This window comes from Argopecten irradians, chromosome 14, assembly GCF_041381155.1.
Source record: "Argopecten irradians isolate NY chromosome 14, Ai_NY, whole genome shotgun sequence".
Lineage (NCBI taxonomy): Eukaryota > Metazoa > Mollusca > Bivalvia > Pectinida > Pectinidae > Argopecten > Argopecten irradians.
Window position 1 is genome coordinate 3,683,706 of NC_091147.1, and position 72,089 is coordinate 3,755,794.

A 72,089-nucleotide genomic window follows, 5' to 3' on the forward strand; every position below is an offset into this window, starting at 1 on the left:
CACTAACCTAAATACGGTCGATCACTTCCGGTTACGTCAAGAATCAAATTATATGGTGTAATTACACGATGATCAGTCGATGCCGGTCATAATATGACAGTCATTTTCTAAAACAATACATGTAACTACAACTACACATGTAAATAAAAAACCTGTGTGATTTGAATACGAAACTTTCTCTTTATTACTTTTTTTTGTTTGTTTGATTTATTAACGTCCTATTAACAGCTATGGTCATGTAAGGACGGCCTCCCATGTATGCGTAGTGTTGCGTGTATGTTGTGCGAGGTGCGCGTTTTGGGAGACTGCGGTATATTCGTGTTGTGTCTTCTTGTATAGTGGAACTATTGCCCTTTTTATAGTGCTATATCACTGAAGCATGCCGCCGAAGACACCAAGCAACACACCCCACCCGGTCACATTATACTGACAACGGGCCAACCAGTCGTCCCACTCCCTGTATGCTGAGCGCTAAGCAGGAGCAGAAACTACCACTTTTATAGACTTTGGTGTGTCTCGGCCAGGGGACAGAACCCAGAGCCTTCCTCACAGGGGCGAACGCTCAACTCAAGGCCAAAAGTGAGGCGATGCCAAGGGAGGCATTAGGAAAGATAAAGTCAGTTAGGAAGAAGAGAAAAGATAAGATCCTAAATTTAGTCGCCTTTTACGATCATGCAATAGGGGCAGCAGGTACAATTCTAACGCCCTACCTGCAGGGCCACTCTTTATTACTAGCTCTGCTTGTTTTCCTACAGTAAACAAACCGCGTGCACGTGGTAGACTTTCGTTAAATATCTAAACAATAGACATGATTAAATAATTACACCACCACCATCTTGGGTATAATTACCGTGTACCTATAGACCTTTTCATAGTTACAACATATTTACCTCCCTTTGAAGCGCAATGCGCATGACAGATACACTTATCTACATCCGGCTAGTCAACCAGCCGAACTAATGTAAACAGTGACGGCTCCCTGTTGACGGCTGTCAACACTGCACTGGTGTTTATCTCCAATCATGGGGAAAGTGTACTGCTGTGCCGCTTCTTGTTCAAATTTCAGTGGCAAAGTGAAAGATGGCAGAACAGTATCCCTTTATGGCACGCCGTTTTGTCATAAAATACACATAATACTTAAGGGCAAATCTTTTGACCTTAAGGGCAAAAGATCTGCCCTTAAGGGCAAATCTTTTTACCTTAAGGTCAAATCTTTTGAACTTAAGGGCAAAAACGTCGAAACTGTACATAATGGCAAAAACATTTGCCCTTAAGGGCAAAAGATTTGCCCTTAAGGGCAAAAAATCGGATAGGTAACATAATGGCAAAAACGAATATTTAACATTAAGTCCAGATTTTTTAACCTTAAGATATAGTAAACACATCTTTACATAATTGCAAAACTTTTGACCTTAACGACAAATCTTTTGACCTTAAGGTTAAACAATTTTTGTTTTGCCATTATGTGACGTCATACTTGTTGACAGACCACTAGCTGTAAATGGAATCGTCCTATGGACTGGGCATGCGCAGAAGACGATATCCGGAAACTCTTCCGCCATTTTTGAATTTAGTCAATATGGAGGCAGACGCAGTTTTGCAAGCGATTTCGAGGAACGTGATCACAGTGACAAGGCAACTTGATCAAGATAACCCTGACCGACGACACCTTGCAGCCATTATTCGGTCATCCATTACGAATCTCCGGAGAATTGCTCCATCTTTATCAGCAGATACCGTATCCGGCATAGAAGCTTCACTGACTGAACTTCAACGTGGTATCGAAGACTCACCAGCTGCAGACAACCAACCAACAGCTGAAATCGTAGATTCTGGAGATACAGGTAGTTTAAGCTTATAACCATCCGTGTTTCAATATCTGCAACTTTTCGCGAAACATCTGAGTTCTATCATGACTCCTGATTCACCAACTTTAGCGTCACACTTTATTTGCACTAGGCCAAAATTTAATTAATCAGGTTGAGTGGGGACACTCCCGTATTCCTATATGCAAGTTAGCCCTATATTTGAGTAACAGTCCTGTATTTGAGGGATAATTTTGTTACGCAAATGCAGGATTCTGTGAAATGAAAATGGATAAAGTTATTTTAAACATATCACATTGTTATCTAAATGTTTGTAAAAGTCACAAACAAATCACACCTCTATTGCTTACTATGGGGCTAAAAATAGAACACAGGTAAAAGTCAATCAACCATGACATTTGCACTAAATTTCCCCGATGGCTATACACTGTAGTCTATGGAGAGCACCTAAATTTTCACTTTATTACAAAGTGAGATATTTTGTTATATTTACATTGACTGTTTCATCACTAACATGAATCGACCAACTGACGAAAACAAACATTTTCCTATGAAAACACTATGAATTCAATACGAGACTGAATACATCGATTCTCATGCGTTGATCAGCTGATTTCAAAATTACGCCAGTTTCATATCAATAAAAATAGTCCCCCCACAATATTTATGCATAAGGCCATGTACATGAGAGGAGGAGAATTTTGAAGTAGATTTAAGACTAAATGTTGATAAAATGAATAATAGCAAATACAGTAAAACCCCTATAACTCGAACAGCAGGGGACCAGGTCAATAGTTTGAGGAATACTGGGTATTCGACTCATCTGAGGTTGGTCACGATCAACAATCAAAATGTATGGTCTCAAACTATGACAAGCAATGCACGACAATGACCTTTTAATTACCCTATCTTTCAACATTTTGGATTTCTTTATTTAAGTGTTTTATCGATAGCAATATCAAGTTGCAAAAAAATGTATAACATAAATTTAGCGATTGAAAAAGCTAACGAGAAAGCCCTAAATCATTCACAGCAGAGTAAGCGATCGTCATCTATGTCAATGTAGAATCCATATTGGTCAACAAGGAGTACATTTTCTATTATTTAATGATCATAAATCATTTAAAACATTTACAAAATATATACTCACAAAAGCTATTAACCAGCATATTTACGGACATAAGAAACTATATCTATAGATGTCTATTTAGTAAAAGCGTAAGGTTGAGTTACATGTGTTTACGAGTAAAGTTTCAAAATACAATTTACGAGATACGGAACGCACTGATAAAATGTACTTTGCATATATCGTGTGATATCGTTTACATCTTTCGATAAATAACATTGTGTTAGCCTGTCGAATGAAACCAACAAAGAAATTTAAAAAAAAAAAAACTTTTATAATTAGGTGGACGTCAGCAATATCTTCCGCCTCTTTTGTCATTTCACAATGCATACTTTCTATTAACACGGATCAACCACTTCCGTATTTTCGTATTTACAGCGAAGATTATTACAAGAGAAACATCAATAACTTAATGCCTTTTCTGAAATATTCAAATAAAGTTAGCATCAAACAACCACTTGCAATCATGTAGGTAGGTAATAATGACACCGTTAATCTCTTAATTACCTAAAGGCTTGACACGCTTACTGTATAAACACAAGATCGTGAGCAATTATCCATGTCAGTCGGGGCAGTCAGGTGTGACACAGGTAAAAAAATCTTAAGGGCTGAACACCTGTTCGACGAAGGGTTTTGTTACATAGATTATATAGGGAGACTGTCAGGACCGTACGACCAGTTCGACGAATAGGGGGTATTCAAGGAATCCGGGTTCGAGTTAGAGGGGTTTTACTGTAAATATAAATCAATCAAATTTTAATTTCAATTTTTTTTTTACTTATTTTTTTTTCCTCTCAGATTTAGTTACATTTTGATTAATACTGTAACAGGTATATATATTTTACAAAATTAGTACTTAAATTGAAATGAAAATTAAGTACATTAATTCATTATACATAATTGTGAAAAATGTTAAACTGCTGAATATAAATTCAATGTAAAGCCTAGTATTAATTAGCTTGCCTATTCACCCCGGCGTCGGCGTTTGCGTCCCATTTCACGTTAAAATTTTTTAGCAAGTTTCTGTTTCGTCAATTGTTTTAGCTTAAGTCATCATAAGTGTTTAACTGAATAGACGAGCTTTGCTGTTCTCCAACAGCTCTTGTTTTTTTTCAATAACCACTGATATATTAAAAAGAATAATTATATAACGGTACAATAGGATTGAAATACAGGCATCTTCATCAATGAAATTAGATCTTTGCTAAGAATAATGGATCATCATAATTTAAGACCAGTAATTTCTAATTGCGAATGCATGATCAATCAAAATTTTGATCTAGAGCTACCTGCCCCGGTAGTCTGGTTTTTTTTTTCATTTTGATTATAATTTGATATGAACAGGGGCTCATTTGAATCATTAAACTTTGTTTTTTTTTTTTTTTTTTTTAAATTACATTGATTAAAAAAACAACAACATTTTTTTTGATTTATTTTGTCAATGAAAGGGTGTAAAATTAATATAATTATAATTAATTCAACATAGAAATTTTGAAATCTGAAAAGTAATGCCAAATAAATGGGCTCGCATTACATTGGATCCCTTTCGCCTCTGAAAATCTGAGAATAGATATATTTTATTAAAAATAGAAAAATTTCGCTCGCTACCAAAATTTTTCTTCAGTTTGAGAAGAACAACTGATTTATTTGGTGTGGCCTAATATATAATATAATGTATACATATTTTCAGAATCCTGCAAAAATGATAAAACATTGATCATGAATTATTATTCTTTAGGAACCAGATCTAGAGGTCGACCAGCAATTAAAGTGGATTTGGTATTTGTTAAAAGGCAGTTGAACCGTGGATACACAGCCAAAAAGATTGCTGAACAGCTGAATTGTTCCCCAAGTCTTATCTACAAGACACTTAGAGATGGAGGACTCAATGTTGGAAGTGCTAAGTTTTCAATCATTGATGATGAAGAGTTAGACAGGACAGTCCAGCAAATCCACACTGATCACCCTAATGCTGGCTATGTGGTAAGAATCAAGCTCATTTTAACACATTCATTCACAACTCTGTTATATTTAAGGCATTAAAGGGACAATTCGGTCTAAGAGTACATTAAAACTTGCACTTATTTCGGAAACAAACCAGTTCTAATGGAAATTAGAATAGTTGGTTTAACTGTGATATGTCAGAAAAGCCCACTTTAGGCAAATGTATGTGAAATGTTCAATCGTCATATTACACATAGCCTTGTATGCTGAACCCTGACCCTTGCCTGTATAGTAAAGAATTTTTTGTCAAGAACTACTAAAATGCTTTTACAGTTGTGTTAATATTATTAGATGCATGTTCTTGTCTAAAAATAATTTCATCAACTCATCAGTGGTTATGTATTGCATTCGTTTAACGTGCGTCACTTTGACTCAGGTAAGGGTACAGCGTACATGCTTAATCTTATTGATCAACGATGTGGAATTTCAATGGTATTAATCAAAATACTTAACAATGTTGTGGAATTTGTCACTATTTCTTGTCATATGTTTCATAAGGAATGTTGAACAATACATATATGTTATATTTTGCTTCATGGTTACATAACGAATTAGCCTCGCTGAATTGTCCCTTTAACAACATGTATGGTTTTTATAATTAATACTGATAAAAAAATTGTCTTTTTATGTTATCTTCCTGTGGCTTTATCGTTACTTTTTAGTGAAAAGAATTCCATGATGAGTGTACATTTCTAGAAGGCAGTACATGTTAAAGCCAGAGGGGAAAACAGAATTGCTTTACTGCCCAATCAAACACAAGCAGTCTTTATAAAATTTATATAGGTTAAAGAATTATAGTTTTAAAGCAGCTATTTCCATTTTCAATTCTTATTTTTAGATGATGAATGGCTACTTAAGAAGTAGAGGGATTAAAGTGCAGAGGAGTCGAGTTAGATCATCTTTGATGCGAGTGGATCCACATGGGACAGCCCAACGATGGAGCAGCACCATCTCCCGTAGGACATACAGGGTGCCAGTTCCAAACAGCTTATGGCATATGGATGGACATATGCGACTGATCAGGTAAATTTTTACTAGTTATCAGTGCTTGGCAAAAACATATTTTAGGCGACCACAAAATTATCTATGCTGACCCAAAATGAAAACTAGAAGCACAATTTTCTCTGTCTACTTTCATTTTCCCGTATTAATATTACTGATTGTATCATATTATGTAATCGTATTTATTTTGTGCGTCTTGATAAAGGAGTAGATCACCTAACCAAATTGACAATTATTTTTGTCCACACTGTTGGAATTACTTCTGTGTCCCATATACCGTTTAAAGCAATTCGTATCTTACAGACTTACGTTTGATTGGATCCTGTGTCATCTGGAAAATCCTGTTGATATTACTTCTTTGACCCTTATAATAGGCATTCATATATATTAATATATATCACGTTTTCAAAACTATCCATGGCATTAGGTTATACTGAACATGAACAAAATTTGTATGAATCATTGTGAGCATATCTTTTCTTAATTAGTGTATAACAAATTTGGGGAAGAAGCTATTAGTTTGTCATTGATTTGTATAATTACTATTAAGTATTTGCCTTTTGTCGTTATTGTTGGCATACTGCTAGCATCATATCAAATGCAGCTTTAGCTTTCTCGTCATAATGTTTATTTTATCCCCTTTTGTGTTTCAGGTGGGGTATTGTAACTCATGGGTGCATCGATGGATTCTCACGCCTGATCACATACCTGAAATGTGGGCCAAACAACAAATCTGCAACTGTATTGGACTTGTTTTTAGGTGCAGTCCTTGAGTATGGTTTGCCATCCCGTGTTAGATCTGATCATGGCGGTGAAAACATTCAGGTGGCATTGTTCATGAACTTGGTGCGTGATGCTGGACGCAACAGTCACATTACTGGACGGTCAGTGCACAACCAACGGATTGAGAGGCTGTGGAGGGATGTGCAGACTAATGCGGCTGAGGAGTTCTACCACAGGTTTTACAGAATGGAGGATAGAGGTATTCTGGACCCATCCCAAGACCACCACATTTGTGCCATTCAACTAGTGTTTGTGCCAGACATTAATCAGCAGTTAAATGAATTCCGTCAGGCCTGGAATCGGCATCAGTTGAGGACAGAAGGAAATCGGTCACCAGAACAGATATGGATGGATGGCATGATTAGCGACACAGACGGACACACTGCTGTCAAAGAACTGAGGGATCCTTCCACCATGGATGATTTAGAGGTCAAACTGCAAACTTTTGGCTTATCTGGGAGGGATGTTCAGTTGGTAGATGATAGCGAACGTGTTGTGTTGCGGAATGGGGTAGTCATTCCAGAAGCCACCATGATGGAACTGCAACTGCATCTTCAAGAACTGCAGTCTCTTGAGGAAAAGTACACTTGGTGTGTGTCAAGACTGCAACAGTTGGTTCTTTAATTTAAGAGATCTCATCTTGAAATCACAGCATATTACATAAGATGTCTCTTAAATTATTATGTTGTCCAGTTTCAACTTAGTTTATAATGTCAATATTGTGATTGCCATCATTTCATATGCATTCATTCATGTAAATCTATCAAATATGACAGTTTGTTTAGTCTGTGATATTATTCTATTTTTAACTTATCTTGCTTTAGTACCAAATGTTATGTATATTTATATAATTATGGTATGTTTGGTTACGAGAAATGACAAACATTTAATGAATTATAAATTATAATGTTGTCCGGTTTCAACTTTATAATGTCAATATATTGATTGCCATCATTTCATATGCATTCATCAATGGAAATCTATCAAATATGACAGTTTGTTTAGTCTGTGATATTATTTAGAGTCATTTCTAAATTGCACTTATTCTATTTCTCTAAGTTATGATTTCCAGTTATATCAATATAATTAGCAAATAATGTTATTGGTGAAGTATGATTTGTACTGTGATCATATTCCTGAATAAATCTTCTATTTTTCACTCACCTTTTCTAGTGGAGAGGCCTTTATTCTGTTCCATATGTACTAAAAAAAATACTGAACTAAGATGCATGACTGTTTAGATACATTTGTAGATATAAACTGAAAATTTCACACTTTATTATTAAAGTTTGTGGATAGGCATGCCATATATCGCTACATTTTTTTAAGAAAATAATATTATCACACATGTATAGTTAACTTATTTTTTTTGCTCAAACAAGTTAGTTGTATATGTAACCTCTCCCCCCCCCCTAAATTTTGAAGATGAAAATACTTCTGTTTCTTAAACCTGTTTAGATATAAGGAGCAAATGGATCAGTGAGATATTTTCTTCTTTTTTTTCGCCCCTCTTCTAAAGGAGTTTTAAGTTGTATACCCCTAACCCACAACTCTCATGATCAATATTTCACAATGTGTGATGCTTCTAACATGCTAGCATGTAGCATTATAATTATATTATCAGCAGAATAAAATATTAAAGAAATATATTAAAGACGCTTTTCAGCCAACAGAGCATAAATGATAAATTTGAACAATAACTGATGTATAAACATGCATATATGTGTGTTTATCACAAGTATACATATGTGAAATACTTTAGTTTGCTTTTGGTAAGTGCCTTGGATTTTTTTCCCAGGATATTGATTGATGCAATTAATTATTTCTGGTATTTTGATTTTTAAGTAAAATAATAAGCTCAAAATTTTCAATGATGGTAATGTTGTTAGTAAGTAACCTTCAAAACTGAAGAATAATGTATATTTGTTATTGTTTCTGTTTCTGATAGAGAAAAAATATTGTTCCTTGAATTAGCGGTGGAGTATCTTTAAAAACAGGTTACAGGTGTAAACCTTGCTTGTGACAATTACGTCGGTTAATGTTTTTAGTTATGTATGTTTGTTATTATTGTATTCTTTTTTTGAATTATTGATTTAATAAATTATGTGATCACAAACATCTTGTTTTGTATGTCTGTTTGACTGTAGGTGAAAGCTGATATCAGAATCAATATAGGCATTAATATCTAATCCAAATAAAATCGAGAATATCTTGCCCTGTTTTCTCAAAAGATGAAAACTGACATTAGGCAAAGATGTTCACATATTTATAAGTCACATAAGGATAATAAATTCTTCTGTAATTTTGATATAAGGCATTGGAGCAAGGTTCTTGGAGGCCAACTACGTATACCTTTCCGAAACTGCAATTTATTTTTAAAGTGGGAATGTAAAATGAAATAAATAATTTTGCAGTGTGGCAAAAGGAAATACATGTAGTAATTTAGTTAATGTCGTGACATCACGAGGCTTTATTGCATGACTAGCCATGCAATACAGCCTAAGCGACACAAGTGTATTGCCCGAGGCCAGCCAGTATTATACATGTAGGTATGAAAGAATACAAGCCGACAACCATTTTTACAAGATTGGATTGCTTTCAGCCAAGGAGGCTTTAAACCAAATTGTCAAAATCCATTCAGCAATTCATGACTAGTATAGATTTTTGTGAAAAGTTGTCAGATCGACGGATGCTATTTGGGAAAATAATAGTATGATATTCCGTTCATTTACCACTAGCATTAAGCTATTTTCTTCCTTTTTGAATGTCTTACTGGAAACGTAAAGTATTTTGTGTGAAATTAAATTTGCAGGTGATATGATATGGAATCCCAAAAGTAAGTTGTATTGAAACTTTAAAATACATGTACAGAATGTACAGATAAATAGAACTTCAGAAGTCTAGATTATGATGTTACCGGTAAATCTATGAAAATAACTTGGTTTACAGAAACATCACTCTTAGTTGCAACTGAGTTCTTATACAAAAACAAACACCATATATTCAGACAAATCTATTCAATTCTTTATTCTTTTGAAATTAAATATGGTGGTTTATAACATGTGAATAAATTATAACAAGATATATTATTTAAATACATAACAATATATTATTGCATTAGCCATCAACATACATGTATATGAATAAGTTCAATCTTAGTAGATTTATAGTAATGAGCTAATGATTAATATCAGAATGAATTTAATACCAAATATTCTACTAATAAGTAGAAAACGAAGTATATGTTGCAATAATAAACACCACTATTCTTGCTTATTCGAAATGCTTTAGATTGTATAATTTGAAACAAATATTAAAAGGAAAATCACTCTTGAAATTTTTTTGAAAATTTAATAAAAGTCCTCTCTTTTTCTTTTTTTGACTGTGGCCAAGGAATGCATGCAGACGTTTTTCATAGACAGACTATACACTTTAAAATTCTAAATTTCAGCCAGTTCAAATGAACGCCAGGGTGAGAAATTTTAATGCTACAATATGAACAAAAATTAAAGTTACAACTGTTCTTTCTTCATAATATCTTTTGAAAAGAAGTCTTTAAAACAGTCTTACAATGACAAGTTTATCAAAATATATTTCCAGATATTATTTCATAAACAAAAAAATATATATCATTGCACCTTTCTTTCAAAATATACATTTATATCACAACCCCAAAGCATTTGAAAACATAACCAGAGGATTTAAACATGTTTATACATGTATAGGACAAAGCATCACATCTTTACGTCATAAAATAAAATTATTTTACGTCACATTTCTACATAATGAAAAAAATACATCTTTACATCATAAAATAAAAGCTTTCTTTACATCACATCTCTACATAACAAAAAATTCGTTCACCTCAAATCTTTACATCATGAAATAAAAGGGTTCTTTACCTCAAATCTTTACATCATGAAAATAAAAGGGTTCTTTACATCACATCGCTACATAATGAAAAAAATACTTTTCACCTCACATCTTTACATCATGAAATAAAAGGGTTCTTTACATCACATCTCTACATAATGAAAAAAATATATTTACAACTTTTTATATCACATTTTTTACATCCTGAGAAAAGAAATCATTGGTTGTTCTCCCATATCACAACAAAATAGTTTTTGTTTCATGTAAATATGCAATTGAGTAACAGTTTTAAGGTAACGTGTACCAATGACCAAATTAATCAGTTACGCTTCAGAGCAACATTTGTTTTTATTTATTTCTTCCAATTTCTTAAAAATTCAAAAAATATTATGTGAGGTATGTTTGTTAATTGTTGCTTGTATGTTCAGATGGCACCCTTAGGCAAATATTTATACCATTTATTTTTCTTATTTACATTTTTTTTGGTGGTACACTTCAGAGAGGGTGATCAAAGATCATTTGGAATAACAAGCATTTCTTAAGTTACATACATTCGAAATGACTCGTCATTCCTTATGATCCTAATGAACTCCCTCTTAAAGTCCTGCAAGGTGTCGTACTCTACTGGTAGACTTAAAACATTGCCACAAGTCCTACCAATAGGGTAACGCAACAAACCTTGTGCATGATGAAAGCAGACAGTGATGCCACCCGATGTTGGCATCACGCATGATCCTGTTACGAACTGCAGGAACCGAGTTAAGTCTTCCGAAGATAATGTTCGCACAAAATCTTTCAGGAAATACAAAACTCTGTCCTGCTCAGGACGCAACAGGTCATGCTCTGTCTTAAGCAAACTAATGACCCGAGAAGGGGTGGGCTTTAGTCTTTCGCACAAAGACACCAGGTCTTCCTGTGTCACATGATGGAAAAAGACATCCTTGTATATTTCAGGGATGCCAGAACCCATCAACTGACACAGAAATAACGGCTTCCCAGTTAGCTCACATGATGCTAAATTTTCGATGTGCTGCCTGAAATTTTCCGCTGAAGGAATGACAGACATCGAAAAACGAGCAAACATATCAGTCAACTGAGAACGCTCGTCTGTCGTCAATGTTTGAAAGGAGTCCAGTCCTTTCCGGGTCAATGTCCGCTCATGCTCAGACATGAAGAGTAAGAAATCCTCAATGAGGAGTGTCTTACTCTTCACAATCTGACCAAGAGCAGCTTGGATGAGAACAGTCCTACAAATCTGAATAGGGAGACTTCTAGTCAAAGCAAGGCTGTGACACAGAATTCTCCCTAATACAGGAAATGTAGAAGCTGCCTCTGCAAACCTATGAGGGGGTAGGTGTGGTACAACTGCATCCTCCCCCGTAAAAAACCTGGTACACGCTCTCTCCCAAAATGTAGCGAACAAGTCCTTGGTGAGGCCTCCGGCATCCTCTCCGGATTCACCTGCGAAGGTCACTCCTAGCCGGTGCTGGAGGATTGTTGGATTATCATAAAGCTTCATCAAGTCCTCAAATACATGGTCTCTTCTAATTGTGACTTGCTGTGTATCAGAAAAAACCGCATCCAGTCTGTCAAGCGCTGAAAAACAAAGACAATGATAAGAAATATAAAGAATACCTTCATAATTATTTAGTCGCTTATCTTTTCAATTTTCTGTGATAGAACCAATAGCAATTAATCAAAGTAATCTTATGCACAATTCACCATAGACATTTTTTCGGGTAGATAATGAAGCATTAATAAATGTTAATAGTACATATTGTAATCATAAAAACTATTTGAGGGTAATAGTAAAGAAGGAGGTGTTGAATCTAGTATTATATATCTTATAGAAACTGCCCACAATTTTGTTTAAACTTTGCTTATCCAAATTAACTTAATTAATTTTTATGATTTTAAAAAGGTATATAAAAAGGACTGAATCTTGTACCATTAATTCATTTTCAATGAAACTACCAGCTCAAACATGCCAAAATGAATGTTACATTGTTACTAACTTGCATTTAAGCAAAACGTTCTATTTGAAACATTTTTTATCACAAAAAGACAACATTTTTACATTAGTGCATAAATACTTTTTGGACATTTTTCTATTTATGTCAAACTTATTTTCAAAATTCAAATCCGTATCAAAGTATTTGGATGACTTGAACAAAGTGAGGGCCAGTAGCTACATAATAACACATTTTCATAATATATTTAGTTACCAATTTTCTGTTTTGGGGTTCAGTGACCAATTTGAGTGAAAATTAGAGTTTAGTAATAAATCTTCTCCAACATATTTGTTGCCATGAAAACAAAATGCAGGCCTCTGATTGGATAAAAACGAGATGTTTAAATGAAAATTGATATATTTGGTTATGACATATGTTGAATGAAATGAATATAGTGTCACTTTCAAAAAGAATGTGTGCTTTGGTAACAAAATATATGTCCCTGATTGGTTGATATTTAGATATTGCGAGCTGATTTAACTAAAAATTGGTACACATGAATGATAAAGATATGCAAAAGAGAATAGTAATATTTTTGAAACACTTTGTTGTCAGGATAACAAAATTAAGGTCCCTGATTGGTCAAAACTAAGATAGTAGCATTTGTTATACGGTAACTCAATTTCAATTTTAAGTTATATGGAAATCGTAAAACTTTGTGGCAGTCAAAAAAAACTTGGTTAAAGTTATATGTGCCGTAAATGTGTGAAAATTTGGACATGTTTTTTTTCATCAGGGCGTGGCACCATTAAACATTTCTTAGATGTTTTATCAAAATACATGATTTTAAATAGAGTTAACAATCTGTTTGAGAAAGTTTTATGGTGCTGGGCTCTTTAATCTATTGAAAACCTTAAAGTTTGACGAATAAAGATGTGAAAATCATTCAAATTATTTACTGTAAAATTCTTGTTTTTATGCCCTTTTTCTCTTTAGATGGAAACATACCTGCAGAAATCACTTTACAATTACTGATAACACTGTAAAAATGTCAAATGAAATATTAGCTAGACCAAAATTTAGCTTCATGGTTTGACTATAGACGTAACTGTAATTTCACCTTTTATTTGTACTTATAAAATTAAAACCTATGCATTGAAATTACTGTTTGGTGATGAATAACATTGAAAGCTCTTCTTGATTCGCGAGTATGAAAGATATGGCACATATAACTTAGTACTTGTTGATAACAATATTATTAATATAATGAATATTTAAGCCTACCTGCTTGTAATGTGGATATGGACGAATCGTTGCTGATGTCCAATAAAAGAGGACTCCTTTCAGGTGTGTCTGTGCCTGATGATGGTGTCTCTTCTCCGGCCTTGAAAAGAACAGATTCTTTCATTAATAAAAATTCTTAATGTGTCTTTCCTAATTTTAATAACACTACACAGTCAATATTGAATTAAATACTTAAAAATTTTAATACACGTTATACCACAACGTAAGCAAAATGTTCTTAAACGGTTAATCTTTTTGTGAAATATACAACACTTAAGGATATTACTAAAATTTTGAAATTTATCTCCAAAGCATACCGGTCTCAATTTTTGTTATGTCATCAGGTGTCTTATAAAGTAAATCATTCATTTTTCGGGTCTTTGAATTTTGGTGCATATTTACCAGAATCACTCTTGCATTATGGCGAATGTTATCTCTTGCTCTCAATGCTGAGGATCGTCTTATGGAGACCTTCATAAACAAATGTTATGGTATTATAAACCTTAAATTTTACAACTGTTTACTAAGCAACATATACTTGAACTACCCATCATCGGGGACCATGTCAACAAATCACAAGTTAATTATAAATAGTCACACATATGTTTAAGTCAATTGATACAACTTCAATAGTTATTACCAATTTCACCAATACCTGTGTAAATTAATCTATAACCTCGTTACCAATTCAATTTAGGAATGCTTTTTATACTTTGTTGTTTACTGGTGTGTAAACTGCATTTTTTGTACAGATATTTTAAATGACGTACTTTACACACCAGTAAGCAACAAACGATAAAAAGCATTCCTTATATGTACATTTCAATATTAACTTTGTATTTTTTCTTTGCTAATGTATAATTTAAGATTTACATTACATTCATACATGCAATAATATATTGAAGATTTTCGTACAGATACAATAGGCCTAACCGGATGCGCATTCTTACTACTTGCAGAAGTCAGTGCTTCAGTGTGTATATTTTTTCGCGGAAACTACTGCATTTACTTAAGTGTAAACAATTTGGCAGTTGGAAAAGTTATATAGCAAAGAGAGAATGGAAATGTAAATATTCAAATTTAAACGACATCTGATGTCCTGAAAGCTCTAACTATTGTATTTCAAAACCCCCTATATAGCCATAGCAATTTTCAGTTAAATAAGACAATGTCTGAATTTTGACCCCAAAAAAAAGAAGTTGTATGGTAAAAATTAAACAAACCTACCTCTCCAGGTGTATTAGCATCAGTGTAGGACGCATCAATGGGAGCCTATGAATCATAAAATACATGTACTGTCAAAAACAATGAAAGAAATACCTATAATCAATTATGGCAACACAGTGGAGGTCTGTGTCCTCGCTGATTATAAATTTGAACTGTTTTCAGAAAAGCCTACTTGTTACATAATCAATAACTGATTTTGGTAAACTTAATATCAATGATTTTCTTAAAGGTACTTTCCAATTTCTCATGTGTAAAGGGCAAATGCAGTTTTTTGAAACATTGTTTGGAAAATATAAATTTAAAAAGAGAAAACTATTATTGTATTATCACAAGTATATATTCTAGTATACTATAGTTCTAAAACTCACTCGTCTCAGTCTCAGCCTCCTTCTTCTTATCACTGGTAAGGACTCTTGGCTATCTTCTGGGTCTGGTTGCTTTAACAAAACAGAAAATCATTCACATTAGAATAATTAACAAGATCCCCATGGGCCTTAACAGTCATCTGACTAATAGTACAATACAACATAGTCGTTTAAAGATTTTAGCCTATTTGACCCCTATGACCTTGAATGAAGATCAAGGTCATTCATTTGAACAAAATTGGTAGCCCTTCATCCCAGCATGCGACAGGCCTAATATCAGGTCTCTAGGCCTCTTAGTTATTCACAAGAACTTGTTTAAAGGATTTTAGCCTATTTGACCCCTGTGACCTTGAATGAAGGTCATAGGGCATTTATTTGAACAGACTTGGTAGCCCTTCATCCATGCATCCTGCAGGCCCAATATCAGTACCCTAGGCCTTCTGGTTCTTGAGAAGAAATCGTTTAAAGATTTTAGCCTATTTGACCCCTATGACCTTGAAAGAAGGTCAAGGTCATTTATTTGAACAAACTTGGTAGCCCTTCATCCCAGCATTCTACAGGCCTAATATCAGGTCTCTAGGCCTCTTAGTTATTCACAAGAAGTTGTTTAAAGGATTTTAGCCTATTTGACCCCTTTGACCTTGAATGAAGGTCAAGGTCATTTATTTGAACAAACTTGGTAGCCCTTCATCCCAGCATCCTACAGGCCCAATATCAGTACCCTGGGCCTTGTGGTTCTTGAGAAGAAGTCGTTTACAGATTTTAGGCTTTTTGACCCCTTTGACCTTGAATGAAGGTCAAGGTCATTCATTTGAACAAACTTGGTAGCCCTTCATCTCAGCATGCCACAGGCCTAATATCAGGTCTCTAGACCTCTTAGTTATTCACAAGAAGTTGTTTAAAGGATTTTAGCCTATTTGACCCCTGTGACCTTAAATGAAGGTCAAGGTCATTTATTTGAACAAACTTGGTAGCCCTTCATCCCAGCATCCTACAGGCTGAATATCAGAACCCTGGGCCTTCTGGTTTTTGAGAAGAAGTCGTTTAAAGATTTTAGCCTATTTGACCCCTGTGACCTTGAATGAAGGTCAAGGTCATTCATTTGAACAAACTTGGTAGCCCTTCATCCCAGCAACCTACAGGCCAAATATGAGTACCCTGGGCCTTCCAGTTATTGAGAAGAAGTCGTTTGAATGAAAAGTTTACGGACGGCGGACGGCGCACGACGACGGACGGTGCATGATGACAATAGATCATCCTGACCCTTTGGGTCAGATGACCTAAAAATTAAGAGGAACTGTATTGCTCACCTTGTTTATATAATAATCATAAAAACTTTAACAATATTGTAAACAAGAGGCCCATGGGCTTTAATGGTCACCTGTTGCTCTGGCAGGTGGCCTCACTCAACTATTTCATATCAGTGGTAAAATTAATTTGTCTTTTCTAAAGTTCATTCTTCTGACCTAAGGGTATGAACACTGTATCAGTGGTATAGTAAAATTACATATGATTGCCTTCCTCCTATGATGCTTCATAGCAAATATGATAATGATACTCATGATACTCATAAAATGCCCAGTCTTTGAAGGGTTTTAGAGGATTGAACGCATCCTATCTATTGTGTCAAAGCAATATACTTACCACACTTTGATCCTCATCCAACTCCCTGGTTGGAGGGTTCATAAACTCTATGGGTGACTGAAAAGAAAGTACCGTTACTGATAATGCACCAGGTTTGAAGGAATTCACTTAATAACTTATTCTTAATTTTGCACTTTTTTGCATGAAAATATAGTATGTTTTAGTAAAAAGATAATGAGTTTATATAACATTTGAATATGCTTCACCACCAGCAGAACACAAACAATGCTCATCAGATTAACAACTGATATCTAAAACGTCTGTATAATTACCCCCCCCCCCCTCCCCCCCCAAAAAAAAATATATATAGCACAATTTGTTATGCTTTTGGTGCATTTTTAACAGTTTTATATTGAATTAAACATTCTGGTATAATCCATCTACTCCTTTTTTAAATTGGCAAAAATTACTGTTTGTCAGTGATGGAGCATCTTTAAGACAACTGTGCATATAACTTTACTTAAACTAGTACAAGTGAGCTTGGTATTGTGTATAATGCAAGCACTTTGGAAAGTAACATCCTTAGACAGTTTTTGTAATATAGACCACAAGGCAGATATGGCATAAAATACTAGTGGTATTATTTTACTTCCTTTTTGCAGCAATACAAAACCTATAGGTTAATAGCATACTTAAAGAGACAACATTAACCACTTTGAAAGAATCATTAAAATGTTAAGGTGTTGAGATGATGTGAGGATTTATTGGGTTTTTTTTGTGTATTATTATTTTGTTTTTCGTACCTCTTCAGCTGTTGCCTGAGCTGGGGCATTGGTGGTTTCTGCTGTGTTTGCTGGCTGTAAAAGTAATAGTATATTTTATAATAAGAATATATATGGATTAAGTGTTTTGATGCATATTAAGATTTATTGACCTATAATGTTGATGTTGCATGGACAAATTTTTTTTATCAGTTACCATGCATATAGTAAGACAGAGCATCATTCCATATGGAATCAAGCACTGATTGTTGAAAAGATCTACATGAAGCTCATGGTATATTGGAACAAAGAGTCATAATTGTATGTCACTTGCTTCTAATGAAATACAAACCTACAAGTTCATATCAGTTTTAAGGATTTTATGCTAATAAAATTTACAAGGGACCAATCAATGACTTGTCTTGATTATTTTTTATCGTACCTCGTCAGCTGTTGCCTGAGCTTGGGCATTGGGTGTCTCAGCTGTGCTTGGTGGCTGTAAAAAGTAATTATATCTTGAAATGAATAAAGAATCAAAATTATAGAGTCTGTGGAATGAAAGAAATTGAGATTTATTGACAAAGTTAGATTAATATGGTCTGAAGATATGGCACAGATATGTAATAATTATTTCATAAATTTCAATATCACAGGATTTATTTGTTTAATGTCCTATTAACAGCCAGGGTCATGTAAGGATGTGCTAAGTTTGTTGTTGGAAGAAATCCAGAGTACCCGGAGAAAAACCAACGACCAGCATTCAGTACCTGGCAACTGCCCCACTTAGCTATTGATTATGGTTATGATCATACATATCATATTCAATAAGACAAATATTTTGAAAACAGTACAAGGCCAAAAGTTAAGTTTAAATAAAAGATCCTGCCAATCAATATGCAGTACTGACAAAAAATTGATAATGCCATTCAGCTTTCTTTTAAAATTTCGAAAATAAGCTAGAACTAAAAGTTTACCTCATTGGTAGATGTTCTTTGATCAATCACTGGAGCATGCAGAGGAGTGGCTGGAGGGTTGAGAGCTATCTCTTCTGCCTGTAGATATAAAATAAACATCTGTGTATACCAGTAACACCTTATTTTATATACCATATGGGCCTTAACGGTCGTCTGACTCATGGCACAAAACAACAAAGTCACAGTATAAAGTATTGGTTAACGATTAATATAAACAATACAAGGAACTCCTTAGTTGAATATGTAAGTTTCTGAAATAGGTAAATGTCATTTGTTGAACAAACTTGGTAGCCCTTCATCCATATATGGTTGTAACCCAGTCAAGGATTAATATGAGGAGGAGTCAGATTTTAAAGCCAAATTTCAGCAAAGCTCCCATTTTGGACCTCCACTGTACTATCCCCATGGGTTTTAGCTCGGTCCTTTATAAAATATGATTGTCCTCACCTAAAGTTCCCCCTTCTGAATCAATTAAAACCCCTATAGACCTCATTTCATTGAGATCGGAGACTGAAACCTGAAAACAGGAAGAGGGCCAGTGGCCATCTTGGAATACCAAAATCTTTACGAAAATGTTTTCATGTTGTTCGGCATCAATTAAAACCCCTATAGACAATTTTTTCATAGAGATCGGAGACCGAAAGCTGAAAACAGGAACTGGGTCAGCTAAAATTAAGAAAATTTGCCCTTTTGGGGCCCCACCCCTCAGTCCCTAGGGGTCAGACCAGACTCATTTACATAAAATATGATTGTCCTTCCCAAATGATGTTTCACACCAAATATGGATGTAATTCACTCAAGGGTTTAGGAGGAGTAGCTTTTTGTATAAATAGTTTTATGCACGACGCACAACGACGGACGAAACACTATGACAATAGGTCATCCTAACCTTCGGTCAGATGACCTAAAAACAGCCAATAGATAAAATTACTAGTTCTTTGAAATATCAGAAATATATATAGATTGGAATCTCCGTCTTTGTCTCAGAGGGATCTCCAGATTATAGGCATTTTCGCTTGGCTAACCACTTAAGTGGATTCTTTTACACAAGTTATTTTTGCATCAACACAAAGTTTTAACATTATATCATGGTTTAATGTGACCAGGGTTTGTAGGGGTGACATATACAGGTGTTACGAACAAAAATAATGGGTTGACTGTGTGATATTATTATTTTCTTTAAGAAAATATTATTTCTGTCCATTCTACGATACTTCAAACTTATCAGACATCAAAATTGCGAAATAATTCTTTAGCTTTCGTGTGTGTATGTTAAAAAAAGTGAAATTCCGATAAAATTACAATTTACGTCAAATAGCTATCTTTGATTAATAACAGCTCAATATCAAGCTCAAACCCATATTATCTTTATAAAATTTTTAAACTGGATATAGATTCCTATTTCCAATATATATATATCTATATAGGAAAATTAAAAATAATATTGAAAATAATTAATGTTGAATGTATTGCATGAAAATTTTGCAGAATTCTAAACAATCAGCTATCTTATTTACTGACCTCTTCTACTGGAATGTCCCTCTTTGGCACAAGGAACAGCTTTCCCTGCTTCAGGATACCCTTCAGCTCTGAAAGATTGGTGAAGTTAATTTCTCTCAAACGTCGACCCTGGTCTGCCTTGTGATATAGAAATCCTGTTAATCGGAGGTTTTTCGTAGGATAGTATCCTACCAAGATGTCCTCAAACTCCTCAATTGTCAGTGTCATGGGAAGCTCTGTTGGAGTTGGATGCCTATCGATATCACGTAGTTGCTCTCTTGGATAGCCTAAACAAACATAAATGAGAATATTTTGCAAAAAGGTTATTAGAAAACTACATTAAATACCTTTAGGACTCATAATATCATGAAATTAACACAAACAAGAGGCCAGAAGGCCTGTATCGCTCACCTGGTTTTTTGTTAGTAATTATCACAAGACTCTTACATTAGAAACAAGAGGCCCAGAGGGCCTGTATCGCTCACCTGGTTTGTAATATAGGGTTATTAATCAGCCAATTCCATATTGGCCCTGTTATTAGGCCAAGGTCTGTCATATTGGCCCGAGGCCGTAGGCCGAGGGTCAATGTGACAGGCCGAGGCCTAATAACAGGGCCAATATGGAATTGGCTGATTAATGATACTATTATTAATTAACTACTTGCATATTTAGTAATGACAACAATATATGTAATCAGTTCAACAAATTTAATAACAACAATTTCTTGTTTGCGTGTTCTTTTATGAAATCGTCAGTTTCGTCGTAAGACACATCCTGGAACCTTGTTGAAATGGGTTGGATGTCGATTCCGTCAAGATCTTGCGCTGTGTTTACAGCTGTATTATTCTTTAGAACATCGTTAAAATCATCTAGTTCGCCCAAAGCCTCGTATCTATCGATGTCATGCATTAAAACAGCGAGCATGTCCTCGCCGTTTTTTGCGTACCTGTCTGACACTCTCTCCATGTTTCAGTTTGTTGTCGTCTGCCCCCAGTGAAGCGGAATGGATGATAAGGTGAAGGTCGTTATCGCCTCGGAAATATACGTAGTCGCTGACGAAAAGCCGAAATGTGTTCCGAACGTCTCTGCGTGCGTTCGATTAGCGCGTTATCCATATTGGCTCAGTTTTCTCGTATTGGCTCAGTTTTTCAATATTGGCTCACTTTTGCCGATATTGGCCCAGTTTTGCAGTGATATTGATCGGACCGTTTTTTCATATTTTTACCAATACGCAAGTAGTTAATTAATAATGCCAAGTAATGTTCTGAATACAAGTTCAATGTTTATTTTCTGAAGGAATTTGAATATTAACCTCTAATTCCCCTATTGGGCCCCACTTTTTCTGGTCCAGGGGGTCAAAGCCAAAATTTATACGAATTCTGTTAACCCCAAGGATGTTTCTGGCCAAATTTGGTTACAATCCATGCAGAACTCTAGGACAAGTAGCGATTTATAGGATTTACCTCTATTTCCCCTATTGGGCCCCGCCCCTCCTGCCCCCGGGGGGTCAGAGCCAAAATTTATACAAGTTCTGTTCCCCTTCCCCCAAGGATGTTTGTTGCCAAATTTGGTTACAATCCATGCAGAACTCTAGGACAAGTAGCGATTTATAGGATTTACCTCTATTTCCCCTATTGGGCCCCGCCCCTCCTGCCCCCTTGGGGTCAGAGCCAAAATTTATACAAGTTCTGTTCCCCTTCCCCCAAGGATGTTTTTGGCCAAATTTGGTTACAATCCATGCAGAACTCTAGGACAAGTAGCGATTTATAGAATTTACCTCTATTTCCCCTATTGGGCCCCGCCCCTCCTGCCCCCGGGGGGTCAGAGCCAAAATTTATACAAGTTCTGTTCCCCTTCCCCCAAGGATGTTTGTGGCCAAATTTGGTTACAATCCATGCAGAACTCTAGGACAAGTAGCGATTTATAGGATTTACCTCTATTTCCCCTATTGGGCCCCGCCCCTCCTGCCCCCGGGGGGTCAGAGCCAAAATTTATACAAGTTCTGTTCCCCTTCCCCCAAGGATGTTTGTGGCCAAATTTGGTTACAATCCATGCAGAACTCTAGGACAAGTAGCGATTTATAGGATTTACCTCTATTTCCCCTATTGGGCCCCGCCCCTCCTGCCCCCGGGGGGTCAGAGCCAAAATTTATACAAGTTCTGTTCCCCTTCCCCCAAGGATGTTTCTGGCCAAATTTGGTTACAATTCATGCAGAACTCTAGGACAAGTAGCGATTTATAGGATTTACCTCTATTTCCCCTATTGGGCCCCGCCCCTCCTGCCCCCGGGGGGTCAGAGCCAAAATTTATACAAGTTCTGTTCCCCTTCCCCCAAGGATGTTTGTGGCCAAATTTGGTTACAATCCATGCAGAACTCTAGGACAAGTAGCGATTTATAGAATTTACCTCTATTTCCCCTATTGGGCCCCGCCCCTCCTGCCCCCTTGGGGTCAGAGCCAAAATTTATACAAGTTCTGTTCCCCTTCCCCCAAGGATGTTTGTGGCCAAATTTGGTTACAATCCATGCAGAACTCTATGACTAGTAGCGATTTAAAGGAAATGTTGACGGACGGACGGACGGACGGACGGACGGACGACGGACGACGGACGACGGACGCCGCGCCATGACATAAGCTCACCGGCCCTTCGGGCCAGGTGAGCTAAAAATAAGCAAAATTGACTCCCAAAGTTTAATTTTCAATCACAACCATACAATGATGCTATTGATACCATACAAACCATACAAATATGCTATCCAATACATACGTGGGAAGATGAAACGTAAAAGGGGGGGGGGGGGCAAAGGTCCCCAATATTTCGTAATACCCCCCCTTCGGGCACCACAGGAGATACTTGATTTTTTCATATATCATTACACATAATCCTTGTACACATCAGTTATATATAGAAAGTGGCATCGCTAACAGGAAATTAATGAATACACAAATTAGCATGGGATTTTGGGGGGTCCGCGGTATCCCCTGGAAAAATATTACGATTTAGAATTTTGATGATTTTGCAAGCGAGATTTTGGTGTTTGGGGGGAGCAGGTGCGGGGGTCTACCCCCGGGAAAAAAATGTACGATTTTGAATGGGAGAGATGAGTTTTATAATGCATTTTGTTGAATTTGCGAGCGCCGCAGGCACGTGATTTTGGTGTTTGGGGGGGTCGGGGGGTATCCCCCGGAAAAAAATTAAAAAATAGTTGAATATTACGTGCTTGAGCGTTTAAGGAAACGCGCCGCGCAGCGTAAAATTTTCTAAAATGAAGTACAAAAATGGGGGGGGGCAAAAAGACATGTCATTAATGTGTCCCCCTCCCATGGGGGGCCCGGGGGGGGGACACATTAATGACAGTCATTATATTATTATCATTTGGGTGTTGGGCTGGTTTTCCGGAGCCAAAAATGTCTTCTTTGAAATTGACTGACCATTTGTGATTTCCTGATATTTTCTAAAAAATCATCTGTCATATACATCTATTCAAATTTATATAAGGTGATCAAAACTAGGCAATTACCAAATCTGCATCGCTGCAGACGATTCCTTTCTGTGAGAGGAGGAGCAAAGTCCTCATTTGCTTTTGAAAGCAAAAACACCAAGAACTTGAATCGCTTCTCCTTTCTTCCTCTTGTTTCTGTAATAATGATGCAAAACAGTGTTGATGGGCAGGTGAAGAAAAATTAAAAGAAAAAAAAAGAGCCCTAAAGAGCCTTACTGATCACCAAGATTTTTTACAGAGGAGTAAGGAGTTCAAATATGTTTTCCTCTATCAGGTTTTGGATTAACTTTGATTACACATTGGATGGTTAAATATTCAGTGTATGCTATTAGTTTTGTTTAACTTAAAGGCAAGAGATTTAAATGACCTTAAGGATAAAGATTCTCCTTAACTATCAAATGGCATTTTTTTCTCTTTCAAGCACAGGAGCAGATGATTAAGTATCTTTCTTCAGTAACAAAAGTTACTTACTTTACACCATTACCACACCCTTGAAATGTTTGAGCGTCTTATTTTACTTCAAGATAAAAGTATTGAAAATAATTAATTGAATACCTAAACAAATCTGTGGCACTATGTCCTATATGGAATGAAGTACTGATTGTGCATACACCCAAAGCAAAATAAAAAATAAAAATTCAAAAGAAGTTTTTAAACTGGCTTAAGATCAATCAATTTTTTTTTTCAATTTTGTAAGGGGATTCATTCAGTTTCAATGAAATAAGAATATTTTTTGCTATTGTTTTTCAAATATAAGTCTGTAATAAAAAAACACAGTTTTTTATCCTCTAGGGCAGAAGATGTTTTGACCTTAGGGCAAAAGATTTTTTGACCTTAAGGTTAAATAAAGTTTTTTGACCTTAAGGGCAAAAAATGTTTTTGACCTTAAGTAAGGCAGAAGATTTTTTTGACCTTAAGGTTTAAAAAAGTTTTTTGACCTTAAGGGCAAAAAAAGTTTTTTGACCTTAAGGGCAAAAGATTTTTTGACCTTATGGTTAAATTAAATTTTTTGACCTTAAGGGCAAAAAAAGTTTTGACCTTAAGGGCAAAAGATTTTTTTGACCTTAAGGTTAAAAAAGTTTTTTTGACCTTAAGGGCAAAAAAAGTTTTTTGACCTTAAGGGCAAAAGATTTTTTGACCTTAAGGGCAAAAAAAGTTTTTTGACCTTAAGGGCAAAAGATTTTTTGACCTTAAGGTTAAAAAAGTTTTTTGACCTTAAGGGCAAAAGATTTTTTGACCTTAAGGGCAAAAAAAGTTTTTTGACCTTAAGGGCAAAAAATGTGTATTGACCTAAGGGCAAAAAAAGTTTGTTTTAACCTTAAGGGGAAAAAAGGGTTTTTTTACCTTAAGGGGTAAGATTTTTTGATCATTTTTATACAGACTTTTACTGTTTTACCAGATCCACCCAAAGAAATTATTAAAATGCTTCTTTGAATTTTTATGGAATGAAAAGACTAACAAAGTAAAGGCCACTGTTATGTATGGCGATTATAATGAAGGAGGTCTTCGAGTACCACATATTATTTCTTATTGCCATGCTTTAAAGGCCCACTACCTTTCGGGAGAAAAATTTAAAGGTTTCTTAAAAACATTAATAACAAAAGAAAATATATATCGATGGCTAAGATGAGGTTATAACACCAAACATATGCAAGATTTCCTGTCTAATGTACGATAACTGTGGAGATTCATTTCGCTGTTTTGCCGTCTGGCGCAGTGATAGTCAACTACCGCGTGGCATTTAGGACGACGGCGGGAAACATAAAACGACCCACGTTATGAAAATTAACATTTTATTTATTCTAATTAAACAGTTCTGAAGGTAATGATAAGTGTGTTAGTAAACGTATAGTTAATAACTTCTGCGACTCTACAAAATTATTGATCGTTTTACATTCCTATTTTAAAAATTAAAAGACTTTTCGGAAAGGTAGTGGCCCTTTAAAAATGTGTTGGATCAAAAAAATACTTGATCCCTTGAATTCTTCGTCTTGGAAAACACAATATTATGTAAACAATAGTGTGAAAAGGGTGTATACTTTATTGGTGACCTCGTTGGGAATAATGAATTTTTATCATACAATAACTTTTGTGTGAAATATAATTTGAATATTAATTTTATTGAATTTTATGGAATATTGAATGCAATTCCTAGATCTTGGAAACATATTTTATACCAAAATAATACACAACTGGAAATGATATCATGTAAACATATTCAATACTTAAAAAGTCATCAAAAGGTTACCAATTTTTTTTATAAATGTTTAATAACAAAAGTTACAGAAGTACCAAAACAAAGTCAAGATTTCAGGCAGGGCAGGACATGTTACATGTCAACATTACCAAAGAATCCTGGTCAGGGTTTTACTTAATTCAAAGATATATAACAGATGACACAATTTTGCAAAATTTTCAATTCAAACTTCTTCAAAAAATAGTATATACAAATACTATATTAATGCAAATTAAAGGGACTATTCACTCAGGCTAATTCTTTTACATAACCAAGAAGCAAAATATGGCATAAATCATTAAATGTATTGTTCTACATTTCTTATGAAACATATAACATAAGATAATGACAAATTCTACGTCATTGTTTAGTATTTTGAAATATAAAATCGTTGATCAAACGATTAAGCAGGTACAATATGGACGCTGTACCTGTACCCATAAATGCGCCAAAGTCATGCACGTTAAACAAATAAACTACATAACCACTGAATAGGTGATGAAATGATTTTTAGGCAAGACAATTCACCTAATAAGGTAAACACACAACTGTCAGAGCGATTTGAGCAATTCTAGACAAAAGTTGCATTACTCTACGAGCAAGGGACAGGGTTCGGCATACAAGAAGTTTGACCACAATGTGTAATGGTTGATAGCGAGCGAGTTTGAACATGTACACACATGTCACAACCATTGGCTTTTCAGGCATATCACAGTAAAACCGACTATTCTGATTTTCATTAGAACTGTTTTTTTCCGATATTTTTACAAATTTTAATGTTCTCTTAGACTGAATTGTCCCTTTAAAATGAGCGAGAAGGAACGGTGCACATTTTGCGAAGAGGGAAGAGAAATGTTAATACATTTGTTCTGGGAATGTTGTCATGTACAATCATTTTTGTTATCTTTTTTTATGCCTTTTAAGAACAAAATATCACTTAGAACTGCCTACAACCCCAAATATTATGTTTCGAGGAATTTTTGGATAATAGATACAAAGATGTTATCAATATTTTATTCCTGATGATAAATATTATGTATACTTATGTAAATTGAAGAAGAAAATCCCTACAATTAGGGACTGGAAAACACATGTTTTATTATAGAAATGTAGAAATGTATGGGTTACAAATTTATTCAAATAGGAAACAAATTATTATAAATCAAAAATGGAATTTCATTGAATGTCTTTTAGAATAATTATTAAAGCAATGAAATTTCTGTAAGAATACTCATATGTAATAAGGCAACGTCATTAGGTTATTCTTCATGGTTTTTCTAATTTAACTTTAATAATAACGTATATTATATCTGGTTATGTATGGATGAAATAGCATTCTAACTTTGGGTCTTCATGATTTTTTTTGTTACCTGCTTAAAGTCATAAGAATGTTATCATGCAAACTCCCAAGTGGGTTTTTTTTCAAGTTTACATAGTATAGCAAACATAGAATAACATAATATGTGTTTTCCTTTCACCATGTTGTTGTTTTTAAGTTGGTTTGTTGATGTATATTATATAGCAAACACTTTCTTTTTATTATAATTCAAACTATTTTAAGACATATGAATGTGACATCAAAAATTGAAAATAAAAGTTTTTTATCCTCTAGGGCAGAAGATTATTTGACCTTAAGGGCAAAAAATCAAGGGCAAAAGGTTTTAAAACTTGACCTTAAGGGCAAACGATTTTTTGACCTTAAGGGCAAAAAAAGTTTTTTGACCTTAAGGGCAAAAAAAGTTTTTTGACCTTAAGGGCAAAAGATTTTTTGACCTTAAGGGCAAATGAAGTTTTTTGACCTTAAGGGCAAAAGATTTTTTGACCTTAAGGGCAAATGAAGTTTTTTGACCTTAAGGGCAAAAGATTATAAATCTTTTTGACCTTAAGGGCAAAAGATTTTTTGACCTTAAGGGCAAAAGATTTTTTGACCTTAAGGGCAAAAGATCTTTTGACCGAGCAAATCATGTTTTTTGACCTGTTAAGTTTTTTACCTTAAAGATGCTCCACCGCGACAAAATGGTATAGGAAACGGACGGACGGACGGACGGACGACGACGACGCGACGAGGACGCCGCGCCATGACATAAGCTCACCGCCCTTCGGGCCGGTGAGCTAAAAACAGGAGCAGACGATTAAGTATTTTTCTTCAGTTACAAAAGTTACTTACGTTACACCATTACCACCATTGAAAAGTTTGAGCTTCTAATTTTACTTCAAGTTAAAAATATGAAAAATAATTACTTGCATCCCGAAAAAAATCCGTGTCACTATATCCTATATGAAAGGAAGTACTGATTGCGCATGCACCAAAGGCGAAATGAATTATTTTATATTATTTTTGTGTTAATTAGACATATATATACACGATCAAACACCAATTATTGTTCAACTGAGGAATATCATTTATGCTTTGTCGGCGGTGGAGCATCTTTAAGGGCAAAAGATTATTTTTTTTACTTTAAGGGTCAGTTGTATGGGTTACGATGAAGGAATATGAAAAAAAGGATCACAGAATTTTTAAGAAATTAGCCTTTCTATACTCCTTCCACCTATTCTAATTCACAATTATATAATATACCAAATTTGTGTGGTGATATTTGTGTTAAGTACATCTTCTATCTTCAACATTATAAAGTGTAATGGTCTCATTATACAAATTGTTATAACTGTTAATTCTATGTCACGATGCCACCAATTTTACTCTCTACAAAGTTAAGAATTAGCACAAATATAAGCCATCATTTTGCCAAAATATCATATTTAAAAAATAATTATGGGGAATTTCGGGTAAAGATTCCACTTCATTTCCATACCTTAGTTTTATACAAAATATTAAGAATGAATTGGATATGATGCATATATGGAACTCTCAGTTTCATAATAATTTGATTCCTAAATTTCAATCATAGATTTAAAAAACATTGCTGTGCTCACTCTATGGGCATTTTGCTAATGGTAGACACTAATTGCTAAAATAAAAATAATTATTTTAGCATTTTTTGCTAAGCCATTTTTTTTTACTGAATAAAGAAAATATGTATGTAATTTCATTTTTTATTAGTTCATTCTAAATACCTGAGCTATCAAATCAATATGATTCATCAAGTGTTACACTAAAAAATTAATGGCCTGGTTATACGTGGAGACGTATGAAAAAATGAAAATATCATGTTCTTTTATTATTATTTCATATATTACTTTTATTTGAAGTAATTTTTAAAAGACAAAAGTGGCTTTGTCAGGTACTAGTTGCGTTTTGCTAAAACATTTTTTTCTTTGTTGCTAAAGGTTTTAGTAACTTTTGCTAAGGTGTTTTCTGATCTAGAGTTACAAGTGCATTGTGTGATCATTTTTTTTCAAAAAATTATCTCTGTATAATGTAATTGTAAAAAACACTTAGTAAAGTTGACATTTGAAGAGCATAATCACTGTTACCGACAGGCAATTTCTAAAATGTTAAGTTCAGAGATTCATCCTCTGGAATTAATTGTATGGGTGCTTTCTGTAGTATCAATAATTAATTTTTGTCTTGATTCTATTTTGTTGAAATGCGAGCTCTTTTAAGTCTATTTTCTATCATATATATGTTAAATTGAATAGTCGGGCAAAGAAAACCAGTATAAATGCGTTCATTGGCCTTCCAAAACGGTCAAGTTCTGCTTAGTTTCCCAGTTCTGACAATTAAAGTAAAGAAAAGTTGAAAGCATTGAAAGCGAGGCTGCATGGAAATGTAACCACGGACATAGTGAGCCTGGAGGACGTTTCAGAATTTCCATACTTTAATTGCTTTAAATTAATTTCTTCGTACGCAGACGGATTTTGACGAGAGATTTTATTTTTCCATTTCATAAGAAATTATACTGGATACATTCACACCATTTTTACCGACTTGAGCTATCCTTGCCCGACTGTTCACTTTAATAATATATACATCAAAAGATTAAGGTTCTGCATTTGTGTCATTAAATACTATGCAATATTAATGGTTCGATACAAGTCTATGTATGTTTTAAAATTGTTTATTTTGAGCATGTGTATATCCATATGACACCAAATGAAATACAAGAAATGAAAGCTTGTCAAAACAGAAGACACTAACTTGTTAACAAGAATGTTTTATGAAGTAGAATTGAGAGATTTGAGTATAGCATGAAGCGAAAAGTACAATATATTGAGATTTAGAATGATGCAATAAAATCAGATAGCATGAGGTAAATGGGCCTTAATCCTTTCACCACTATAGATCATAATGGACTTGTCCAGATCAATGCATGGTAGAGTTTAATTAAGTTACATAGGGGTGAAAGAGTTACTAGCAAACTGATGGTGCTTTTTGTATCCTTTTGACAAAAAACTCACAAAATAGAGAACAGTTATAAGTACACGATATTTATATGACATGTATATCAAGAACATAAAATACAATTTTATCACAGATGGAAATTCCAGTAATGATTATTATCAAACACTACATAACAAACAATGTTAAAATTCCCAAGACATTAATTCAGAAAATTAAAAGAAAAATATGTATCAATCATAATTTGATAAGCAATAAACAATAGTTTATCATGTTGTCTATTTTTACTTGTTTTATTCGAATTGACTGTAAGTTTATCAATACTTTCTAGTTAACTATGACTATCAATCCATTAAAATCAGGTGTTTTCTTTATGACAGTACCTTAACTTAATATTATCTGACATTAGTCAAACTACTGTTATAGATCTAAAATCACACCATATTAAATCACAAATAACACCTGTAACAACTTTGCTTTGTTTTCAATTGATATACAAACAATGGAAACCATTGATGCAAATCACAAACAGGTGTCAAAGACGACTTGATGACAAACCTATTGTTATAAGTAATAAGTACATACACACCGTTAATTTGTCCAGATGTTTACTTTCCCTATAGATAGACATCATGTCTATACCTTGTTGACATGTTAGTTACCAGATGTATTGCTTATTAATTCATCTTACCTGAAATGACCATCAGTTTCAATATTATTGACTATTTTTCTTTGATTGAATGCTGTTTAAAATTAATGATTTTGATTTTATTTACACAAAAACACCAAAAAAGATATATTGATATAAATGTTATAGATAAACAAGAGGCCCAAAGGGCCTTAACGGTCATCTGACTACCTTGGCAATAGTAGAATTAATTATATATGGTGTCACTTTGTCAGGACCATGTCAGGATCATTTTCGATTTCTTTCAACAAATTCTATTTCAAACAAGAGGCCCAAGGGCCTTAACATATAGGAAATTAATTAGATATAGTGTCATGGTAGCCATCTCCGATTTGGGATCAACCAGAGATGTAAAAATGCTTTGTCAGGACCATGTCAGGATCATTTCATGCAAGTTTCAGCCAAATCGCACCGGTAGAACTTGAGAAGTTCAAAATGTGTTTTCAAGATGGCGGCTGTGACGGCCATCTTGGATTTCAGATCAACCCGAAAAATAACAACACTTTGTCGGGACCATGTCAAGATCATTTCATGCAAGTTTCAGCCAAATCGCACCAGTAGAACTTGAGAAGAAGTTCAAAATGTGTTTTCAAGATGGCGGCTGTGACGGCCATCTTGGATTTCAGATCGACCCGAAAATTAACATCACTTTGTCAGGACCATGTCAGGATCATCATATGCAGGAATCTGCCAAATCGCATTAGTAGAACTTGAGAAGAAGTTCAAAATGTATTTTCAAGATGGTGGCTGTGGCGGCCATCTTGGATTTCAGATCAACCCGAAAAATAACAACACTTTGTCGGGACCATGTCAGAATCATTTCATGCAAGTTTCAGCCAAATTGCACTGGTTGAAATTGAGAAGATCAAAATATGTTTTCAAGATGGCGACTGTGGCGGCCATCTTGGATTTCGGGTTGACCCGAAAAATAACAACACTTTGTCGGGACCATGTCAGGATCATTTCATGCAAGTTTCAGCCAAACCGCACCGGTAGAACTTGAGAAGAAGTTCAAAATGTGTTTCCAGATGGCGGCTGTGGGGGCCATCTTGGATTTCGGATCAACCTGAAAAATAACAACACTTTGTCGGAGGACAATGTTAGGATCATTTCAGGCGAGTTTCAGTCAAATCACATTGGAAGAACTAGACAAAGGAAAGAAAACATACAAAAGATATTTCATCAAAACTTTTATTGGGAGTAACAGGAATTGAAAAAAATAACTGAAGGTTTATGCATCAAAACATAGCGAAAACTACAATAATATAAAAAAATTTACATTAAAAAAAAAGAAGTTATTTTGGTTTTGTGAAGTAGTATTGCTAGTTATTTGTATTCCTGTAATAACAAGTTTCAATAATAGGAAAATTGATGTTCATGTACAGTTTGAGAATATCCCATATGATATATCATATGTAAATGGTATGTTTTACTATAATAATTGAATTTGCTGATTTGTTTTAAAAATGTTAAATTCATGATTGCACTTATTTGATACATTATTATATTGTATGTTAACAGTAATTCACTAAATGTAACTAAATTGTGTATAAAAGCAGTTACAAAAAATAAATAGCATACCTGGTAACTTTAAAAGGCAGCAATTTTTTTATAAAATATATGCAATGACTGTTTTGTAAATTATAATTATGGTTAGTTATCATGGAAGGGAAAAACAAACTGTGAATATTGCTAGTGACATGAAAAGTGTACCATTTATAGTAATTGATATATGCACAATAGATTTCAAGAGCAATAAAATATTCTCTTTGTGTATTTGATGAAAGTTTTTAAGAAAATTTTGATGAAGTAGACAATGCATTCACATGGAGTAATCCATAAGTGGAATATTAACACATATTAGCTTGTAACATGTGTAATCATGACATAAACATCTATCCTGTTCACTTCCATTTTACTACATTAAATGTAGTTTGATTTATACAATTCATCAGTAGAGAGTGAGTTTACGAGCATTTTAGAGCTGCGGCAGTGACCCCTCTACTTGATACTTACCTTTCTTTATTTATGAAATGAAGCTTTCATGGATAGAGTTAATGACATATTGTTTAAAACTGCTCAAGTATTGTACTTCATGTGATTTCTTTAGTATGCAATGTAATTTTTCTTATAGTTCAAACTTTCCAGTGTTTGACCCAACATTATGAGACTGGATAATAAGCCTTATAGATGTGAATAGATATGTATAAATTCTTACTACAACCATATTGAATCTTTTATGAGTCTTGATATCTATGTGCATAACAAAACAATGCTGCAAAATTACATAAAGATAGATAGTATTGATAAATATTAGAGGTAGAGGTTAAATTGAAAATATATGAATATATAGTGAATTGTTCTGATATGAAAAAATAGGAAGAGGTTCAATACATGTACAATGTATTAGCATAGAAACCTTAGAATAATGAAATGGAACATGTAAATAAGATTTAATTTTGGTGAAAAATTGCAATTATGTTATTAAAACTTAGAATCCTGGAATATTTTCTATATATTTTATACGAAAATTTACCAATTGGTCCTAAGAGAACAATCTTCTTTAGTACTGAACATTACTGTTTGACAACACATGGCCATATGCATATAATACCAGATTCAACAAGCAGTAAAGTACACGATTGTTGAAAAGATTGTTCAAAATTATTTTTACAAAACGTTCATATTGGACACAATAAAAGGTGAAAATATTACATGTACAGCAGTTTTTTTATAATTAAGTTCAAATATTTTAACTTTACATTTCATATACAAAGAGATGTTGTAAATTAAATTCTTAAACTCTTAAATAGAAGCAAGTTGACTTGATTTATAAAACTTAGTCAAATAGACATAAGTAAATGATAAAAGAAAGATTTCTTGGATAACATAATGCAAATTAAACAAAACAAATTCTATCAGTATATTATTTCATCAGCATACCATGTGCGACAGTTTTATCATCATGTAAGCAGAACAAGGATTTAATTCAACAGTTTTATAGATACATTAAACTCTAATTTAAATCTAATTAAATTAAGCAAACTTTCTGCAGTGAACTTGATTCTCAGTATACCAAAACACATATACAAGAAATGATGTATGGTAAACAGATGGACAAATATGTTGTCCCTCGGCTATTACCGTAAATTTTGTATTTTGGGTGAATGGAATAAAAAAGGATGCTTTTAAATTTTGCATTTTCTTGTGCTATATATCAAATTAAGCAGTTGGCAGTGTTTAATACACGAATCAACAGTGTAAACCACTATGTTCATATATCCAGTATGATGTAATCCTTATTTATTTCATCCAAAGCAATACTAAGATACCCTTAAGCCAGTATTTTTGATTCTTTCATAGTTAAATTTGCGCATTAAATACCCAACACCCAAATTATTGCAATTTACGGTATATAAAAATACTCTATGCAACAGAGTGCCATGTAGATGTTCACTACATAGGCGTCAGAAGCATAGGGTTAAAAATTGGTGGAAACCCATTCTCTGACAAACCACCCAGGTGATGTAATTGACATACATCTCATTAATGAGATGCATGCCAATAACATTACCAATATTCCAAGGCGGGTTTTAAATAATGGATTTCACAGCACAATACACCATATTATGATCAGACCAATATGCTTCCAACACACCAGTTTCTCTCTCGCCAAAATTTGTAAATATCAAATCCAATTGTGACTTCATTTTAGTAGTTGACTGATTGATACTTTGTGTGCAGTGGAATGTTGATTCCATAAACCTTATGAAAGTGTTACACCCAGCTTTTGTTAAATCTACATTGAAATCTCCCATAATGACAAGGTTTTCATTTAACTTTAAAAGTGGTACCAAGTGGTCCTTCATGATATTATAAAAGTGTGAAATTGGACAAGCAGGCTTTTTGTAAATAACAACACATTGCACTTCAGAATCACAAAGGTTCAATGACAGGTAAGAAAATTCAATGTTTTCTGTGGAATAATTTTCATATTTGCTGACATGTGAAGAGGATTTGACAAATGTAATGAGTCCATGATGAGGTCTAGTCTGCGAATGCGAGGCGTCATTTCTGAACATATTAAACCCTTGTAAGTGAAATGCATCATTTCTATCACTACTACAAAGCCAAGACTCAGCTATTCCAACTACATCAGCTGCATAAACATTGGGGTCAGACTTTATGTCAGGGAAATGTTTGTGAAATGATCTGGCATTGTTGAAAAGAAATTTACCCTGCATTTCAACATTATATAGTGGAGTAAAACACAACTTTAATCCATTGTCCTTTAATCTTTGCATCTCTGTATCAACATCATTGTCTTTTGATAGACTTCCTTCATTGAAATCAATGATGTGTAAGTTATTCAGTGTTCTAACTCGAGAGAGTGCTACATAATGAATGTGTGGAATTTTGCGTTTTCTACTTTGTGACAAACTTACTACAACTTTGTCAAGGGTTGCACCTTGTGCCTTGTGAACAGTTTTTGCAGCAGAAGGTTGAAGTGGAAACTGTATTCTTTCAAATGTTTTTCTGTTATACATAAAAGTTCGTTTTGTTTCAAAGATGGGTGTCCAGGATGTTTCTATATTATTTCCAAATAAATGCTGGTATTGATTTCTTCTCATTGCTCCAATTTTTTCTTCGCCAAATAATACCCATACAATTGCTGGTCTGACTGCTGAATGTTTATATTCAATGTGTTTTACCACGCATGTACTGCCATTTGTCAACCCATCAGCAACATCAATGTTTACAGATATATCATATATCATATTGACAGCAACAGTTAAATTAGTTTTCAATTGTCCAGTATTGGCTTGTTTGTCTGGAAGATTTTCTATCAGGATCTTTTTCACATCTTGTGACAGTTTTGTTTGTGATAAAACATCTGTATCAGCTTTGACATTTACTTTATTTGTAGCAAGATTTTGCATGAAATTATTGTTAAAATCATCAACAAATTTATTTTCAATGAAAAGATGAGGAGCTGCGTGTGGGTAATGCATTGCGCTTACTTCAATTTGACGTGAAAAAATTAATTGTTTGTCTTCATTTGTCAACTGATTGTGTCGCAGTCTGTTAAGTAGTTCAGAAAATTTAAGGTCATCTTTTTGTCGCATTATTTCAGTAAGCTCAAACATTGTAAAGTGTTCTTTCCACAGGTTTTTTGCAAGGCCTTGGCCTGGACACGACAGGTCTTTGAAAATCCAGGAATCTCCAACTGGCGAAAGCTGGTACAAATCACCAACAGCAATTATACTGACACCTCCAAAATCTTGTTTAGTACCAGTCAACTGCTGCAGTCTCTCATGGATAAATGCTAGTAGCTTGTTTCCAACCATTGATATCTCATCTATGATGATTACAGAAAGATTTCTGTACTTTGTTCTGTAGGTGTTCAACTCATCTGCATACATGTTTTGCTGTGTTTGGTACATTTTTTTGTGAAATGCTGATGCTATGGTCATTCCGTTGATGTTAAATGCTGCTTTTCCTGTATATGCACATAATAAAATCCGAACATCATCCGGATTGTCTCCTTCTTCTGAACAAAGAGCCCTATGCAAAGTCTGATAAATGGTTCCAATAACAACTGATTTTCCTGTTCCTGCACCTCCAGTTAAAAATGCATATAGTGGTTCATCTCTATGTTGGATCCAGTGACTGACATGGTTGTGAAATTCTCTTTGTTTGCAATTTAAAGACTGTAGGAGTCTATGGTATTGTTGTTCAGAGATTCGGACTGGGCTCGTTTGCACATCCGAGGTTTTAGCAGGTAAACCAATATCTGGACCTATATCATACTCTTTATGACATTGTGTGTCTGGATCAAAATGTACAAACTGCTCTGAAGGCTGTGGACCTATGTCTGCATCTTCTGCTTCATTATGCTCTGTATTTGGAGCAACTTCATCGAAATCATCAAGTTCACATTCTGCTTGAAGTCGGGCTTGTTCCAGTTCATCAACAAAGTTTTCATATTTCTTTTGTATAGCATTAATGATGTTAGCTTTGCTTCTATAATGCTGTTCGAAGGTTGTGTAACCATTAATTATGTCGGTACTCTCATTGCGCCATGGCAGGAAAAGAAGAATTCTTTCTCGAAAGTACTGCTCAGAGTTAGTTTTCTTGCTGTAACCAACATATCGTATAACTCTTTTGTTCTTTCTTCTTCGTATCTTAATTCCGTTCTTTAAGTGAACTAAAACATCTTCCTGTTCAAAGTTTTCTTCTCCAAATGTATCATCTTCATTGTGTTCCGATATTTTATCTGCCCTTGGAAATTCTTCCTTAGGAAATGTTACTTCAAGTTCAGATACTACATCTGCTAAACACCAATTCTCAAGTTGTTTTGGTTTTTAGTGTATCTAGTAATCATGTTATCTGCTTTGATTTCAGTTGAATTCTCAGGTAGATTTTCCAAATCTTCTTGACTTTTCAAGAGAAACACCCTTTCATCAGGAGGGGAAGTATTTATAAAAACAACATCTCTTGTAGCCTGTGTGAGTGGCATTTGCAGAATCAAGTAACTAGCTTCTTGGGCACTGACTTCTACAAAGTTCAAGAACTTATTGCCTATATGCCTGACTTGACGTCTTAGATCCATATTTCCTTCTACTGCTTCTTGTGAGGCTTTTTCAACCAAAGCACTAATACCTCTCTGAGACTTACTGATGTAAGATACTATGTAGGTAGCACATGCATAGGGATCTAAAACAAACTGAATGTCTAGGTTTGCATGCCATGCCTGGAGTATTGCTAGATTGTAGTAATTCACCCTCATTTCAGCAGGGTTTCTCCTGAGAAATATTTTAGGACCTTTCAGTGATGCTCTGATACATTTTATATATTCTGTCTCTTCCATTTGCACTACTGTTTGTAAAAACTCCAGAAAACTTAAACTGCAGCCATCTTTGTATTCATTCATTTTCTTCTGAAGATCTGTGTATTTTTTTCTATATTCTGCAACATCAGTTTCCAGTGGTTCTAGAAGCATAGTTCTTGGTAAAGGAGGTAGTGGGAACCCAAATCTACACACTGGTTTACCACCTTTTTTGCAGGTTTTAGAATGTTTATGAACCTGAAGTTGTACTAGTTCTGCTAGTTCAGGATTGTCTGTTTGTAAGGAGCAGGTAATATACTTGTCAACATATGCAATGAGGCTTTCTACATTATCGTTTGGATATCTTGGGGCATTGTCAGTCCATAAAAGCATATGAATGTGTGGTGAGCCTCTGTTTTGGATATCTACTCTACGAAATGTGTCCGTGACATCACCAATGGGATTGTGTTGACTTTTTAGGAACGAATTGACAAAAAGTTGAACTCTGTTGTCAAAAAATCTTGCACAGGTAACAGGATCTTTTTGAACTAAATTTGTTTTGAAATTCCAGTCTGCTTTTCTAAGATCATCGTTTGACAGAGTTTTCCCATCTAACTGAGCCAAGGTTTTGAGAAGATCAGGCCATCTTGTATCTGCTGATGATAAAGACATGAACCATGTAGGCAGACCAAGTTGTCTTATCATTGCAAAAACATCTTTCTTTTTTGATGACAGGTATGCTGGAGAATTGCGTAATGTTCTGAATATGTAATAGCCTTCATTCAACCTCACAATTTCATTTGTTGTTGATGAATCTCTTGCTTGACCTGCCGTCAGAGTTTTGCCATCAGATTTACATCGCCGAAGTGCAAGGTTGACTTTGTCACTTATTTGTTTTGCTTGTATTTTTTTCAACTTGAAAAATATGTTTGGAACAGAATGAGCAGCCCTCCTATCAACACTTCTCATTTCCCATTTTGCAATATCACTGTAATGAACAGGAGTTTGGCGTTCACTGTTTTCTTTCCTTTTCTGACCACAAAATATTGTTGGGAAACAAAGATATTCTGCATCTTTATCTTCATACAAACTAAGGGGTCTTTGGTTTTCACCAGGTGCAAATACATACACTTTGTTGGTATCAGTGTCAGCTTCATCAACAAGTGTATCAGAATTTCCTTGGATACATTCATCTGATGAAATTTCACAAAACTGGTCTTCAGCAGTTTCAATTTCTCTGTCATCATTTAATTGTGATTTACCCGTGTATTCAGATATCATCTCACTTGGATCACTCTGAACATCATCTTTCCATGAAGTGTTGATACTTAATCCTGCGTTTTTATACATCTCGCTGTTTTCCATTAGCCATTGTAGTGCATTCATAACAGCATTTGGGCGAACATTTTCAGTAAAGCAGGCCGATTTATGAGATAAACGTTTTTTCAACTTAACTGCAATGGTTACATGCTCATCAATCTGTCTTGGTAAAGCATTTACTGTTGGTTGAATGTCAACAGGCACATTTACCACATTTCCTTTAGCTGACAGCTGACCTCCTCTAGGCAATTCTCTTATTTGCATAAAAGGTATTCTCTGTGATATCAGTCTTTCTTCAAGAGGGTGCAACTGCAACACATCTGGCTTTGTAGGCCATATCATTCCATTTTTTCCAGAAAGTCTTGGAATTTTTTCCTCCTTTAGTGATGCTAAACAAGTTCTGCACAGCCATTCTTCCTCATTTTGTGATTTCAGTCCTGTACAATAGGTTTTACTTTCCTCACTGATATTTGTGTTAGAAAGCTTAACAACACTCCGTGGAAACCATGTTTGATGGCAACATGTACACACAAAAAGTGGACCTTCTGCTGCCTTCTTGTGGAATTTTTCAATACATTGTTCAATAGATTCGCCCATTTTTCTTTTTATTGAAAGTTCTGTCTCATGTTCGCAAAAATCGTTGTTTGTTCGTTTAATACCTTTTACAACTTTGTCCTTGTCCCTTTCATTATTTCTACACCTTTTCCGACTTTCTTGTTTCAATATTCTTTCACAGTCTAATTGCAGTGGATCCATTCGTTTTAATTTCTTTGCTTGCATCTCTTGCTCACAAAACTCTTGGTCTTCTCTTGCTTTTCTCATACTTTTTAAAGTGTTTTGTTTAGTTTTGATTTTCATGTCAGGTTTTTGTCTAGCAGCTTTTTGTGCTTTATATTCTTGCTCACAAAACTCTTTGTCTCCTCTTGCTTTTTTCATACTTTTTAAAGTGTTTTGTTTAGTTTTGATTTTCATGTCAGGTTTTTGTCTAGCAGCTTTTTGTGCTTTATACTCTTGCTCACAAAACTCTTTGTCTTCTCTTGCTTTTTTCTCTTACTTTTTAAAGTGTTTTGTTTAGTTTTATTTTTTTATTTTCATGTCAGGTTTTTGTCTAGCAGCTTTTTGTGCTTTATACTCTTGCTCACAAAACTCTTTGTCTTCTCTTGCTTTTCTCATACTTTTTAAAGTGTTTTGTTTAGTTTTAATTTTCATGTCAGGTTTTTGTCTAGCAGCTTTTTGTGCTTTATACTCTTGCTGACAAAACTCTTTGTCTTCTCTTGCTTTTCTCTTACTTTTTAAAGTGTTTTGTTTAGTTTTAATTTTCATGTCAGGCTTTTGTCTAGCAGTTTTTTGTGCTTTATACTCTAGCTCACAAAACTCTTTGTTTTCTCTTGCTTTTCTCTTACTTTTTAAAGTGTTTCGTTTATTAATCATTTTCCTTTGTGGGTTTTGTCGTGTGGCTCTTTGAGCTGCAAGCTCCTTTTCACAATATTTCTCCGATGTCCTCACTTTCTTCATGGCTTTTTCTGTGTACTTTCTATCCTTGATTCTATAATCTTCACTTGCTCTACGTTTTTTTCATGTAGTTATTCATGTATTGCTTTCTGTCCGATTTAAAGTCTAAATCCTTTGTGCTTTGTAGCAATTTATTTTTACTCATATTTGTTTGGTACTGAAAATATTTGTCCAACAGTGTCTGTTTGTTTTTTGAACTGTTAATTACATTCCTCGCTTCGTAGATTATTGAATCCAAATATCTTTCCTTGTCTTCCTTTAAGCTTATATCTTTCTGCATATCAGGAACTGTGACATTTGAGGGAAATAAATTTGTTTCAACGTGATGATGTTCAACAGAAGCAGCTGTTACTTCAAACATATCTTGTGGTGAATGGTTCATTGATCTCGCCAGGTTTATGCAATGACAATACACCTCTTGAACATTATGGAGAAATTTGAGAATACTGCTTACATCTGAAATTTGCAAGCCTGATCTATTTCTAGAGTGTGAATCAAATACAAAATATCCTGCCGTTTGCTTGACAACAATAAACGTGTTACCTTTGAATGTAATAAATGCACCATGGGCGTTTTCTTGATCTAAAGCAATCTGCAGTGCTTCATACAGTGTAACAAACTGAAATTGATCCAAATCCTCGACATTTCCAAAGGTTCCTGATAGTGATTCTTGAAACTCTATTTTGAACATTTTTTCATTGTATTCTATATGTCGTGGGATATCTGGTATAGAGAGATAATCATAATTCATTGTGGAACTTTGTCTTAAATACCCATATATTTCATCTCCTTTTATAAGAGTATGGTCTAAATCAACAGCTGTCCAGAGACTCATTTTTTTCTCTCTGCTATATAGAAGAGCAGATAAACTGTTAAGTACACACTGCTTTCCTGCATTTTCAGAAAACCTGTGATGGCCCTGATGAAAATTCCCTTGAATAGTATCACAATTATGTAACACATTGCTCAAATGTATAGTTTCACCTGAACCAACAGATGTTGTTGATTTATTATCTTCTATAGAATTTACTTTTGATACGACTTTGTTTGATCCATGACCTTCAACAGCAAAGACCGAGTCTACAGACAATACAACATTTTAATGTGTCTGATCGCAATGTGTCATATAAATGGCTTCCAGTTCCACTTTTGTTCTTTTATCTACTTGATTTGCAGAGAAGAGCTGCCATGAATGTACTGCTTCATCAAAAATGTAAATGTCTGTTTGAAGCAAGTCTGCTGCAGCTAAGATCTCGACTTCAGTAGCCCATGTACCATCATGTAGCATGCTTTTCTTCGACAAATATTCAGGTACAGACTTATAACCCAGTCGTAAATAGCTGTTGAATTTATTTTGAAATTTTATCATATGCGCAAGAACTGCTTTCCTCAATAATTTATGGTGACTTTCTTCGTCTGATATCGCAAACGACAAGGCTCTGAAGAAACAATTTCCATCACCCATAATGATTTTCATGTTCAGAGGTTTTCCCAAGATTCTTCGGTCGCATGTTTCAGATGATATAATGTTAGTTTCAATACCCAACTTGCTGATCAGCTTGCATTTTGTGCAAAACGATAATTTCTGAAAATAGTAAGTAACAGGACCAGTTTGTTTTTCAAAAATAACATCCATACTGCTGGTAAAAGCTGTACTATCACCAAGTTTATGAGTTTGGTCTTGCTCTGAATTTCTTTTTAAATTAACATTTGTCTCAGCACAAACATCTTCTACATGCTTTAGAAAAGATAGTTCTGCAATACGATGCTTTACTGATTTCATCATTTCATCACTTAAGCGGATTTGTTCAGGTGATGTATTTTCATGATCAAGTTTTAATTTTCCGCCAACAACTTTTGGTTTTCTCTTCCTTGTTTCATGTTTGATTGAAGGAAGTTTTGTATCATCAGTCTTCAAGTTTTGTACAGAACTTTGATCAATTTGCAATTGCTCATCATTTGTTTGTGCCTTCAATCTATACTTTAGTATTCCTTTCTTTTGCTTACTTGAGCAAATCTTTGCCTTTGATTTTCCGTTGCTGGCGCATTTAGTTTTCCCTGTTGTTCTGATGCAACATTTTTCTGTACATTGGGCATTCTTTTCTGTGACCACAACTAGGTTTTTGCTTATTTTTCTAACATTTGATGGCAATTTTTGACTCTGTAGACATTTTTTCTTTGTATTTGTGATGTTTCTTTTTCTCATTGCTTGTTTACCCATCCTGGTATATTTTTCAGTATTTTGATCTGGTTGAATTGCATCTGCTGACATTTGTGTAACTTTGCTTTTTTTCCGGTTTGATTTATTTGTTATCAGCATGATATTGTAGAGAGGCTTTTTCTTTATTTTTCTTTTCCGTTTGGAGTTTGTTGTCTGCTTTTTTATAGCATTGTCATTAATCTTTTTTCTTATGCGTTCATACTTAGCAGTGACTAGCATAATGTTATACAAAGGTTTATGTTTTCTGTTCTTATTCACAACTGTGGTACTCAAGTTTTTTCCAACAGAAGTTAAGGGTTTTTTCACAGTTTGGTTCAGGAAATTTCTACCTGTAGTTGGCTGTTGAGAAATGTTGGTTTCTGTCTGTAGTTCAGTATTCTTTGCTGAGATCAAACCAGTACTTAAATCTCGTGTCAAATTATTGCTCAATTCAGAGGTAGATTCATTCCTTTCAGTATTCAAATCAGTTTCCATAAAATTTGTCGAAGCATTGCTTAATTTATTGTTCAAACTGCAGCTTAAATCTTTGTTCAAACCAGTGTTTCGATCATTGCTCAAATCAATACTCAAACCAGTGCTCAAATCAACTTCAAGTGCCTTTTTCGGGGGCGTACCCTTCATGTCAACCAGTGCCTTTTCTACAGGGGGCGTACCCATGTCGTCAACCAGTGCCTTTTTTACAGGGGGCGTACCCATGTCAATGTCACTCGTAAAGCATTTTTGAAATGGAACACTCAAACCATCGTCAACCAGTGCCTTTTCTACAGGGGGCGTACCCATGTCGTCAACCAGTGCCTTTTTTACAGGGGGCGTACCCATGTCAACGTCACTCGTCAAGCCTTTGTTTGAGGGGTGGCCATTCCCCTTCTTTGCAGCAAGCCCTCTTCGCCAAAACTTCCCTCTAGGCATTGAGAAAGATGGAATCTGAAATTAAAATTATACAATGTATTAGTAAAGTAAAACATGACTGACCAGCAATTACTAGCATGTACAATCAGCACAGCCAACACTCATACTTATCTGTGTTCTATGTTCCACTTTGTCAATGAATTTGGCATATACCACAGAATACAGAACTGAAGAAGTATCAAATGTAAATGTTATTATCAAAATATTAGCACTAAAATTTTCGAAGCGCAAAAATGATTAAAGTTCATTAACACTCTAAAAACTTGAATTGATTTTATTAGTTTAACGTCCTATTAACAGCCAGGGTCATGTAAGGATGTGCCAGGAATGGACGGTAGAGGAAAGCCGGAGTACCCGGAGAAAAACCACTGACCAGTGGTCAGTACCTGGCAACTGCCCCACTTCAAATTCGAACCATCTGATGATGGTGGGCTAAAAATGTAATTATGCAAAACTAGGCCACTAGAGAAACCTACATATGGAATTTGAAGAATATCCCTTCGGTAGTTTCTGAGATATAGATGTAATAAACTTCAAATATCAAAATCCAAGATGGCAATGCCTGTCACCCATCTTAATATTTGATTGCTCTAAAAATGCAATATGGACATAGAACTATGGTCTTAGGGGCTAAAAATACAAAACAAATGTATAATTGACTAACCTGCATATATGCCATAACACGATTTTGATAGTTTAACCTAAATAGTTTTATAGATACAGATTGTACGAAAAAGAAATCTTCTGTTGCAATTCATAAAATAATTGGGTCAATGCGTTAGTTTTCGTCATTATTTTTACAAGTGACTTGTAATTCACGAGTATATATGCCTGTGCTTAGTTTCAAGCTCAAAATTAGTGACCTAGATAGACTAATGTGAAGGTAAAACTTAAATATTAAAGGACCACTACCTTTGCAAAACAGAAAATAAAAGTTTCTTGAAACAATAATAATATAAGACAAGAGATCCCAGAGGGATCTTGGCACCCACCAAAGAATGATCTATGTCTGACAATGGAAAGATGGATCTTTTCTCTACATTTCAAACTTTTTCAAACATACTACAAAACCCAAGATGTTGATCAATCAGTCCCAAATCCCAACATGCACAATATGGGCCCTAGGGGAAACTACATGTGAAATTTGAAAATGATCCCTTCAGCATTTAATGAGAAATAGCGATAACAAACTTTAACTATCAAAATCCCAGATGGCTGCCTGGCAGCCATCTTGTTGACCGATTGGTCCCAACATGCAATATGCACAACTAGGGCCCTAGGGGAACCTACATATGAAATTTAAGAAACATCCCTTCAGTACTTTCTGAGAAATAGCAACTTTCTGAGAAATAGCGACTTTCTGAGAAATAGCGATAACCAACTTAACTATCAAAATCCAAGATGGCTGCGGGGCGGCCATATTGTTGACCGATCGGTCCCAAAATACAATATGCACAACTAGGTCCCTAGGTAGGGCCCTAGGTGAACCTATACTACATATGAAATTTGAAAAAGATCCCTTTCGTACTTTCTGAGAAGTAGCGATAACAAGAATTGTTAACGGACGGACGAAAGGAGGGACAGGCGGAAGGACGGACGATGGACCACGGACAAAAATTGATTTGAGTAGCCTGATGATGGTGGGCTAAAAATTATGAATGGCCTAAGAGGATGTTAAAACACCAACGAAATGCTAAATACCCTGCGTAAACTATGTTAACAGTGAAGAATCATTTTGCTGTTTTGCCATGTCGCGCAGTGATAATCGACCGACATGTGGTAATTAGGATATTGGCGAGAAACGACACGCGTTATGAAAATGATTAAATTGTCAAGAAGGTGATGGTAAGTGTAATGGTTGATTAGTTACTTCTGTGACTCTATAAAATAATCAATCTCGTTTTACATTCCCAATTTAAAAATTGAAAGCCATTTCGGAAAGGTAGTGGCCCATTAATTATTTTCAATTTTTATTCCTTAATGCCATTTTGATCCACCCGAGGGTGATCGAGTATAAAAAAGGAATATCTTAATTATCCTATTTGAGTAAAAGCTGCACAGAAGACATCTTGAGTGATGGTTCAAGGTCAATATAATTTTGATAATGTTTATAAACATGTAAAATTATAATTATTGAATAGCTTACGTAGACCTTGAAACTAGTTGAAAGCCATATCTGTTTAGACACAGAAGCTTAACGTTCTGTCAATAACATATAGTAAAAATATATACCTGTATACGCACACTCTCGCGTGATTACAAAATCTCACTATCGTGTGATTACAAACAAATTATACTTGGAAAATTCAAAATGAAAACATTAGTGAAAGATAAACCTTCTAATTTATTCTTACCTGAATCTAACAATTACATTTTGTCCTGAAGCTTAACTTAAATGCCTTTTTATGTGAGCAGTTGCTTCGAAATTTTTCGCCTGGCAACGGAGAATGACATTGTCGGCCGAGATATATATTTTGTTGCTGGAGTCATGTATTTTTGCAAAAAGTGAAAGTAGAAGTGTTATGTGTTCAATATTGTTTTTCTTGTTATAAACTCAATGCCAGTAATTCAGCAAAGCTATTACTCTAATAATTAATAATTTTATAAATGGTTTATAGCAGTGCAGTTAATCAGCGCACAAAATATATAAGAAATAAAAACAAAACACATCGATAAAACTGATGGGTCAGGGGAGATTACTCTTTCGCCGTTGGAAATCCTTTATTGACCAGGAATATTGCTATTTTAGTAACACAATTAAAAAAACAACAAATGAAAGAATGAATTAACTGCTGCGCTCTCAGATAGGCTTTGCCTTAAATCATATTATGTATTTAGAGTAGCTTACCAGGTACAAATAACATAAGCATTGGGACAAACCCCTGACATAATCTTCATATTTTGACGGCGTTCCGTAAACAGAAGAAGAAACGAGTACATATGCCTAGTACATAAAATGAAATCCGTGAAGACAAATTCAGCTAGAAAGCAGATCATGTTTACGCATTCATAACGAAATGTTACTCGTCACAAAATAAAATTACATAAAACACCGCAAATCGTGTGTAACTTAAACTCCCAACATCTCTGTCAAATATTACTGGATCATAACTTTATGTGCTGAGGAGCCAATTTCTTTACGATGCTGACGATATTTTAATCACCAAAACCATATGTAAATCGGTTCACGTTAAAACATGTTATATGTGATGTACAAAAAATGTTAAAAACGCCATTTACACCAACAAAACGCAACAAAATGTTCAACATTGCCAGCACTTTTTACAAAACAGCCACATTGTTACCTTGTCGAATCCCAGAATGCAATTCTTCGATAACTTCCTGTTGATACACAGAGTTATCGTTCTTGTACTCCGATACAAAATCTAAGAGTTCGAATCCCACCGCCGGCGTATTTTTTTTTTTATTTTTTTTTTATTTTTTTTTCTAGCTCTTTATTTTCACCACTGAATGAACTGAATTATTTTATTCATGCCAAAGAAAAATATTCCATAATTATTAAACATTATCATTGCCTTGTACACCACCAAAACAAAACATGCATGTACAATGAATATTATCTGATAAATACAGGAAACAGTTCCACTCTATTTCTATCAGTTTAATGCTTAACAGCACAATTGGTACAAAGGAAACAGATAAGATTTGTTAACTTGGTAGCAATCCAGGATTTCTTAATATTTTCTCCAAGGATATCACTGGATAATTTTAATCATTATACAGCATAAAAAGAGCGAAGTTTAATTGTTTATTTTCTTTTCTATACTATTTTAAAAATACATTAAATTAAACAACATCATTTAAAGTTGGCTTATTTACAAATGTTGAAGTATAATCCGGAGGGTTCTGATGTTAATACTGGCAATATAGGAAGATCATAGAGAAATTCTGACCAATGAGAACCAATGAATGATATTGCAGAACATTTTTAAGAACATAAAAAAATGTTGCAGAAAGGAAAATTTTGTTGTTGTTGTTTAAAAGAAAATATACACAAATTCAACTTTGAAGTATTAAGAAGTTTGTAACAAACTCACCATTAGGAGAATAATATGGGAACGGGCCACCTCAGGTTAGTGGGATATAACCCAATCATTTATCAAAGTTGAATCCCCATGCAATCTTCAGCCTAAATATGAGCATGAAAACAAACTCCTCTTTTGGGTTAAACCAACATTTATTTGCATTATACTTACACGAACTGGTCCAACAAGCAACAGTTTTAATGTAAATAAAATGTGTAGGCAAAACATCAATTGCATAATTTGATCTGATAATTGTTTAGCATACTAAAACCCCCAAGTGTTATGGATTTCAGATCGACCATCCAAGTTTCAGCCAAATCGCAGCGGTAGAACTTGAGAAAAGGTTCAAAATGTGTTTTCAAGATAGCGGCTGTGGCAGCCATCTTGGATTTTGGATCGACCCGAAAAATAACAACATTTTGTCGGGATTATGTCAGGATCATTTCATGCAAGTTTCAGCCAAATCGCACCACTAGAACTTGGGGAAGAAGTTCAAAATGTGTTTTCAAGATGGCGGCTGTGATGGCCATCTTGGATTTCAGATTGACCCGAAAAATAACAATACTTTGTCGGGATTATGTCAGGATCATTTCATGCAAGTTTCAGCCAAATTGCACCAGTAGAACTTGGGGAAGAAGTTCAAAATGTGTTTTCAAGATGGCGGCTGTGATGGCCATCTTGGATTTCAGATTGACCCGAAAAATAACAACACTTTGTCGGGACCATGTCAGGATCATTTCATGCAAGTTTCAGCCAAATCGCACCGGTAGAACTTGAGAAGAAGTTCAAAATGTGTTTTCAAGATGGCGGCCATCTTGGATTTCGGATCGACCCGAAAAATAACAACACTTTGTCGAAACCATGTCAGGATCATTTCATGCAAGTTTCAGCCAAATCGCACTGGTAGAACTTGTGAAGAAGTTCAAAATGTGTTTTCAAGATGGCGGCTGTGGCGGCCATCTTGGATTTCGGATCGACCCAAAAAATAGCAACACTTTGTCAGGACCATGTCAGGATCATTTCATGCAAGTTTCAGCCAAATGGCACAGCTAGAACTTGAGAAGAAGTTCAAAATGTGTTTTCAAGATGGCGGCTGTGGCGGCCATCTTGAATTTCAGACCGACCCCAAAAATAACAACACTTTGTCGGGACCATGTCAGGATCATTTCATGCAAGTTTCAGCCAAATCGCACCGGTAGAACTTGAGAAGAAGTTCAAAATGTGTTTTCAAGATGGCGGCTGTGGCGGCCATCTTGAATTTCAGACCGACCCCAAAAATAACAACACTTTGTCGGGACCATGTCAGGATCATTTCATGCAAGTTTCAGCCAAATCGCACCGGTAGAACTTGAGAGGAAGTTCAAAATGTGTTTTCAAGATGGCGGCTGTGGCGGCCATCTTGGATTTCGGATCGACCCGAAAAATAACAACACTTTGTCGGGATCATGTCAGGATCATTTCATGCAAGTTTCAGCCAAATCGCACCGGTAGAACTTGAGAAGAAGTTCAAAATGTGTTTTCAAGATGGCGGCTGTGGCGGCCATCTTGGATTTCGGATCGACCCGAAAAATAACAACACTTTGTCGGGACCATGTCAGGATCATTTCATGTAAGTTTCAGCTAAATCGCACTGGTAGAACTTGAGAAGAAGTTCAAAATGTGAAAAGTTAACGCACGGCGGACGGCGCACGGCGGACGGCGGACGGCGCACGGCGGACGACGACGGACGAAACATGACGACTATAGGTCATCCTGACCCTTCGGGTCAGATGACCTAAAAATAACAATATTGCCCAAGAATATAGTTCTCTACCATATAATAAAATAAGTTATTGTCCTTTCGGAAAATGTAATGTAATGATTTACCATGACCTGGGAACCAGTCCACTGGAAATTATGAATGATTAAATGCTACTGCAATTTTTGGATGAATTAATACAGAAAAATACAGAAATGTGGGTTAATGAGCATCATACAATGCTTGAAAGTTGGTGGGCCTCACACAAACACTTCCATTCCCCTTTCTCTTCATTAGGTATGGTAAATTATTGATCAGATATTGATTTTGAATATAGCCTTAAAATATGCATTAAGAATTTTATGTACATTTTTAATTTAAAAAAAAAATAAAATAAAATTGAAAGAAAAGAAAAATGTAGAAATATGCTGTTTATTTTAAAAAGAATATATTTCCTAAAGAAAATTCTATATTACCAGAGGTAAAGTTTGTACATAATTCTGAGTTCAAATTTGACTTGAAGATACAAAGGAGTCGATGGAATAAATTCAATAATAAAGAAGTTATTTGAATCTTCAATGGGATAGCCACACAACCTTTTCTGAAATTTTCTGAATAATGAGAAAAACTTAAAACAAATATTTTACACTGTGAACTTTAAGTGTCCAAATGTAAAGAAATCTGGTAAGTTCCAAATGTCTTATATTTTTGCTAAATATTATTATTAAGGTTAATATCATAAATATTATCAAAATGTATTTCATGAAATGTTAATAGCAAAACCCAATCCTATACTAGCTAGTATCTATAAAATAGTATATTATTGAAAGTGATGTTCATTTTAATTGTTTCTGTACTATTATATAAGTGAGGAACAAATAAAAATTGTTTTCAAATGAAAATAAAAATTGTTATATATAAATATATTATATTTCATAATACATTTCACTTTATAAGTTAAAGACCAAATAGTTTGTTACAGGTCAAAGTATGTTGGTACTTAATTATCCTTATGAAGATGGGGACACCGTAATACCACATCTTTGCTATTTCAAAGCTTTTGGTATGATAATATTCCTTGACAAATATTTTGTTTTTAAAAAATTCACTTTAAAAAAAATCATACTTATAGGATACATAACTATACAAAAAATTAGCACTGAATATTTTCCTTAATTGATGTGATAGAAAAATATTTGCAGATTTCTTTCTGAATATATATAATTACTTCTGCAGGTTACCATTTTTAAAAAAAAAATCACTAAGTAGAATAATTAAGTTTAAAGAATAAAAATTATGTCATAAAGTTACTGTACATGTCTGTTTTACAAAAATGAAATGAGGGGAAACATCAATTAATTTGTCTATTTCAACTGCTGCAATTTCATAAAAATCTTGTCAAAAACATACACGTGCAGTGTCAATTGCATTGTATAAATCTGACATTTAATCAGGTAAAATCCATTTCAGTCATGGAAAAGGAAAGCATTTAGCATAGCTACAGTAAAATTTTATCAATTCAATCAAAGCATGTGGAATATCTGATAAGATGGTTATTTACAGAGTTTATAATTATATGTCATATAATACTTAGTTAATTATGGTGAACGGCCTATATACGGTGTGTTAAAATTTTATCATACTCAACTATCAAAGTATCAGCATACATATATGTGATAGGAAAGTCAATTATAAATCAAAGCAAATACATGCAGTAATATATTAATGAATGCATTCATTATTTGGGTAAACTACATTTGTAAATTCTGAAAAGAACTTGTTTCTAGGTATAATACCTAATTTAATTTACGAATCTTATTAATAATGTACATACTCTTATGAACACTCTAGAAAATGATTTTTAAATAGTTTGTCACTCATGCAACTGTATGGTGGTACAACTTGAATGCTCTACAACAAATTATCGTCAAAAAACACTCGATAAAAACCGCGGCAATTAACAGATGAATAACAGTTAGGCTAACGTACTTACCACCATCTTTTCGGAACCGACGCCGTCTGAAAAGATTTCTTGTCTCTGCAACGATGTTTTCTACTTCCCCTCGGGCGCGCTGAATTCGATCCAGGGAAGCTGCTGCCACCTCTTGAATCGACGCCATCGTGGAACCGAATGACAATACATCCCGAAGGTCGTGAATTTAAGGCAACGGGCGCCGCCATATTGTTTATACAGTACCAAGTGTCAAGTCAATTCCTTTCTAGAACGCGCTTGTTGATTGGTCGAAAATTCATTCGGAATTCACCGAATTTGTTCCGAATATGGATTAGTCCATTATGTCCGTTGAGGTATGGGTAGGCACTAAATAAATTATTTGCCATTATGTACATTTAACCTTAAGGTCAAAAGATTTGACCATAAGGGCAAATCTTTTGCCCTTAAGGTCAAAAAAGTTTTTTTGACCTTAAGGTCAAATCTTTTGCCCTTAACGTTAAATGTACATAATGACAAAAAACATTTTTTGCCCTTAAGTATTATGTGTATTTTATGACAAAACGGCGTGCCATATTATGGTCCCTTCACAGATTCCCAGCTAATAGCAAGATATCAAAGATTTGGGAGCAGCGTGTAAAATGCTTTAGAAAGAAATTTAACCTTAAACCAGCAACGCGCCTTTGTAGTGAGCATTTCGAAGGGAAATCTGGTCCATCAGAATCCAGTCAACTTCCAAGCATATTTCCCCAGAAAGTCTTATAAACAAATCGGGTAAGCAATTTAACTTGACATGATGTGTCGGCACGTTTTGGTTCATATGGTACACACCGGTAGGCCTACTGTATAGCTAACAGACGACAGTGATTAGGTCTACCCCAATGCTGGCTGTCATGCATATATACTGTGTTTATAAACAGTACACATGTAAACATTGCAATACCTATTATACATTTTAGGTGTTAAAACGATCGCCCGGGGCAGTCACTGGGTCACACGTTTTCCTAGCTACTTTTACGTGTAATAGCAGATTGATTTAACTAAGTCCTTGCTTTCGTGTTGCAGTAGGAATAACAAATGATGAAATAGTGATATCACTTACGTAAAAAAATTGTCATGTTTTGATTCCTTCACCTTTGTACTTAATGCTAAATAATAAATACAGCCTATTCATTGAGAGTAAAAATTCAAGCAATATTAATTTAGTAGTTTAAAATCCAATGCATACGAAGGTCGATTGTTTGTTTGTTTATTTGATTAATTAACGTCCTATTAACAGCTATGGCCATGTAAGGACGGCCTCCCATGTATGCGGTGTGTTGCGTACATGTTGTGCAAGGTGCGTGTTTTGGGATACTGCGGTATATTCATGTTGTGTCTTCTTGTATAGTGGAACTGTTGCCCTTTTTATAGTGCTATATCACTGAAGCATGCCGCCGAAGACACCAAGCAACACACTCCACCCAGTCACATTATACTGACAACGGGCGAACCAGTCGTCCCACACCCTGTATGCTGAGCGCTAAACAGGAGCAGAAACTACCACTTTTATAGATTTTGGCGTGTCTCTGCCAGGGGACAGAACCCAGAGCCTTCCTCACATGGGCGAACGCTCAACTCAAGGCCAAAAGTGAGGCGGTGCCAAGGGAGGCATTAGGAAAGATACAGTCCGTTAGAAAGAAGAGAAAAGATAAGATCCTAAATTTAGTCGACTTTTACGATCATGCAATAGGCGCAGCAGGTACAATTCTAACGCCCTACCTGCAGGGCATACGAAGGTCGATGTCTGCCAACAAAATGTGTCACTGTAAACAAGCTTTCCAGTAGATAGGGGGGGGGGGAAGGTTCACTTTCACAAAAACTGAACAAAATATCTTTAACACCTAGTTAATAATAGAATTGATATTTGTACTCCATTCAACATGGGGAAGAGTATAGGGTAGTTTTCAACATATAAACTGTGTTATTGCATTATTTTTTCTGGTTTTGTTTATTCAGGTAGGAGACCATGCAATTTGTACCCCTCAAGTAGAAGAGTTCCTGACGGATCATGTGGATGTTGTCGGCACTACAGAAAATGAGAATGAATCTGAAAGAGAATGCGAGAATTCTTTGTGTCGTCTCAATGCATCATTTTCTGAAACTTATACATCTGTTTTAATGCATGACTATGCTGGCTCAATTTCAGAGGAACATATATCTCAACATCTATTATCAAAGAAGTACAAACTGATGATGTTTGGCCCTGCAGGTAGGGCGTTAGAATTGTACCTGCTGCCCCTATTGCATGATCTTAAAAGGCGACTAAATTAAGGATATTATCTTTTCTCTTCTTCCTAACTGACTTTATCTTTCCTAATGCCTCCCTTGGCACCGCCTCACTTTTGGCCTTGAGTTGAGCGTTTGCCCCTGTGAGGAAGGCTCTGGGTTCTGTCCCCTGGCCGAGACACACCAAAGTCTATAAAAGTGGTAGTTTCTGCTCCTGCTTAGCGTTCAGCATACAGGGAGTGGGACGACTGGTTCGCCCGTTGTCAGTATAATGTGACCGGGTGGGGTGTGTTGCTTGGTGTCTTTGGCGGCATGCTTCAGTGATATAGCACTATAAAAAGGGCAACAGTTCCACTATACAAGAAGACATAACACGAACATACCGCAGTCTCCCAGTACACTCACCTCGCACAACATACACGCAACGCACCGCATACATGGGAGGCCGTCCTTACATGACCATAGCTGTTAATAGGACGTTAATAAATCAAACAAACAAACAAACTGATGATGTTGTCATTCTCACAACAGAGGAATTTTCAAGGTACACTTTAAAAATCAGATCCATCAGTGAAGAATACTTGTGATGCTAGGTCTCCATGAAAGCTGGGTCCACGTCCCGAGACTGGGTGCACTGCTCTCATGCGGATGCACACCACTTTTGGGGGTGTGATGTGCGTCTGCTTGATATCAGTGTAGCTGAAGGCTTTCACAGTAGCTCCAATTTGAGCCAACCTGTTTGCCGTGGGTTGCATCTCGTATCCGGGGGAAGAAGGTCCTGGTGGTTGAATAGGTTTTGCTCTTTTTTCTTCCTTTTTTTACTGCTACACACTACTTTGGCTTCAGACTCCGGTTAGACGAGAGGTAATATGGGCCCTGTATTATCAATCGGCTGGTCATGCCGAGCCCTTGGTTCGTAGATCTCCAAGAAGGCGGTGGCTTAGCCTAAGTCAATAGTGAGTTTAATTTGGATTGTCTTGATTCTGATCGATCTTGCAGGTATACAATCTTGCGAGCGTGCTGTCGCAAGCTTGATTTGAATTATGTTTGTTCGAAATATTCTTCCGAGTATACTATCTGTGTAACCCTGACACTTTGACATTGCATATTCATGTCATCATGAGTGTCCCCCTGTTGGGCTCCGAGGTGGGTGGGGGCACAGCTAGCGAATTGTAATTAACTCTAAGAGATGGCTTCCAAAAACAAACAAAATGAACTACAACCAAAATCTCCCCAAAAGGAATCAACCACAAATCAACAAACAAAAAGCGGTACAACAAACACATTCCCACAGTTTCTGGTCATGTCCTCTACACAGAGTGGCAAGACCACTGCAGGTTTATCACCCTTAATATTGCGAAAGGGCATCAAAGGCATTGCTGGAGATGTCAAATCTGTCAAGCCTTTGGGATCGGGTGATCTCCTAATAGAGGTTTTCCGCAAGCAACAAGCGGAGAACCTCCTTGGAACCAACAGTTTTGCCGGCCTCAGTGTGTGTGTAAAACCACACTCATCATTGAATTGCAGCAAGGGGGTAATCAGGTGCCCAGCCTTGCGCAATGACAATGAGGCTGACATACTGTCATACTTCCAAGAGGAGAACATTCCGGTCTCTCATGTTAAACGCATCATGACGAGAAAAAGTGGGAGCTTGGTCCCAACACACACTTTTATCTTAACATTCGCTACACTATAATTACCACAGAGCGTAACTGTTGGATACCAACGTTACAATGTCACTGTCTACATCCCTAATCCATTGAGGTGCCGTAACTGCCAGAGGTACGGCCATCATGAGAGCAATTGTAGACGGAAAATGGTATGTCAGTACTGTGGCCGTGAAGGTCACGACGAAAAAGACGAATGTGACATTGTCAACCGTCACTGCCGTCATCTGCGTCAATTGCGGGGGTGACCATGCTGCGTCTGCTCGCACCTGTCCTGCCTGGACTCGGGAGAGGGAGATATTACGGGTCAAATATACCCAAGGTGTCTCTTTCCCCGAGGCTCGGAGGATAGTCGAGCGTTCAGACCTGAATGTGGCAACCTATGCTCAGATAACCCGCGCAAAGACGCCTGTTGACAGTGTCACCGTCAAACATGCGTCGGTCCAGGCCTTGGTTGACAAGCCTAACTGGGACAATGATGTCCCAGATATGGCTGATGCTAAGGCCTGTAAAGTAATCATTGGGGACCCGAACAGGTTCAAGTCGGGTCCATCTAAGCCACAACACAAACCACAACAAAATCCACCTGCTGGGCCACCTGGAGCTAAAACGCCAATCCCACCGGCGTCTCCAGGACTTACACAACACCAAATTCAAACACCGAACATCAGAAAAAAAGTTACCGCCGCTCGTCATAGACGTGCTACATCTTCACCGTCTATTGACGTTAAAAAACTCCCCGATAAAGCAAAGCGTCCAGCAAATACACCACCGCAGGAGCAACGCCAGACCAAAACCACCAAGGTAAAGCTGGCGAGGCTCCCTGCACTAAACAACAAACCCAGTAAGGGATCAGATGACCCTATCCTTGGACGGAACATCTATGATGTTCTATCGGACGACAGCGAGTTTGGTGACAACACATTTATCGCCACCAAACAACCTGCTTCAAGTAGTCCTGTCGGTCCGACAAACTATCCTTTGTTTGTTTGTTTGTTTGATGAATTAACGTCCTGTTAACAGCTATGGTCATGTAAGGACGGCCTCCCATGTATGCGGTGTGTTGCGTGTATGTTGTGCGAGGTGCGTGTTTCGGGAGACTGCGGTATATTCATGTTGTGTCTTCTTGTATAGTGGAACTTTTGCCCTTTTTAAAGTGCTATATCACTGGAGCATGCCGCCGAAGACACCAAGCCAACACACCCAACCCGGTCACATTATACTGACAACGGGCGAACCAGTCGTCCCACTCCCTTTTTGCTGAGCGCTAAGCAGGAGCAGAAACTACCACTTTAACTATCCTCAAGGATCAATATAGAGACAAACACTATCATACAATGGAACATACGCGGATTTAAAGCGAACATAGAAGAATTAAAACATCTTATACAAACAAAAAACCCATCCATATTCTGCCTTCAAGAAATGATGCTGAAAGACACCATCAATCTCCGACAATTTACACTATACACCAAAACTCCAACAACAGGTGGCCGCCCATCAGGTGGTGTGGCGGTGGCGGTGCATAAAAACGTTCCTCACAGACACATTCAGCTAGATACCACCTTGCAAGCTGTTGCTATAAGCGCAACACTTCACCGAAAAATAACAGTCTGTTCTATATATTTACATCCAAATACTCCATTTAGTTGTGATGAACTGAGTAACATCGTATCACAACTACCAGTGCCATATATTATCATGGGTGACTTTAACGGTCATAATAGCCTCTGGGGCTCCCCAGGCACTGACGATAGAGGTAGACGTACCGAAGATTTTATTAATAAAAACAGCTTATGTCTTTATAACACCAATGCCCCAACATATTTGCACCCTGCCTCTGGCTCGCTTACCCACATTGATCTATCGTTGTGCCATCCATCAATTCTTCTGGATTATGATTGGAGGGTCAACGATGATCTTTGTGGAAGCGATCACTTTCCAATTATATTAAAAAACATAGGGTCACCAAAACTTGAGGAGCCGATTCCTCGTTGGAATTTACATAAGGCGGACTGGGTTCAATTTAAAAAATTTGTGCGCAGAGGAGCTCATTGAGGATAAATTTTTGAACCTCGATGACCCCATTAAAATTTTCACAGAAGCGCTCACTTCTATCGCTACAAAAACCATACCAAAATCCGTGCCAAAACCAACAAAGTTTCGTCTCTCAAATGATTCATTTATCAATATATCTGGTAGAAATTCCGCTCTGAGGCGGTACTTGGCTTCGCCAACCGTCTCAAACTATAACAATTTTAAAATTTGGAGAGCAAAAGCTCGAAGGTCTATCAAATCCGACAAGAAAAGTACTTGGAAAGAGTACGTCTCAAAAATTAATTCCAATACATCTTCGAAGAAAGTTTGGGAAATGATTGGTAAAATCAGTGGGAAAAGAAAAGCAACACCATCCTCCCACCTCATTAACAACAATAAAATATTTTCTTCAAAATCCGAAATAGCTGACACCTTTGCCAAAAATTTTGCTAAAAATTCATCCATCAAAAATCATTCCAAAAAATTTCAAAAATTTAAAAAGGAAAAGGAAAAGAGACGTCTTGATTTTAAATCCTCCAATAGTGAAAGTTACAATAGGCCTTTCGAGATACCAGAATTGCTCGAGTCCCTTGAGAAATCAAAGGACTTGGCAACTGGACCAGACGAAATTCCATATATGTTTTTAAAACAATTACCAGAATCTTCACTAAAATGTCTTTTAACTATATTTAATCAAGTTTACTCTTCTGGCAAAATTCCCGAGTCTTGGAAGGAATCTACTATTATACCCCTTCCGAAGCCCGGGAAAGATGCTACTGATGCCAATAACTATCGTCCTATTTCATTGACGAGTTGTATTTGTAAAACTCTAGAACGTATGATAAATACCAGATTAGTTTGGTTCCTGGAATCAAACAATATTTTAAGTCCTTTGCAAAGCGGCTTTAGAAACCGCAGGGGAACGGTAGACCACTTAGTTAGACTAGAAACATTTATACGAGAAGCATTTGCCAAGAAAGAACATCTTGTCGCCGTATTCTTTGACCTTGAAAAGGCATACGACACAACTTGGCAATATGGAATCATGAACGATCTCCATGATATCGGTATACGTGGTAATTTGCCAAAGTTTATTTCAAATTTTTATATCTGACAGGCATTTCAAAGTTCGAACGGGTTCAACTTATTCAGAAACAGAAACACAGGAGATGGGCGTCCCTCAGGGTGGTATCTTGTCCGTCACACTTTTTGGACTAAAAATTAACAGCATAACCAAATGTCTTGGCCAATCTACGGAAGGGTCTCTATTTGTGGATGATTTCTTGATCTGTTACAGATCAAAAAACATGCACACTATAGAACGGCAACTACAACAATGTTTAGGCAAATTACAAAATTGGGCTGACGAAAATGGCTTTAGATTTTCAAGATCAAAAACTGTCTGTATGCACTTCTGTCAAAAACGAAAACCACACAATGATCCTGACCTCACACTCAATGGAATTAAAATTCCAGTAGTTGAACAAACTAAATTTCTTGGACTAATATTTGATTCGAAACTGTCCTTTGTTCCACATATCAAACATCTGAAGGATAAGTGCTCGAAGGCGCTGAACATTCTATGAGTTCTTTCCCAATTCTGATTGGGGTGCAGACCGTGAAATGCTTCTACGTATCTATCGGGCACTTATAAGATCAAAACTTGACTACGGCTCTGTTGTCTATGGATCGGCTCGCAGCTCCTATCTACAGATGCTTGACCCTATACAGAATCAGGGACTGCGTCTCGCACTTGGAGCTTTTCGAACAACACCTGTGAAGAGTCTCCATGTGGAAGCTAATGAGCCATCTCTAGACGATCGACGAAAGAAATTATCCTTACAGTATGCTGCTCAACTGAAATCCAACCCCAAAAATCCTGCATTTAACCTTTTATTCAATCCACAACATCAAGAAATATTTACACAAAATCAAAAGCTCATACCAACATTTGGCATCAGAATTTCAAAATTGTTGCTGGAACTTAATATAACTTTCGACACCATTGACGAGTACACCGTATCGGATGTACCACCATGGCTCATTCAAACACCTGATATCAATTTATCTCTACATGAGAGGGCAAAATCCAGGTGCATTACCCGAAGAACACAAATCCTCCTTTCGGGAGTGCATTAGGGCTTTCCCTGACCATGTTCAGATCTACACTGACGGATCAAAAGATGGTGATAATGTTGCGGCAGCATGCTGTACATCTAATCACTGCTCCTCTATCCGACTCCCGGATATTGCCTCCATTTTCTCTGTGGAAGCATGTGCTATCGGTCTGGCGCTTGACCATATCGAAGAACACCGCATTGAAAAGGCAATCATCTGTTCAGACTCTCTTTCGGTTATTCAGGCTTTGAAATCAAGAAGCCCTAGAAATATTCTAATCCAAAATCTTTTAATCCGAACATTTCGATTATCTTCTAAAACTCAAATTACTTATCTCTGGATTTCCAGTCATGTGGGTATAAAGGGGAATGAACAGGCTGATAAAGCAGCTAAGACTGCTCTTCGCCTAGCACAAACAGATTTGAAACTACCATATACCGACATCAAACCTTCAATTCAGTCAGCCATCAAACACCATTGGCAACAAAGATGGTCTACCGAAACAAACAATAAACTGTTTAAAATTCAACCTACACTTAATCCTAAACTGTCCAGTCGGAGAGACCGCAGAGAGGAAGTTGTTCTCTCTCGGCTCCGAACTGGACACACATATTTTACACATTCCTATCTATTGAGAGGGGAGGATCCTCCTACATGCCATGCATGTGATTCTCCTCTCACAGTGGAGCATATTTTATTGCATTGTATTGATTTTAAACACATACGAGATAAAAACTACGATGTCTCCGACATGTACACTTTGTTTCATGCCGTGAGACATAATCGTATTTTTAATTATCTCAAAGAGATCGGTATTTTAAGCAAAATATGAACGTTTTCTCATCATACATCGTATCAACTCAACATTTCATCGTTTCATCAACATTGTGCATGAGTTTTCTCAAGTGTTTTAGCCAAATTTATTTTATCCCATACAAACCTTTTTTTATCAAATTAACGTTTACAATCTGTGTTTTAGTCCTTACTTGCTTTTTCTTACCCTGAACTTTTATCCTGATATTAATGCATGACTTGTAGTTTGGCCCTAAATGACCTTAGTTGTCGATGGGCCGTAAAACTCAAACAAACAAACAAACTTGTGATGCTGGTGTCCAGTGTAAATTACCGAATATTGCCATAGAAGACATCAAGGACAATGAAGAAGAGGTTATGTTTTACATTGGATTTCCATTTTTCTTAACATTTATGTTGGCGTTTGACGCTATAAAGAGCTTGACAGAAAACATTTCATATTGGAGAGGACAGAATTCTTCGGAAGAAAAGCAGTACCAAAGAAAAAACTCTAAAAAAAACCTAGTCCAGAGAGGAAACTCCGATTGATCAACGAGTTCTTGCTGGTTTTTATACGGTTACGCCTTGGTTTGTTAGTTTGTTAGAGGGGGATCTGGCGAGAAGATTTAACATTAGTGTCACAACCTGTTGTAACATTAAGAGAACTTTGATACATTTTTTGGATCAGGAACTAGTTCCAGTTTTGCTTTTCTGGCCTAGTAAGGATGCTGTTGTTGATAACATGCCTGCACAGTTCAAAAGACGATATCCTAAAACAAGAGTAATTTTAGACTGTACTGAAATACGCACTGAAACACCTAAGTCAACAAAAGCTAAATCTTTGTTGTACTCTCTAACTACAAATCTCACATGACATGGAAAGTCTTAGTTGGTATAACCCCTGCTGGAGTTGCAAGTTTTGTGTCGCCATGTTATGCTGGCAGTGTGTCGGACAAGAAAATAACAGAACTCTCAAAAATTGTAGATTTGTGTGAAGAAGATGATGCCATTATGGTGGACAAGGGGTTCCTGATCTCGGACTTAAAAAGAAAAGGAAATTTTCCAGACGGGAAGTTTTAGAAAGCAGACTATTGCAAACTTACGAATTCATGTCGAAAGGCAGCTGAGCAGAATAAAACTGTTTAGCATTTTAAATGGAGTTATGCCGCTTAGTTCAGCAGACACTGCTTCAAGTGTATTTAGGATTTGTACTGCTGTTACAATATTCTACCCTCCACTTGTTCAAGGTTAAGATTTCAGTAAAATTGCTGATAATCAATAATATTCAGACATGCCAGTTAACATTGACTGAGTACGAAACAAAAACTAGAACTCATATTTACTTCAAGTGTAATTCTGACATTTAATTTCATTAAATTTCATTGTCAAAACTCAACAGCTTTGTCTAAAAGACAACCATATTGTATATGGTTTAAATAATTTTAAATCCATCATATATATGTATGAAATTAAATTATTAATCTAACAGATTACTAGCTAGTGAACACATGTACATACATGTATATATAATGAATATATATATATGATTCTTTGATGATATATTTCAAGTGTTATCCGAGTTTCCTCTAACACTCGCACCGGTACCGGGCAATGAACGTGTGGTGAATGATATACATAGACACTTATGTCTTGGGTGGGGGTTATAGAATATACATATCTTTAGATTTTGGATTATAAGTCTTGTTTTTGGTGTATTGATCATGACAAATATTTCAAGGATAAAAATAAAAGATTAGAATTTTGATAATCCATAAACAAGGGGCCAATATTAATATACATAATTACATTTCCTCTACAACTGACATTAACTTATGTCTTGATATATGGGGCTTTGAATTACGTTATATGTTGTTATAGATAGATATGGACAATCATTTTGGGTGTAAAACACAAGATTTGGAGAATTTCATGAGGTCTTATATGAATGAACAAAAATTTACTTGCATGATTAAGCTCTTTAAGGCCAATGTGCTTGAATTAGAACGCCTTCAGTCAGACTTCAGTCAAAATAGCTATATATTATACATGTTGTACATGACTTAGTGACAACATGTTTTTATCAATTTCATCAGCTTTTGCAGTTATAATTTTAATTAACATATCTGAAATAAATATATAATAGAAGTATCATCGATTTCAGACATTTTCAATGCAATAATATCCACACATTGTTTTTTTTCATGATCCTCCAAGTTTAATTCATGTTACTATTTATTCACGCTGATAACCGCAAGGAATAGATCTGTAATAATTACCTGGTATGTGAATAATTTCAGTTTCTGTCACATTATCTTATAGCAACATAGTTTTACATCACCTGTTCCACCATCCTCGCAAACATCCACAGTATTATTGAATACTTTGAATATTGTACACGTTTACAACAAGCCATCACAGTATGGCTTTTGATGATTGCTCAAGATAATGAGGTTTACTGAACATGTACCAGAATGCTTATAACATATTGCGAAAGATACGCCGACTATACATTTCAGGCACAAAAAACGTGCGGAAGAAGCTCTATAGCTTTGGCAGAATTTGTAAATTCCAAAAATCATTGTCAAAGTGTATCCGTTCCACAGAAATACCCTTAGGAGTCCAAACCACAAAGCCACACCACATACAATCTGTGACAGCCATTTGACCCGGAACCTGGTAATAATAGGGATGGCTTCTCTTCAACTGAATGGTTCCTTTGGCCTCGTCAACATGACAGCAACAAGAGGCCCAAGGGCCTTAACGGTCATCTGACTATCTTGGCAATAGCTGTATAGGAAAATAATTAGATATGGTGTCATGGTAGCCATCTTTAATCTGGGATCAACCAGATATATAACAACACTTTGACAAGATCATATCAGCCGTATTTCATGTTTCAAGTTTCAGTTAAATTGCACTGGTAGAACTTGAGAAGAAGTTCAAAATGTGTTTTCAAGATGGCATCTGTGGCATCCATCTCAGATCATCTGTGGCAGCCATCTTGGATTTTGGATCGACATAAAATATAACAACACTTGGTCGGGACCATGTCAGGATCATTTCGTGCAGGTTTCAGCTTAATCACACTGGCAGAACTTGAGAAGTTCAAAATTCAAGATTTTAGCTTATTTGACTCCTGTGACCTTAAAAGTAGGTCAAGGTCATTTATTGCCACAACTTTGGTAGCCCTTCATCCCAGCATGCTACAGGCCAAATATGAGTACCCTGGACCTTTTGGTTAGTTAGAAGAAGTTGTTCAAAGATTGTAGCCTATTTGACTTTGACCTTGGTCTGGTGACCTTGACAGTAAGGTCATTAATTTTCACAACTTTTCTAGCCCTTCATCCCAACATGCTACAGGCCAAATATGAGTACCCTGGATCTTTTGGTTAGTTAGAAGAAGTCGTTCAAAGATTTTAGCCTATTTGACCCCTGAGACCTTGAAAGTAGGTCAAGGTAATTTATTTTCTTTGATAGCCCTTTATCCCAGTATAGTACAGGCCAAATATGAGTACTTTGGGCCTTGTGTTATTGAGAAGAAGTTGTTTGAATGAAAAGTTGGCGCATGGTGGACGGAGGACGACGATGGACGGTGCATGATGACTATAGGTCATCCTGACCCAAGGATGACCCTTTGGGTCAGATGACCCAAGGATGACCCTTTGGGTCAGATGACATAAAAATCATTATGTGTTGCTGCAACTTGCGGAGTAACATATCTGTACCTAAATGGACATTTGAATTCAACCAGTCCTTGGCCTGTGCATGTTTCATATGTTACAAATCCATCTGGACTGGTACCAATGTATGGGTACTCTTCCATAACACAAAGTCCACTTTCATCAGAAGTGATTTCACGGTGTCCATTTGAGGATTGGAACTTCAGATTGGTCTTTGTCTCGTGAGTACTAGCCCTGCAGGTAGGGCGTTAGAATTGTACCTGCTGCCCCTATTGCATGATCGTAAAAGGCGACTAAATTTAGGATCTTATCTTTTCTTCCTAACTGACTTTATCTTTCCTAATGCCTTCCTTGGCACCGCCTCACTTTTGGCCTTGTGTTGAGCGTTCGCACCTGTGAGGAAGGCTCTGGGTTCTGTCCCCTGGCCGAGACACACCAAAGTCTATAAAAGTGGTAGTTTCTGCTCCTGCTTAGCGCTCAGCAAACGGGGAGTGGGACGACTGGTTCGCCCGTTGACAGTATAATGTGACCGGATGGGGTGTGTTGCTTGGTGTCTTCGGCGGCATGCTTCAGTGATATAGCAATATAAAAAGGGCAATAGTTCCACTATACAAGAAGACATAACATGAATTTACCGCAGTCTCCCAAAACGCGCACCTCGCACAACATACACGCAACACACCGCATACATGGGAGGCCGTCCTTACATGACCATAGCTGTTAATAGGACGTTAATTATTAAAACAAACTCGTGAGTACACCCGCATTCTTGAGCATCAGAGAAATTCTCTCCATAGTACTTACAACATGACTTGATAAGGCACACGGGTCTCTTTTCATTCAGAGTTTCCCCTTGCAATGGTTCCAAACATAGATGCTGTTAATCTCCCAGAGCGAGTTTTTTTTTCAAATAGGATTTGAGGATTGCTTTTTTTTTACAGGAAAATATTTATTTCAGAAAAACAAATTGTACAACATATATATAAATGGTATATAAATACAAATATGTATAATAATATTTTCATCAATTTGTCACCAGCAATTCCCTTCAAAGATAATTGCTTATTAAACATATTGTAATAAAGTTGAAGTAATTGAATATATAAATTAAAAGTTTGTCTCATTGCAATATCATGACATTAGAAAATGTGATTTTGGATATTAAATCAAAGATTTTGAAGGGACATAACTCAGACAAAATACAAATGAACTATGCAATGGATAAATTACTATTTTTGCAACATATAAATAATACTTTTGTTTGTTTGTTTGTTTGATTTATTAACGTCCTATTAACAGCTATGGTCATGTAAGGACGGCCTCCCATGTATGCGGTGTGCTGCGTGTATGTTGTGCGAGGTGAGTGTACTGGGAGACTGCGGTATGTTCGTGTTGTGTCTTCTTGTATAGTGGAACTGTTGCCCTTTTTATAGTGCTATATCACTGAAGCATGCCGCCAAAGACACCAAGCAACACACCCCACCCGGTCACATTATACTGACAACGGGCGAACCAGTCGTCCCACTCCCTGTATGCTGAACGCTAAGCAGGAGCAGAAACTACCACTTTTATAGACTTTGGTGTGTCCCGGCCAGGGGACAGAACCCAGAGCCTTCCTCACAGGGGCGAACGCTCAACCCAAGGCCAAAAGTGAGGCGGTGCCAAGGGAGGCATTAGGAAAGATAAAGTCAGTTAGGAAGAAGAGAAAAGATAAGATCCTTAATTTAGTCGCCTTTTACGATCATGCAATAGGGGCAGCAGGTACAATTCTGACGCCCTACCTGCAAGGCATAACATATTTTGACTTTTATAGTAGTATTATAATGAATTTGTCGAAGACCATAATAAAGCAAATCGAGATGGAAAAAAAAATATTGAGTCGATGAATAGTGTAAACCGGAAGAAGATAACTCTCATAACCGGAAATCATAACGAAAACAAGATACACGTGTTTTTTTCGTTGGAAAAGTACCTGTGCGAAGTATTTGTATGTATGTGGAGAAAACAATGGTTTGAACAGATAACTATTTCAGGTGAGTATTATATATGTCAGTATAAATAGTGTATTTTACTTTATATTGCACACACACAAAAATTATTTCCAATATATTATGACACGTGTCGTTCTGTTAATCTTTTTTCAGATGAAGTGTACTGTAAAGGACAGCTACATGGAAAGTTATCAAGGACAGTGAAAATTATGGTGAAGGATTAGGAAGATTTGAGTGTGAATCTTGATGTCATTTTACTGAAAACCAACTGGATTTACTATGAAAGTTTCACAGAATATCGGAGTCAAGATTTATTCCGAGGATTTCACAAGCTCATTTTATGAACGTTGGGAGAGGTGATTTGTTGTACTTTTTAGTTCTAATGACTAAGTGTAATTCTCGTCTGAGTGAACTTCTAGGTTTTTTGCTTTTTGTTTACAATTGCTTGTGTAGTAGGCCTTGTAAATGACGTAGCCTATATAAGTAAGTAGAAAATTAACTCCTTCATATTTTTCATAATCAATTTTATAACCTAATACTATATTTTCCAATGTCACCATTTTTTTCCAATAACCTAGTTTACTGAACATATCGCTAACATGTGCAATACATTATTTAATATATTTACATTCTACAAAAAAGTGTTTGTAATTTTCTTCAACTCCGCATGTATTACATAGTGGACTATCTTTTATTTTCCATCTCTAAAGTAGGTAATTATTTGCCAGAACTTTGTTAATCAGTTTCCATTTAAATATTTTCATTCTATTGTCTTCAAAATGTTTAAAGGTGAACGAACTTAAGGGATTTTCTTAATTTGAGTTTTATCTCGGATTTTTTAAAATGTGCAATCGGTCTAACTGATATTTTCCCAATCAGGTTGTTGTATATGAAGTGTTTGTAGTTACCAACTGGATGAGCGAGATCAGTCAAATAAAGAAATCAATACCCACAAATTGGATAAAGAAAATAAAAGACAACAGTATTAGGAAGATTTGAGTGTGAATCTTGATGTCATTTTACTGAAAACCAACTGGATTTATTATGAAAGTTTCACAGAATATCGGACCCTGCAGGTAGGGCGTTAGAATTGTACCTGCTGCCCCTATTGCATGATCGTAAAAGGCGACTAAATTTAGGATCTTATCTTTTCCCTTCTTCCTAACTGACTTTATCTTTCCTAATGCCTCCCTTGGCACCGCCTCACTTTTGGCCTTGGGTTGAGCGTTCGCCCCTGTGAGGAAGGCTCTAGGTTCTGTCCCCTGGCCGAGACACACCAAAGTCAATAAAAGTGGTAGTTTCTACTCTTGCTTGGCGCTCAGCATACAGGGAGTGGGACGACTTGTTCGCCCGTTGTCAGTATAATGTGACCGGGTGGGGTGTGTTGCTTGGTGTCTTCGGCGGCATGCTTCAGTGATATAGCACTATAAAAAGGGCAACAGTTCCACTATACAAGAAGACACAACATGAATATACAGCAGTCTCCAAAAACACGCACCTCGCACAACATACACGCAACACACCCGCATACATGGGAGGCCGTCCTTACATGACCATAGCTGTTAATAGGACGTTAATTAATCAAACAAACAAATCACAGAATATCGGAGTCAAGATTTATTCCGAGGATTTCACAAGCTCATTTTATGAACGTTGGGAGAGGTGATTTGTTGTACTTTTTAGTTCTAATGACTAAGTGTAATTCTCGTCTGAGTGAACGTTCTAGGTTTATTGCTTTTTGTTTACAATTGTTTGTGTAGTAGGCCTTTTAAATGACGTAGCCTATATAAGTAAGTAGAAAATTAACTCCTTCATATTTTTCATAATCAATTTTATAACCTAATACTATATTTTCCAATGTCACCATTTTTTTCCAATAACCTAGTTTACTGAACATATCGCTAACATGTGCAATAAATTATTTAATATATTTACCAGAACTCTGTTAATCAGTTTCCATTTAAATATTTTCATTCTATTGTCTTCAAAATGTTTAAAGGTGAACGAACTTAAGGGATTTTCTTAATTTGTGTTTTATCTCGGATTTTTTAAAATGTATAAATATGCAATCGGTCTAACTGATATTTTCCCAATCAGGTTGTTGTATATGAATTGTTTGTAGTTACCAACTGGATGAGCGAGATCAGTCAAATAAAGAAATCAATACCCACAAATTGGATAAAGAAAATAAAAGACAACAGTATTAGATTAGAAAACATTCATATAAAAAAGACAAGAAAATTACACTCTCTTTACCAAAACATTCTAACTTGGACATCATCATGAATGCCTGTTCCTTATCTTTGTTAGCATATCTTTGATAAATTTTACATTACACCATCTTTAAAATGATATTTATCCTGCTCGACAACTAAGGTCATTTAGGGCCAAACTACAAGGCAAGCATTAGTATTAGGATATAAACTGTATCTAAAAGATCAGGATAAGAAAAAGGCAAGTAACACTAAAACAAAATTGTAAATGTTGATGTAATAAAAAGAGTTACATAGGGTAAAATAGTTTTGGCTAAAACACATGAGAAAACTCATGCACAATGTTGACGAAACTATGAATGTTTTGTTGATATGAATATAAGATGAGATGAGAAAGGCGAAGAACAGCCTTAGCTGCTTTATCGGCCTTTTCATTCCCCTTTATACCCACATGGCTGGGAATCCAGAGATAAGTAATTTGAGTTTCAGAAGACAATCGAAATGTTCGGATCAAAAGTTCCTTATCAGACTATAGAAAAGTGGCGGTATTGACATTGATTAGAACAGGCGTTGTCACAAGGTTCAACCAATGAAGTAAGTTTCACTAATTTTCCTAACAATTTGTAATTTGCAAACTAGCTAAATTATTTTGTATTGTGTTGTACTTTGAAATGTGTTTATCTTTGATAAAGATTTTTTTGTATTTAAGTAATGGTTGTCATATTTTTGACATACATTGGCGCATTCAGTGGTGTGCGTTAGCGCACCATGTTGAATATGCAGGCTCCCCAATTAATGTTACACACCAATGCATGTCAAATATATGATAACCAATAATTATATTTACATATTCATATTGATAAGAATAATGATACATTAAAAAATTCAATGTGTTGTATCATCAGGGTTATTCCAAAAGAGAACAGTCAAAATGGAGTAAAAAGTTATTAAGCAATCTCCATAATTGTGATGTCGTAAACAAACCAATATCGCAACTGCCCCAAAGTTGATACACAGAAATGGCATACAATAGGCTCAGTTAAAACATAGATGTGAATATTCCTTATTAATAAGATCTCCACTGGAGTCGTAAATTCATACTTTAAAAAATAGAAGCAAAATCTATGTTAATTATACATTTCTGCTTTTGAATTGTAGGATTTTTTCCTATGAAAAAAGGAAAACTTGATGAAAATGAACTATAACAAGAACTGCGGGCATTTAAGAAGAACCTTTTGAATAGACAGATGTGTTTTGAATAGACAGATGTGGTCATTATTCGTGGGAAGGTAAATAATTCATTTTCATGCTTTAAAGTAAATGATCAGTGATTTATTTATACCTTGCAGGGGTGTAAAAATTTTATTTCAAAGCACTAGCCCAGGGCTAGTAGACACCAAAATTTCACTAGCCCGGCCTAAATATCTACTAGCCCAGCAAAAAAAAAAAAAAATGGAAAATTTATAATACCAGTAATTTTTTATACTGTATAAATTCAAATATTTTTTAATTCAGTGAGTTTTTTTTATTATTTGCATCTACTTTTTTTTATTTAAATTCAAATAAACATTAAGAAAATCTTTAATCTGTGATATTTCTAGAACACAATTTTTAGATTTTTTTTTAATCCTGAAACCGGATTCTGGATTCCCGACCTTTGACCCGGATATTAGAATAACCATAACAAATATGGCTGCCTGCTGCAGGCATGGCTTTGCTGCCGACTTTTTGAGGAATAGATTCCAGTTCTTTAACATCGTTTTTGTAACTATTAAAATTTACTGATCTGATAGCTGAGATGACTTATTTGATGGTTTGTATATTGTTTTTCTAGAACTTTTGTTGCAAATTACGTAACTTTCACATGAAATGCTATGCATCACTATTCACTGTGGTGATCGGGAGGCCTACTGTACCTGTCTACAGTCGTCAATAAATTAGACAACATGACTCCAGATTAAGATTTAAAGTTAGATACGAATATTACATAGAATTGCAATGTTTTAAAGTGTTATTATGACTTAATATTGATGTTTTTCGTTTTGAAATATCTTTGAAAAAAGTCACTAGCCCCGGACTAGTATGGCTAAAATTTCCACTAGCCCAAGTTGAAAATTTGGTAGCCCCGGGCGTCGGGCTAGTGGATTTTTACACCCCTGCCTTGTGGGGAAGTAACTGATGGACACGTTAAGGTGCGTTTTGTCGCTGACCTTGTGAGGAACCCCTTTATATATAAATAACTGATGGACACATTGAGGTATGTTTTGTTACTAACCGTGTGAAGGAACCCCTTTATATATAAATATAACTGATGGACACATTGAGGTATGTTTTGTTACTAACCGTGTGAGGAACCCCTTTATATATAAATATAACTGATGGACACATTGAGGTTTTGTTCCTGACCTTGTGGGGAACTCCTTTATATATAAATATATTTGATGGCCACATCGAGGTGTGTTTTGTCCCTGGCCTTGTGAGGAACCCCTTTATATGTAAATATAACTGATGGACACATTGAGGTATGTTTTGTTCCTGACCTTGTGGGGAACTCCTTTATATATAAATATAATTGATGGCCACATCGAGGTGTGTTTTGTCCCTGGTCTTGTGAGGAACTCCTTTTTATGTAAATATAACTGATCGACACATTGAGGATGTTTTGTCCCTGACCTTGTGGGAACTCCTTTATATGTAAATATAACTGATGGCCACATCGAGGGGTGTTTTGTCCCTGACCTTGTGGGGAACTCCTATATATATAAATGTTTGTTTGTTTGATAATTTCAACTTCCTTTTAACAGATAACATATAGGGTCATATTAGGATGTGGTCTCCCCTGTATGCAGGGTGTAGGGTGTGTGAAGTGAGGTGCGTTTTTGGGAGACTGCGGTATGTTCGTGTTGTGTCTTGTATAGTGGAATTGTTGCTCTTTATATAGTGCTATATCACTGAAGCATGCCGCCGAAGTCACCAAGCAACACACCTCACCCGCTCACATTATACTGACAACGGGTGAACCAATCGTCCCACTCCCTGTTTGCTGAGCTTTATCAGAAACTAGATTTCGCAGGTATGATATACACTCCTGCATATTTTGAAAATACTGCTATTACTTCTGTGTAATAGAGGAAGTTATCATTTTTATTCTTTTTTTATTGATAATTTATATCTGCATGCAAAATCAATTAGTAATTGTGAATCTCATTCAGTATTCATTAACTAATTTTTCTTCTGTTTATAATTGACTAGTTTATTAATTTGTATCAAGGTACAAAAGGGTTGCATTTTTAGCTACAGACTGTAGGTCTGTGTTTTTTCCCTCCCAGTACTCCACTTCCTAATCCTCGCATGTTTTTAAATGACCCTGTACCTACCTGGAATATTTGGACTTTAGATTTAACCAATAGCGTAATTGCAATATATAAAAATGTAATTTGTCATATAAAGATTATGGTTTGAGGTAAATTCTCCAAGTTACATCAAAGATTTGACACATTTTTCATTTGCCTATTTCAACAGGATTTGGCACAGAGTTGTTCCCCTTTTGGAATTGATGACTCCACGAACAGATGTATGTCATAAATGTGAACAGTTTCGTGATTTCGTCAAAAACCTGTGCTTTCTGCTGCTATCGATGAATTTACAAAATCCACAACGGAACAAGGAAATGGTATATACAACTCTAATGACAATCTCACTAGGAAAAAAAGCGAGCTCTTATAGGTGAATGCATTTTAGGTACTACTGATTTAAATTACATCTCTGAAATTATTGATCAACTTCTCTCCTTTTGAAAAACAAGAGGCCC

General features: G+C 35.7%; 3 protein-coding genes and 1 pseudogene across 4 annotated transcripts; 2 read left to right on the forward strand and 2 right to left on the reverse strand.

Moving 5' to 3' along the window:
- The first annotated feature begins 1,338 nt into the window (after positions 1–1,338).
- LOC138307890 (uncharacterized) lies at positions 1,339–8,857 on the forward strand. Its single transcript, XM_069248807.1, has 4 exons — positions 1,339–1,844; positions 4,691–4,935; positions 5,795–5,979; positions 6,612–8,857. The coding sequence occupies exons 1-4, from the start codon at positions 1,502–1,504 to the stop codon at positions 7,363–7,365; spliced, it is 1,527 nt and encodes a 508-aa protein (XP_069104908.1). The 5' UTR covers positions 1,339–1,501; the 3' UTR covers positions 7,366–8,857.
- A 913-nt stretch (positions 8,858–9,770) lies between these two features.
- On the reverse strand, positions 9,771–24,306 carry LOC138307617 (ubiquitin-protein ligase E3A-like). Of its 2 annotated transcripts, XR_011206022.1 has the most exons (12): positions 23,781–24,306; positions 20,283–20,548; positions 18,762–18,839; positions 18,230–18,283; positions 17,830–17,883; positions 17,087–17,143; positions 15,446–15,514; positions 15,078–15,122; positions 14,253–14,321; positions 13,851–13,950; positions 10,683–12,210; positions 9,771–10,643 (listed from the first exon to the last, which is right to left on the reverse strand). XR_011206022.1 is itself a non-coding variant. In XM_069248422.1 (11 exons), the coding sequence occupies exons 2-11, from the start codon at positions 20,487–20,489 to the stop codon at positions 11,153–11,155; spliced, it is 1,791 nt and encodes a 596-aa protein (XP_069104523.1). In that variant the 5' UTR covers positions 20,490–20,548; positions 23,781–24,306; the 3' UTR covers positions 9,771–11,152. The 2 variants fall into 2 exon arrangements, 1 of the variants encoding a protein (XP_069104523.1); XM_069248422.1 differs by having other exon boundaries at positions 9,771–12,210.
- Positions 24,307–32,217: 7,911 nt separating this feature from the next.
- LOC138308110 (uncharacterized) lies at positions 32,218–51,681 on the reverse strand. The gene is made up of 7 exons (XM_069249055.1): positions 51,555–51,681; positions 49,581–49,597; positions 43,198–43,792; positions 41,191–41,370; positions 37,582–40,184; positions 35,432–37,282; positions 32,218–32,241 (listed from the first exon to the last, which is right to left on the reverse strand). Exons 1-7 carry the CDS (start codon positions 51,679–51,681, stop codon positions 32,218–32,220), a joined length of 5,397 nt encoding a protein of 1,798 aa, XP_069105156.1.
- A 2,536-nt stretch (positions 51,682–54,217) lies between these two features.
- LOC138308111 (uncharacterized) lies at positions 54,218–61,646 on the forward strand (annotated as a pseudogene).
- The last annotated feature ends 10,443 nt before the right edge of the window (positions 61,647–72,089 follow it).

Coding starts and splice junctions, on each gene's coding strand:
- LOC138307890 (XM_069248807.1), top strand. CDS start 1,502: ATGGAATCGTCCTATGGACTGGGCATGCGCAGAAGACGATATCCGGAA. Junction 4,936..5,794: donor ACCCTAATGCTGGCTATGTG/GTAAGAATCAAG, acceptor TCTTATTTTTAG/ATGATGAATGGCTACTTAAG. Junction 5,980..6,611: donor GGACATATGCGACTGATCAG/GTAAATTTTTAC, acceptor TTTGTGTTTCAG/GTGGGGTATTGTAACTCATG.
- LOC138307617 (XM_069248422.1), bottom strand. CDS start 20,489: ATGACACTGACAATTGAGGAGTTTGAGGACATCTTGGTAGGATACTAT. Junction 18,284..18,761: donor AAAGAACATCTACCAATGAG/GTAAACTTTTAG, acceptor TACTTTTTACAG/CCACCAAGCACAGCTGAGAC. Junction 14,322..15,077: donor ATGCTAATACACCTGGAGAG/GTAGGTTTGTTT, acceptor TTGTTTATGAAG/GTCTCCATAAGACGATCCTC.
- LOC138308110 (XM_069249055.1), bottom strand. CDS start 51,681: ATGGCGTCGATTCAAGAGGTGGCAGCAGCTTCCCTGGATCGAATTCAG. Junction 41,371..43,197: donor TTCTCAACAGCCAACTACAG/GTAGAAATTTCC, acceptor TCTCTATACCAG/ATATCCCACGACATATAGAA. Junction 32,242..35,431: donor CAACCCTTGACAAAGTTGTA/GTAAGTTTGTCA, acceptor ATATTATTGTAG/TTTTCGCTATGTTTTGATGC.